Below are 72089 nucleotides of genomic sequence, written 5' to 3'. Positions count from 1 at the left end.
AGTTTCTTCGCATTGTTCAGGCAAAACAAACCACTCTGCTTATGTGTGTGTGACTGTGTGTGTTTTGACAGGAGACTGTTCCATAGTAAGCTGGTTCAGCTCTACGCCGTGCGCACCCAGTGTTCCCCCATGTGTCTGGTGTTTGAGTTCATGGACAACGGATGTCTGTCAGACTACCTGCGAGCCAGGAAAGGGCATTTGTCTCACGACACCATGTTGGGGATGTGTCTGGATGTCAGTGAGGGGATGACTTACCTGGAGAGCTCCAACTTCATCCACAGAGATCTGGTAAACCAACAGATCAGAACTTTTTACGTCACACTTATGGATCTCCTCTCCGTTAGAATAGTTAATCCTTCCTCTGTTCCTCTTTTTTTCTGCAGGCTGCCAGGAACTGTCTAGTTTCAAAGAACAATGAGGTGAAGGTATCTGACTTCGGAATGACCAGGTATGCTCTTAACTGAATCTCTGTACGGTCCAACATGAACTTCTTAATCACAATATTTATTTGGTTTATACTGTAGCTCAATGTCAGCTTACATCTACTGCTGTGTGATGATGTCTCCATACTGTAGATTTGTACTTGATGATCAGTACACAAGCTCCCAGTGCTCCAAGTTCCCCGTCAAGTGGTCGGCCCCAGAGGTCATCAAGTACTGCAAGTTCAGCAGCAAGTCTGACATCTGGTCATTTGGTGTGTTCATCTGTCTATCTCTGTGCCTTTCACTTATTGTGTGTGTTTGAGTGTCGGACTTGTTGTTATAGCTCTCACAGGATAACTGCAGGTTTTGTTTGCTGATTGACTACAGATCAAAATCATTTGTCTTTCCCTGATAGCATATCGACTGTGGTGAAAACTGGAAGCTAAACAAGACCGCAATGATTTGAAACCAATTTAAGAGGCAAACAAAATGATTGTAATTTCTGAAGAAAAATCAGCTGAAGGTTTAAAAGCATTGATCCTTTTTTTTATTAATATATTTAATTGGTTTATCTATTTGTACATGTGTGCACGTGTGCCAAAAGCCATAAGTATTGGTAGCTCTTTTCATGTAGCAATGCCAACTTGTGGATTTGCAGCGATCGCCAAGAAGTTAATAGTGTTAGGACCATCGCCAAAACAGGAGTTTAAACTGGCAAGCAAACACATTGACCTGGCATGGACAGGGACAAGATTCCATGTTCAGAAGTTGTGACTTGCTTGTATCTAACAAATGCAGAATAGTGTGGTTATAATAAATCGCTTTGATTACAATTTCTACACATTGATTTCCAAAATAATCAGGCTGAGTAATAAATGTCGGACAGGTCGAAAATAACAATGTGTTTTAAGTAGCAGGGATGGTATTTTTGGCTTTTTTAATATATAGTAAGTCTGTGGACAATGGAAGACTGCATGTAGCTAAAAAGTACTGCTGAACTGATAAACACATGGCTATAAATTCCGTCTAATATTTAAACATCAGTCAGTCTGCTTACTTTGGTTGAGGATTGTCCTAATCATTCAAAATACAGTATGCAAAGGAGCTTACATGGAACAACCAAAAACATGCAAATGATAAACCAGACACACAATAACTGATTTTGGTTTGTACCCATCACTTAAAAGGTTAACTGACCATCAGTCAACCTCTCCATAGGTGTGTTTATTCTATAACGATTGGAGTCTCCCTGTTCATCCCTGTTCAGGTGTGCTCATGTGGGAGGTGTATAACGAGGGCCGTCTTCCCTATGAGAACCGCTCTAATGCCGAAGTTGTGGAGTCCCTGAACAAAGGCCTGAGGCTCCTGAAGCCACGCTTGGCCCCAGACGCCATACACCTGCTCATGGAGTGGTGCTGGAAGGAGGTGGGGACAGGAAATGAACGCATTCCTAGTAGAGGAACTGATGACATTAAAAAAAAAAACACAGACAGCAAAACTCTTTGCAATAACGCTTTTGTTTTCACTTTCTCATTCTCAGAAACCAGAAGATCGTCCATCCTTTGCTCTCGTCCTGCATGATCTGGCCTCCCTCTCAGACCTGTGAAGATAAGATTTGAGGTTGAAAACTATGAAAACAGCTATTTATTTTATTTATTGCGTTACCAATTGCTTGCCAAATGTGTTTCGAAATATCAGTGACATTTCTTTGCTTAAAATGATTACAAAACACAAAATTCAATGATTTTGCACTTTATCTGTTTCATACTGTATCTCTGTATACACTCTATTCCTGAGAAGGCTAAAACAGTCCATTCACACAGCTATTGTTGCTTACTGCAGGTTTAAATTAAGGTCTCAAATAATCTACAAGGGTTCTATACATTAAACAGGTGAAGTGGTAATGTTGTTTAACCCATTGTTAATTAAATGGATCCATTGTCATGAAGTGTACATGTTTTTCCATGTAAGTTTTCAGCATATTTTCAGCAGTACAATAATGAAACTATTCAAACCACTGCACACGTGGTAATCCTCTTCTGTGGTCAAGTGCATGCTCTGCAACATAACAGGCATCAGTGTCAGTCTGTCAATAAAGCAAGCCAGGCGTTCTGCTCTGCAGGTATAGTGGCCAAAGATGGAACTACAGGCCACACTGTGATCTCTGGCCCAGAAAGACCTACACAAAATATATACATAAAGGTGGATCTTAATATCCGCTACAAAGTAGAAACAAATACATTGAAGAAAATACCCTGATCATCATGCACATCTAAATGACTATTTCATCCTATAGAGCCTATTTTAATGTGGGCCAGCTGTTAGGAAAGTGGAGCAACAGAAAAAGACAAAGCACACGGATTATGGGCACAGATGTAGTAATAGGAAACTATACTTTGCATTGGATGAGCTGCTTTAATTTTACCTAAATTCATCCATGCAGCCAACCATTAACTCGATAAACCAGTCAGTCAGTGATCTAGCCAGGCACTGAACAAACATCTTAATTATGATAATAATTGAATATGTGGGTAGCCTATAGGCCTACAGCACATGTATAGTAAACAGAAGATATGTACAATAAAAATATATAAATGTACAATAAATATGTATATTTCCCTTTGGGAAAATTCAGGTACAGTACCAGTCAAAAGTTTGGACACACCTTCTCATTCAATGGTTTTTCTTTATTTTTAAACATTGTAGATTAATATTGAAGACATCCAAACTATGAAGGAACACATATGGAATTATGTGGTAAACAAACAAACACTCAACAAACCAGAATATGTTTTATATTTTACATTCTTCAAAGTAGTTGAATGAGAAGGTGTGTCCAAACTTTTGACTGGTACTGTATATAATTAAATATCCCTTTAGGGGACAATATCCTGCCATATGGATCCAACTCCAATATATTGTTTACCCTTTACTCTATCTACACACACACACACACACACACACACACACACACACACACACACACACACACACACACACACACACACACACACACACACACACACACACACACACACACACACACACACACACACACTCCTTTAATATGATAATAATGTGAAAAAAAGCTAATTCTCCACAGGGACAAACACAGTACCAGTACCATGGAATTATGTGGTAAACAAACAAATGCTCAACAAACCAGAATATGTTTTATATTTTACATTCTTCAAAGTAGTTGAATGAGAAGGTGTGTCCATAGTACTGTATATAATTAAATATTTTATACCTGAATTTTCCCAAGGGGAAATATACATATTTATTGTACAGTCTTTCCCTTTAGGGGATAATATCCTGCCATATGGATCTAACTCCAATATATCCTTTACCCTTTACCCTTTACTCTATCTAATCACACACACACACACACACACACACACACACACACACACACACACACACACACACACACACACACACACACCACTCTCCTTTAATGTGAATAATAATGTGAAAAACAAGCAAATTCTCCACAGGTTCAAACACACATATATAAAAAAAACACATTTAAAACGTACTAAATAAAATGAATAGGATCAACATGTCGGGGTGGGGTGGGGGGCCCTCCACCATCAACCATCACTCGTGCTGTGACTGCCCCTTTAAGAAAATGCACTTGCAGCCATTTTCTGCTCTTTGTGTGGGGTGGATTAGCTCTGGGTAGGAGCGGGGCGAAACTAGAGCATCAATCGGCACAGAAGACGAGAAGGGGAAAAAAAAAAAAAAAAAAAAAAAAAAAAAAAGGAAACGCTCAGCAAACATTGTATCGCCGTCGCACACCGCCGCGCCGCCCGCCTCTGCTGCTCTCTGGACGGACATGCGATTTGCAGGTAAGTGTTGCAACAATGTAGCGTCGGATGGAGCCGCAGCGCCGGGGATGGACGGGGCTTGGGGATGTGCGCTGGGTGGTGATGATGGGCTGGAGACGCTGGAGGGCTGGGGTGGTTTTTCTTTTTCCTTCTTCTTCTTCCTCCCTTTCCTCCTTGCATCACTCCCGTTACTTCTCCATCCGTGCACAGATAAGATATCAACCCCGATCGGTGATAAATCGCCGCCTCGTGACCCGGATTGAATGTAGCGGTTTTTTTTTTTTTTTGTCGCGGATTATTCTGACACATGAATGGGATCCCCCAGTCCGCCGACGATGGGTGGGGTGAGGAGAGGAGAGGAGAGGGTTACTGTGGAGCAAGTGCACTTGGTGGGAGATGGATCAGGGGAGAGGCTGAGGGGGGGGTTTCTTTCTGACCTGGGTAACCATCGCTGCACAGAGCAAAGACATGTCCGCTGCGATCGGGAGGAGAGCGCATTTCACAACACCTCTCTTTCATCATGTTTCCCCTTTTTTTTTTTAATTCTCATCTCCTGTTTCGCCAATCTTGACCCATCGGCCAAGCAGGGCACACAGTGTTCATGCATTATGGAGGTTTCCACAGCCATCATGGCAGGCAGGCAGGCAGGCCCTGTAACTGGAGGCACGGATGACAGGTTCATCTACTTCCGTTTCACACAAATGTCTAAGCAATGTCCCTGTCATCCTATGCCCGAGCCTCCGTCTGATCCCGTTTGGATCCTGTGGTTATTATGTATCCGTCCAGTGACTTGGAGTAGAAACATGAACGTGCTGCTGATGCAGACTCGCTGAGTTGTAAATCTGTACGCCAACAAGCAGTGATGTAATGACATCCTGTGGAGCCTTTGCTGCTGCTAATACTGATCCATAGCAAATGATACATCCCCAGTATTCTTATTGTATAGTCCAAAATGACAAGAGCAGCAGAGATAGAGACTCGAGGCAGACATGCAATAGATGTATGTGTATGAAAGACTGAGGATGTGTAGGTTATATGTGTATGAAAGACTGAGGATGTGTAGGTTATATGTGTATGAAAGACTGAGGATGTGTAGGTTATATGTGTATGAAAGACTGAGGATGTGTAGGTTATTGCTCGCTCGTGCCATTTTGTCTTCAGGTTATCTCCCCCTCGGTGATATCACTGTAATATCTTTGTCGATGATGAATTGATTCATTGATTAGCCCATCAGTAGGAAATGATTCATCATAAATTTGAGCAAACGTGCAAAAATATTCCCTATCTCCAGGTTCCAGAATGTGAGCATTGTTACCCCTTCTCTGTTCTATGTCATTGTAAATCGTAGGTCATTTGGCTTTGTTGGTCAGACAAAGCCAGACATAAGAATACCTATGTTGAATAGACTTATTGTAAGTCGCTTTGGATAAAAGCGTCTGTAATGTAATGTAATGTAATGTAGTCTTGAGCTCTGAGATGGACATTCGATAATAAAAATAACCATTAGTGTCGGCCCTAGTAGTATCCCCATGATGTGGCTGTTGGATTTTCTTTCGTCATAGTTGAGATACCCTACCATGTTACAAGCATCAATGTAGCTATTACCTCATAAGCAGCCATAAGCAGCTGATGGTGCTGCTGCTGTTTTCTGTTAACAAATTGAGAGACAAAGACGGAAAGACCAAGGACTGTAAACATGAATAAACAACCCAACCAAAAAAAGAAAAGAGAAGTAGAGGCAAGTGCAGAGAAAACTATGATGAACAGAAACCATTTGCCTGGCACATATCATATGTTTCGGGTTTGATACTGCACGCTGTCAGTTTTGCTTTTTGTTTACCGTCCTCCCTATCTGTCAAGCTCGGTCATGTGAGCCAGGCGTATGTTTTGTTTTTTTCTCCCCCCCCTCGTTGCATATGTGTGTTATGTTCATTGTTATTTGGTTGTAAAAGGAGAGCGTGACATCATGGGGATCATGAGACGACAGCAGTTTTGCGAGGCTTGTCTCTGAAATGACAATCAATCAGTCGTTCAAAACGCCAGCCAGCGTCCTACACATGACGAGGACGCTCTGTGGACCGCACAGATGCTGCTGGAACACACATGTGACTGGTGTGGACAGTGTGTGGGTGTGGGTGTGTGTGTGTGTGTGGGTTTGTCAGTGAATGAATGAGTGCTCGCCGTAAAGATTTCTTCCACGCTGATCGGGTCTCATGTTATTGTGAGGATGAATATATATATATATATATATTACAAAGATTGCCTTTAGGGGGAGATCCCTCTGAGTGGTGTGACCCTGGAGTTGACACACTTTCTCTCTATCTGTCTTTCTCTCAGACAAGATGTATTACACACACACACGCCTCGCAGCACATACTGGTAGAGCTGTTCTTCTAAAAAATGCTGCTTCTTTGCTATTTTGGTATTTCTCCTACTCTTCCTCATTCCCCATTCTTCTTTTGAGGTGTAATATTTTGAGCACTTCCTCAAAGCCTCATGATCCTCATGGTTTAGTGCTGTCATGAGATCTGACCCAAGCTCTTCATATATAGCAGTTTTAGTTAGAATGCCAGATTGGCCAGAGGGCATTTTGCTGTGCATATTATGGATGTCCCAGTGCTTCTGTATGTGATTTCTGGGGGAAAAAGTTGTCTTGTGTGGTCTCACTTGGATGTTCCGGTGTGAAACAGGCCCACAGCTCGGTTACTAAGTGTCCAGAAGGGAATGAAGGGGCCCTTTGCTTTGTGATGATGCACACACACACACACACACACACACACACACACACACACACACACACACACACACACACACACACACACACACACACACACACACACACACACACACAGACACACCAACTGTTGAACAGCGACGGGTACAGGGTGGGAAAGTTTATTCAGCCAGCCCAGGCTTCAGTCCCCGTCTGTATTCCCAAGCACAGATGGGAGTTTAGTAGCACTGAGCGTGTTTGTCTGCCTGACAGAACCTCTTGTAGTGAGCTGCTTGTTTCATTTTCTATAAGCTGAACAGTTAAAAATAACCAGCAGAGTCTTCAAAGCATCAGAGGGTGTGAATCCAGGTTGTAAAGTCACAGCAGTGGAAAGAACAGAGGAAACGACAGTCAAAAACTTTAACATTACATAGTTGCAGCAGCACAGGGCCTAAGTCTTCATCAGAGTCTTTTGCTTTTTTGCAAAAGACTCTGATGATGTGACTAATTCTGTGTATCAAAATTAGTCACATCTTCATTTCTACCGAAAATAAATAAAAGGTTTCTGCAAATGACTACAACTCCCAGCATGTCAGTGTCAGTGTGCTACAACGAAAATAGAAAAGAAATATAGAATTTGACAATATCAATATCACTCATAATGGCAGAACAGGAGACATAACAACATATTTTTGACATAAGAATCCAGTAAGCCTCACTCTAAATAAATACATCTTATAACCGTATATATTCTGTGCCAATACACTGAAGTGTTGCTCACTAAAGTTTCATTAGAAGTTTGATGACTCAGCCATCCGTATACATTTTGGCCTCAAGACCGGTGGCTTACCTCATGCAAATATAAACTCAGTGTTTGTTAACTATGACAGTTTGATGTTACAGGAAACTCCACCCGCCTCCTTTTTCGTGTCGGCTGTGATCATGCCTATGTGAGTGGGCATGGTCAACAACAATGTGCCTCAGTGAATGTGTTGGGTAGGCGACGTGAAGTACCGTATTTCCACGCTAGCGATCAAATTGATAGGAAAAACAAGTAGAGGGATACTCTTTGTAAAGGACATACTGATAAAACACTTTGGATTTACATTTAGACATTCGTCAGCATACAGCTGTTTGATATTTACATGCGTTGACTGTCGTGTGTGTGTGTGTGTGTGTGTGTGTGTGTGTGTGTGTGTGTGTGTGTGTGTGTGTGTGTGTGTGTGTGTGTGTGTGTGTGTGTGTGTGTGTGTGTGTGTGTGTGTGTGTGTGTGTGTGTGTGTGTAAGTATCACTGTGGTTCATCTATCTGTTCATTTGATGGCATTTGTCTTCCAGGAGAAATATAATTTTTTTGGACTATGTAAGACCCCCTATGATACCAACTTTAACAGTATTGAATATAAAATGACTGCATCCATTTACAATTGTACAACTTGATGCAACACTTTACCTTCTGTTATTGAATGCTCTTGTCTTACAATGGCGAGGAGAAGAGAGACAGCCCCGTTTGCCTCTTTCCTCTTTGGCCCCTGGCCCTCTCAGCTGTAGCCGAGCTCTCTCTGGCTGTGAATATTAAGCTGATTATCGGCCCTGTCAGCCCTGTCTGCCAGGTCAGACGTAAAACACACATTACGGAGAGGCACATGATATACGGGTGGGCGCATACACACACACTGCTTTTACCCACTGCTTTGGCTGGGCTGGTGTTTTATAATGAGGATGAGGAGGAAGACAGCCCGGCAATGGCGGTACTGTTTCAAATGGGTTCAGCCATTTATTCCCAGTATGGAGGATTCTGTGTTCATATATAGCATACCACCCTATATTGAGTTTATTTCATAAAAATACATAAAGTCAGCTTGCCTGAAGCCTACTGCCTTCACAGGACAGCATATGTTGTGTTTGTCAAAATGTCAGTCTCTGCCAGACTCTCGAGGATCAATGAGCTTTCCAGGACTTTGCATTCAAGAATTATAAGCTTAAAAAAAAAAAAAGCCTCTAGTCAAATGAAAAGTAAAAAAGGAAAATGTGAGGGGCCTCTGCCCTTCATTTCCCCAGAGAGAATAGAAGAGGATACAGGTGCAGGGTTTACAGACTTCATAAGAGGAAGTGGTGTCTAGACACGTCATGAGAATATTGGGGGGGATATGTTTGAGTGAAATTCATTAACATTGCATCATCTGACTACAGTCATCCATGACCTTTTAATACCTATTGGATTTTCAACCATTTTACGGTTGCTTTTAGCTTACAGTTTAGGTGACTTTTTTAACAGGTTACTCAACGAGACTTTTATCTATTTAATCCATTCAGCCATTACTTTTAGAGAACTGTTTCAACTTCTCGGCTCACTTGCTAATTATTCATGTATTTTTAGTTTTTACATACAGTGTTTATTTGTACTGACTCAATATGTGGATATATTTATTTAACCAAATTGTATTATATATTTTATCAAATATACCACACAATCTTTCTACGTACCCGCAAGCACCTGCAGAATAACCCGCCGGAGTACAAGTACCCTTATCTCATGTCCTCGCTCTCTCGCTCTCTTCTTTCTGTCTTCTCTCAGACTGTGGTGTTGAGTGTGAGTGACGCCTCGTTACCATGACGACCCACGTGACCCTGGAGGATGCCCTGTCCAATGTGGACCTGCTGGAGGAGCTGCCCCTCCCGGACCAGCAGCCATGCATCGAGCCCCCTCCCTCCTCCATCATGTACCAGGTACACGCTCACACACACGCCGTCGCCGCCACCCGCCGTCATCCCCAAGCAGTTCAGACATTTTCAATGCACCATCTTTATCTCTTTTCTCCGTCCATCTACAGGCGAACTTTGACACCAACTTTGAAGACAGGAATGCATTCGTGACCGGCATCGCCCGTTATATAGAGCAAGCTACAGTCCACTCCAGCATGGTGAGAAATGTGCTCCAGTTTAAAAAAAAAAAAAGTCATGACTTGCCATCACAAAGTTTTGTTTTTTTTCCACATCCGATTGGTTGAATCAATATTTGCTTGTCTTGTCCTGAATAGTTGTTGTTCCCCTTTCAGTGAACACTAATCCGACTGTGGGAAGCAGCCTCACTCCCTTAAAGCGAGCCTTGTTTTTTGTGAATTGATTATCATTTGGCTCTTTTGTCAGGAGTTGGCGAGGCCTGTGCAGGGCACACACACAGACACATACGCAGGCACACACTCACATAGACACAAACCTCCCTTACACACTGGTGGATCAGGCAGGCAATGGACCAGTAAACCTCTTCCCCCTGATGGTGAATGAGTGGAGTCTGTGATTTGACTGGCAAAGAGGGGAAGTAGTGCTTTATTTAATCGGGAAGTGCTATTGAGGTTGAAGATGGTCTATTTGAGGTTACTCCTCTCTTTAGCCAGAGTAATTCTGAAATCTGTCTCACCTACTTCTGAATGAGGAGGAATGTTCCCCCTGCTAAAATATTCACCAAGCCCCATTCATCCTGAAATATGTGACTCATCTTCCCGAAATATAAAATACACGTTTCCTAGATTATATTGGTGTGAGCTGCCTAGTTTTGGAGATATCGGTCATAGAGATGTCTGCCTTCTCTTGAATATTACGGGACAATATGGCACTCCGCTCGTGATGCTCAAAGCGCCCCAAAAAAAACATTAGAAAAACTAAACAGCAATGTTTCTTTGCAGAAATCATGAAACGGTTACTCAAGATGATTGAGTCTTTAGGCGCAGACTGAAAACTCACCTCTTCAAGAAGTACTACCCTGAGTCTTCCTCGTAGCATTTATTGCATTCGTATTAGTTGTTGCACTTACTGTATTCGTATCAGTTCGCTGCACTTATTGAATTCGTATTTGTTTACTGCACTTATCCTATTCGTAGTAGTTTGTAGCACTTATTATATTCGTATTAGTCTGTTGCAATTATTGTTCTCGTAGTAATTTGCCTCTGCACTATACTTTTGCTCTGGCTTATGCTTTAAGATGCTTGTTTAAGAAAGGAGATGCACTTATGACTTCTGGTGACTAGTAGTTCTCTTGAATACCTATGTTGAATACACTTCCTGTAAGTCGCTTTGGATAAAAGCGTCTGCTAAATGACTGTAATGTAATGTAATGTAATGATTCACAGACCTTGTTGTGAGCAGTTTCTTTAAGGAACAATTTTCTTTCAAACATAGTTCCTACATTATATCCCAATATGTTTGATACTTTATAGTTTTTACAAAACAAAACAACTCACACCAAAAATATCCAGACTAACAAATAGCACTACAGGTAGGAAGAAAAATATGTGTTAGTATACGTACAATATTTCCTGCAACTGTGCATTAATAATGAATGATGTCTTTGTTTAATTTTGTCTGGATAATTTGTGCAGAATGAGATGCTGGAGGAAGGACATGAATATGCTGTGATGCTTTACACTTGGAGAAGCTGCTCCAGAGCCATTCCCCAGGTAACACACACACACACACACACACACACACACACACACACACACACACACACACACACACACACACACACACACACACACACACACACACACACACACACATACACAAAGACACACACATTTTTTCTTAATAAGGTACCTTATCTCTTACTATTTATTGTGTCTCTGTTGAAGTCTTTTCCTTTTGTGATCAGATCTTGATCAGCAGACTGAGACTAAGAAATGTTTGTAACTTGAATTTCTGTTAAAGTTTTCACACTGTGTTTGTCACACTAGAATGTTCAACCTGCAAGTACCTTATCACTTGGCACTCTGACAACGCAGACAAAGCTCATAGAAACTTGTAACCATGGCAAAGGTTTCTGAACATGAAATGTGTCTCATACCAAACCTGACGTCATTCAGTCACAGAATAAGAAGTTGAGCTGTCAGCGGATTTCCTGCACTAAAGATAAATCTGAGATCGACCTCGGTTACCTGGGTGACTTCATTATTGATCATAATATTTTTCCCCAAACTGGAAAATTGCAGCTTATACATATATGAAAACGAGATTCCTTTATTGTGGGAAAAATATGTAAGAGAGAAAAAAAAATAACCCTTCTTATCAAAACCCACAAACAAACTATAATGTTGAATGAATTAGCTGAACTAAACAAACTGTACTGCTACTGCCAAATCAAGCTGTTTGATGGCGCCCTCTTCTGTTTGCTAGGTGAAATGCAACGAGCAGCCCAACAGAGTGGAGATCTATGAGAAAACGGTGGAGGTCTTGGAACCTGAGGTCACCAAGCTCATGAAGTTCATGTACTTCCAGGTAAAACCGGCTGTCTTACAAAAAAAGCCTACAGTTGTGTTCATACAATGACACACATTTTCATTTCAGAGTTTGCATGTTTGGTGTCTTTTGGGACACAGACATTGTTTTTTAATTCTAACAATTCCCTTTGTCCTGATTTTCTTGTCTTTACAGCGAAAAGCCATAGAACGTTTCTGCAGCGAAGTGAAGCGCCTGTGTCACGCTGAGAGAAGGAAGGACTTTGTGTCTGAGGCCTACCTGCTCACTCTGGGCAAATTTATTAACATGTTTGCAGTGCTGGACGAACTGAAGAACATGAAGTGCAGCGTCAAGAATGATCACTCTGCCTACAAAAGGTAGTGATCCACGAATGAAGGATTCCTAATGTAGAATAGTTTAGTTCAAGCCAAGATTACATCGCTCTCCTTTTCTGCTTCCAGGGCTGCTCAATTCTTGAGGAAGATGGCCGACCCTCAGTCCATCCAGGAGTCCCAGAACCTCTCCATGTTTTTAGCCAACCACAACAGGATCACTCAGGTTGGTGTGCAGACTCCAGACTGTCTTTACAACATGTGGTGTAAAAATGTGTAACTATGTAAGGACATGGGAGGACTGAAGGCTTTCTAATTTAATTAACTTGACTTTTTTTTGCTCTTACCACTGTTTTAAGATGTTTCAAGGCTTTTTCAGTGTATCTTTGTGAAAGAAACGACCCGTGGTTTGTAATAATACAGACTTACAGCAACGTGCTATCCTAATACTGCAGACTTTCTCGACAAACTGAGCAGATGACTGACCTACATTTTTACTCTTCAAAGGTGACTTGACAGGTTGTGCAGTCTGAATGAAAGCGTTTTACGGGCAATTGAGCTATTAACCAAAACATTAACATCTGACCTGCTCTATGCAAACCCATTTGCTCAGATAATGAGGACAAAGAATGAAGAGAATGAGACTGGTAGTCAGATAGTTTTGTGTGTTACTGTTAAACTGGCAGATGATTTCAAACTTAAAAGTGCTAAATGCGATATTCAGAGCATTGTTATAGCAGCAAACAACTATTTTCTATTTAGAGATATAGTGAATTAATTAGAGTTTTGGGTCTTTTTTAGCCACTTGTTAGTAACTGCCTGCTTTTAAGTATCGTACACAATACCATCTACATTTAGTGTAGCACAAATTGTTGAACTTTTATTGCACACATGTGAGACAAAAACCATAAAAATGACAGAGGTGTTGTGGTGCCTGTAGAAGGATGTTATACGTTTGGTGAGCCACAAGATGTCACTGTGTTTGCTGCTTTTGAGGCTTTGAAGCTTTTGAGGCACAAATAGAAAGAAAGCCCAAAAGCCTCATAAGGCTTCATGCGGCCATCACATCTGCAGATGAATTTAAGTGAAGGTGACCTGTCGCTCTGTCTCTGTTTGCATGTAGTGCCTGCACCAGCAGTTGGAGGTGATTCCTGGCTACGAGGAGCTTCTGGCAGACATTGTCAACATCTGTGTCGACTATTATGAGAACAAGATGTATTTGACGCCCAGCGAGAAACACATGCTGCTTAAGGTACACACATCTTTTTCTGCTGCCAACCCAGAACAGTAAATAGTGTGATCTTTAGCTGGCTAAAGTGTAAAACAACCGACCTCTCTCCGTGTGTCAGGTGATGGGTTTCGGTCTGTACCTGATGGATGGGAACGTGAGTAATATCTATAAACTCGATGCCAAAAAGAGGATCAACCTGAGCAAGATTGACAAGTTCTTCAAAGTAAGGCTTTTGCTTTTTCAGCATTTCTTTTATCCAGAGTTGTGTTTGTGTGCGTGACTTGAGTGTGAGCCATTTTTCTTTTTTTACTGTATTTTTCAGCTCCAAGTGGTGCCACTATTCGGAGACATGCAGATAGAGTTGTCCCGCTACATTGAGACGAGCGCCCACTACGAAGAAAACAAGTCCAAGTAAGAGGACCTGTCTAGCCATCTATAGACATAGTGTACAGAAATGCTCTCAAGCACAAAACCAGCCATCGTTGACCATCGCGCCATCTGCTCCCGCCTACCCACCAAAAACCCTCCACCTTCTCCTTTTTGTGCCCAGGTGGACGTGCACCCAAAGCAGCATCTCGCCACAGTACAACCTGTGCGAGCAGATGGTGCAGATCAGGGAGGACCACATCCGCTTCATCTCGGAGCTGGCGCGCTACAGCAACAGCGAGGTGGTGACGGGCTCGGGCCTGGACAGCCAGAAGTCCGACGAGGAGTACCGAGAGCTGTTCGACCTCGCTCTGAGGGGTCTGCAGCTGCTGTCCAAGTGGAGCACGCACGTCATGGAAGTTGTGAGTTAGAGCGAAAGGGTCGATTGCGTTTGTGTATGGGAAAAGCGCTTGTGCAGCAGTCAATATGTGTGGGGTTTTAGGAATGAAAGGTTTTGTGGTTTTGAAATTGATCGTTGTCGGGTTGATCTATTTATAGCGCTCCCTGTCTATTTCAGTACTCTTGGAAGCTGGTCCATCCCACGGATAAATTCTGTAACAAGGACTGTCCAGGCACAGCGGAGGAGTATGAACGAGCCACGCGATACAATTACACCAGTGAGGAGAAATTCGCCCTGGTGGAGGTCATTGCCATGATCAAAGGGCTGCAGGTAAAACACTGGCGACCTTGACGGGTGTCGAGTAGCTTTATTATTGATGCATTCATCAGCTGATTGTCAAAAGAAATGTTCTCTGCACATACATGAGAAGCTATGCATCAAACATCTCTGATGTCATTTATTGTTCACCTTAAATAAATAGTTTGACATTTTGGGAAATGCACTTATTTTCTTTTTAGCTCAGGGTTAAATGAGAAGATCAAAAGCACACTTATGTGTGTCTGTTGAATATGAAGCAAGAGCTGGAAGCTGGAAAACTTAGGGGGCAAAGACTTAGCCTGGCTGTATCTATTCTTAGATACCAGTGAGGGAGAAGGAGTTCATTTAATAAAGGTATGTATATGTAAGCATTTTGTCTAGGTAATGAAACCTTTCTTGATAACCACGAGACACAAATTATTATTCAGAGCTGAGTGGTTTTATGTCTTAAAACACTGTCTGGAGAGCGTCTTTAATGGCTATATATAAGTATTGAGTATTGGACTTCTTATCTTACTCTCTGCAGAAAAATTCAATGAGTGCACCTCCCAAAATGTCAAATCATAGTAATACTGAGTTGATGGTCAGTAGCCCTTGTGACCAAGATGATGATGATCTCGGTGCTGTGTAATGAACTGTGTAGGTTCTGATGGGCCGAATGGAGTCCGTGTTCAACCAGGCCATCAGGAATACCATCTACGCAGCGCTGCAGGACTTTGCCCAGATGACCCTCAGAGAGCCTCTGCGCCAGGCTGTACGCAAGAAGAAGAACGTCCTCATTAGGTACATGCACATACATAATGATGATCTGATCAAATGCACATTATACTTTATCTCATGGCTCTTGTGTTTATTTATTCTTAAAGACCTAAAGCACTTCTATAACCCGTTTTTCTTTGTCTGTAGTGTTCTTCAGGCCATTCGTAAGACTGTGTGTGACTGGGATGGGGTGAGGGAACCCCCAAATGACCCCTGCCTGAGGGGGAGAAGGACCCAAAAGGTGGATTTGACATCAAAGTGCCCCGCAGAGCTGTAGGACCCTCCAGCACACAGGTGAGACATGAAATAGATCATGGTGCTTTGGGAAATAAGCCAAAACGGAATGCTGTTGGTACTGACTGTACACAAAATGTTTCACTGAAAACGTTTACCGTCTGAACTGGTATACTAGAATCACAGTAGCTATAACGTTCACATATCTTCTGACTTACTCAATTTTTCTGTTCAAGGCTTTTATTCTGAAGGGTAAAATCATTCCCACATTCCTTTTTCTCCAAAAATAGTGCAAATTCTTCTCTTGAATCAGCTCCATATTACATGCTAAATATAATCAAATCCATGTTTAATAACGTGGTGGCAATTCATTAACAGTGAGAACCCTGAAACGGGCTGTCAGTAATGTCTTTTGTCTTTCTACCCTTGTGTTCCCGCTGCAGCTGTACATGGTGCGCACCATGCTGGAATCATTGATAGCAGATAAGAGTGGGTCTAAGAAGACGCTCCGCAGCAGTCTGGATGGACCCATAGTGGTGGCCATTGAAGACTTCCACAAACATTCCTTCTTCTTCACACACCTGCTCAACTTCAGTGGTGAGAATAAACTCAAAGAGTAGATTGCATAGTATCGTATAACAAACAAGGCCATAAAGACAGATTCTATTTATGCAGCTCTTGTAAAAAAAATAAACCTGTTGTGTTACACCTGTGGACATTTGAACTAATTCTTTCCTCCTGCTCTCCCTGCTTGTGTCCTTTCCTCCGCCCAGAGGCCCTGCAGCAGTGCTGTGATCTGTCCCAGCTGTGGTTCAGAGAGTTCTTCCTGGAGCTGACCATGGGTCGCAGGATCCAGTTCCCCATTGAGATGTCCATGCCCTGGATCCTTACCGACCACATCCTGGAGACCAAGGAGCCCTCCATGATGGAGTAAGACAAAACTCCCAATTAACACGCTCGCGTTATGTTTTGTGCCTTGAGAAAAAACGGACTGTGTTATAACCAACCATTCTCCCTCCTCCAGATATGTGCTGTATCCGCTAGACTTGTACAACGACAGCGGCTACTACGCTCTCACCAAGTTCAAGAAGCAGTTCCTTTATGATGAAATCGAGGCCGAGGTACGATCTTAAGGCCATCGTTTGAATAAAAGTAAAATTCAAATGCAGTAATCTTGACATCAGTGTGTAAAACAGCACCTTCATTGTGTTTCTTATGCTCTCAGGTAAACCTCTGCTTTGACCAGTTTGTCTACAAGTTAGCAGATCAGATATTTGCCTACTACAAAGCGATGGCTGGGAGGTACAGTATAAGAAGTTACTTCCTCTCTCTACGTTTGGAATTATTGGAAAATATTGTAGCAGTCCTCAAAAACGTCATCTAATGAATCATATGCTACGTGTTTCACAGCGTCCTCCTAGACAAGCGCTTCAGAGCAGAGTGTAAAAACTATGGCGTGATCATCCCGTACCCGCCTTCAAACCGCTACGAGACGCTGCTCAAACAGAGACACGTGCAGGTACTGGAAACAGTCCTCTATCGCTCATGTAGCAATACATTTTTGGCAATGTATTTGTGTATTCTACTGTATCTTCTTAACCATTCTTCCTCCTGTTTCTTGCAGCTGCTAGGTCGCTCTATCGACCTGAATCGTCTGATCACCCAGAGGATCTCGGCAGCGATGTACAAGTCCCTTGACCATGCCATCAGCCGCTTTGAGAGCGAGGACCTCACTTCCATAGTGGTGAGATGATATATACCATCCAGGTCTCACTAATAAATCTGAGCTTTCCCCCTTCATATCCTCATCAAACGCTGTGCTCTCATACAAACCCTGTATCCCTCCTCCAACAGGAGCTGGAGTGGCTGCTGGAGATCAACAGACTGACCCATCGGCTCTTGTGCAAGCACATGACCCTGGACAGCTTCGACGCCATGTTCCGCGAGGCCAACCACAACGTCTCCGCTCCCTACGGGCGAATCACCCTCCACGTCTTCTGGGAGCTCAACTTCGATTTCCTGCCCAACTACTGCTACAACGGATCCACAAACCGGTCAGTTTGTCTGTGTTTGTTCGCAGAGATACATTTTATTTAATACCTTTATTTTTATTTTTTCTCCTTTGGGTTTTAAACATGGCTTTCTCCACAGCTTTGTACGTACAGCCATTCCCTTCACCCAGGAGCCTCAAAGAGACAAGCCAGCTAACGTGCAGCCTTACTACCTGTATGGGTCCAAGGTATGGCGCCACTGATGACTTGAATATGATATTGCAGTAAAGATTCTTGAATTTGTATGTGTAAAGGAAACCCGTCTTCTTACTGTTCCAGATTAACATGGCTTCTGTTCCTCTTGTTTCTTCCTCTCTTCTCAGCCTCTGAACATTGCCTACTCCCACATATACAGCTCCTACAGGAACTTTGTCGGCCCGCCCCACTTCAAGACCATCTGCCGTCTCCTTGGTTACCAAGGCATTGCTGTAGTGATGGAGGAGCTGCTCAAGATTGTCAAGAGCCTGGTATTTATCTTCATTTTCTATTACACCCCTAAAAACATGTTTCCTTCCTGAGTTTGCTGGATTCTTACAGTGATCTTTTTTTTCTCTTTGTGCCCTCTCTTCCCTTTGCTTGCTGTGTTCTATCTATCTTCCGTGTCACTTTGCAGTTACAAGGTACCATCCTGCAGTATGTGAAAACCCTGATAGAAGTCATGCCCAAGATCTGCCGCCTACCGCGCCACGAGTATGGCTCTCCAGGTGAGCTCAGAGTCTCCACTGTTAGGGTGAATAAAGTGCATGTGGGGTTATCTCGGTTTATGACATCAGTTTTTACTCTGTTAATTACTATTAAATGCATAGTAGTGTGGTGAATATATTGAAGACAGAAACGCATCAGGTCATTTATCTGAAACCGGACCACACTTGAGTCAGATTATTATTAATGGCTAATTGGGTCTTTTTTGGTCATTTATTTTATGCTACAGTCGGTACTTCACTTCCACGCATTCCCATTTCAATACTAGCTCAGTGCTCCGTCCTTGCCAACCACTCGCAAATTTTGTGCACATGCTACCCTCTTTGAGCTTAGTCAGGACATGGAGCCATTACTGAAATAAAAGATTACTTGGAGCCGCAGTTAAATATTTGCAGCACAGAGCCAGCAGTAGAAAATGCTGACAACATATAAACCACTACATCAACAACAATCAAACAGCCAGCACTGTAAAGCAGTTAAAAGTCGGGGGAAATAGCAACTCTGCTACAATGGTAATCAAGTTTGGCATAGGTGGTATATTTTGATAAAGATACATCATATAGATCAAGAGTTATAATCTATTTGTCAACAGAAATGCTATAAAATTCAAATCAGGCACACAGAAGTGTCCTATTTAAAAGAATAAAAGATGCTCCACTTCTCTTCCTACTTATTTTGCATCTCGGTGTATTTCCTCACCTGCCTCTGCGCATCTTGGCCGGAGCTCTGCATGTGCAGATTAGAGGCAAGTCAGATGGGATATCCATATGAGGAGGGCTCAGTAATCTGTAGATTACTGATGTTCTGTACCTGACGTCCTGCCTGTGATCTCACTGTCAGCAGTTAATGATCTTCCCGCCCTCGGGCCTGATGCTCGGACCAAATGTGGGTCAGGGTAGACCTGCTGACTTCTCATAGATTCATCCTGGTAGCAAATAATGATGTCTTAGTGGTCGCTTGCTGCTTGGCTGCACGTTTGACTGTTAACAATGTGTCATGGCTGTTCCATTTCTGCCATTCCAGGTATCTTGGAGTTCTTCCACCATCAGCTCAAGGATATCATTGAGTATGCTGAGCTGAAGACAGATGTCTTCCAGAGCTTAAGGGAGGTGGGGAATGCCATCCTTTTCTGCCTGCTCATCGAGCAAGCTCTGGTAGGACATTTCCCTTCTTACAATATATGTATATCACCGTATGAAACCCCTGACCCTATCGTCCTTTTCTTTTTACTTTATTTTTTTACAGGTTATTTATGTATCATTATTCCTTGCCATATTAGCTGTCCCCACTTTATTCCACTGTTTTCCCAGCCTTTCTAGTGTTAATTCCCTACTGTGGTCCCGGAGCAGGCTCAGTGCTCAGGGTCCACTAATCTGTAGCTGTCTTGACTGCCATGTGTGTGTGTGGGTGACCAATAACCTGGGTGCCTGGAGGTTTCTGCCCTCCAATTTCCGATGTTGATTCACATCCTAAATCAACTGAGATGGACAGAAACTATCAGGCCCCCAGTCCTTGTTGCCCCGAGTATGTTTGATCTTTGATGTTTTTTTTTCTGAAATGCAACTCTATTTTTCATTACACGCTGGCAACTACCACAGGTGGTAAGGATTTAGGTTTTATCTTTAAATAACACGGAATTGGAATGTCTTTTTTATCTTCTATCTCTTGTTGGTTTGGGCTGCTGTGTTTCTGTTTCTTCTTCTTCTTCTACCATGTTAGTTTGGCACAAACGGTTTCACCTCCAACCAGCCATGGAAGCATATAGACATTTTGACTCTCCTTGTATTTTGACCAAAGATTTAGTGAAAATACTATTTTGAAAGGAAAGGAAGTGTATGTATATGTTTAAAAAAAAAAAAAAAAAAAAAAAAAAAAAAAAAAAAAAAAAAAAAAAAAAAAAAAAAAAAAAAAAAAAAAGAAACCAAACATCTGGCTGCTGTAGTATAGAATCTTTTGTGCCCTTCCATGGAAGAGGTGATAATATGTTTCTTGCCAGTTTCTTGATACAGTCTTGTGATCAACTCTGCACTTCTTCCTCTGTACTCTCTTCTGGTTCTGGGTGCTTGTGATGTCTGACTGCACTAACCTGCGTGTGTATTGGGTGTTTGTGCGTATGTTGGTTTGGATTACCTTAAGTGTGTGTGTGTGTGTGTGTGTGTGTGTGTGTGTGTGTGTGTGTGTGTGTGTGTGTGTGTGTGTGTGTGTGTGTGTGTGTGTGTGTGTGTGTGTGTGTGTGTGTGTGTGTGTGTGTGTGTGTGTGTGTGTGTGTGTGTGCGTGTGCGTGTTACTTTTCTTTTTTATCTTTGCATGGCTCTTTTTTTCATTCGTCACCCTTTTGATTCCAAGATAGTTTCAGGGTGCCGCTTCTCTGCATTTAGTTTGATTTATAGCATGTTCTCGTCACTAACTAACTGTCACCATGACAACCACCTAGATAATTAAGAATGACCTCACATGGCTAGAATACCACTAACACACTGACATTTTACCCAAAAGTGTTAAAGTTCATTAAGATGTATGTAAACTTGATCTCTTGCTGCTAAAACATATTAGATGGGATGTTGTGACAAATGTATAATCCTGCTGTCACCATGGCTTGATTAACATACACACACTCATTCATCATGTCTCATCTCTGCATAATAAGATGAAGATAGTGTTGAGAAATCTGTCAGAAGATGGAGCTCATGGCAGTGTACTTCTGTCAAGCTATTATTCTTTAGTTAGAACATTTTGAGTTAAGAAATTCAGTTTGGAGTATTTGGGGGGGGTTATTTAAAATCAACATTGCTTTATGGTTACCTGCATGCTCTAGGGGTGTCCATAAAGCAAAGTGGGTGGTGTTCTTTGAATTAAAATGACCATCACGTGTTGTTCTTAAATCTTAGTCCCAGGAGGAAGTGTGTGACCTGCTTCATGCCGCCCCCTTCCAGAACATTCTGCCCAGAGTCTACATCAAAGGTATACAAAAGGGTTGAAAGCACTAAATGCAAGGCAGATGGGTAAAAAACAGCAACAAAAAACGAATTGATTTATGTCCCTCCTTGTGTTTGTGTGTTTATATAGAGGGAGAGCGTCTGGAGGTGAGGATGAAAAGGCTGGAAGCCAAGTACGCCCCTCTCCACCTTGTGCCTCTAATTGAGAGGTTGGGAACCCCACAGGTGAGTTCATCACTCTTTCTTTAAGAAGGCAGACAGACGGGGACAAACAGGGACAAACGACAAAAGAGTATTTTGTATAAAACTTGATGAACTGTTTCACCCTTAACATTTCAATACTAACAATGATAATGAGTTATCGCGGCTGTTCTTTTTAACCAGCAAATTGCCATTGCCCGTGAGGGGGACCTTCTGACCAAAGAGCGTCTGTGCTGCGGCCTTTCCATGTTCGAAGTCATCCTGACGCGCATCCGCAGCTTCCTGCAGGACGGTGTGTGGCGCGGGCCTCCGCCCACCAACGGCGTGATGCATGTTGACGAGTGTATGGAGTTCCACCGCCTGTGGAGCGCCATGCAGTTTGTCTACTGCATCCCTGTGGGCACCCACGAGTTCACAGCGGAGTAAGTGGCACCTGGCTGGTTTGGTTTGGAGTGCATTTGTATATTTGTGTGTCTTTTTCAGCTATCAACCACATCTGCAGCAAAACATGATGCATGTTGGTTTGTCAATATGTAATACCATGAGTCTGTTTAAAAAAAAAAAAAAAAAAAAATGGAGGAAATTGTGGAGCTTTCTTTTTTGTATGTTTGAGTGTTTGAATTGTTTATTCTGGGGAAATGGCTGAAATATGGCAAAAGTTTTTATTCAAAACTTATGTGGAAAAGTTGATATGTATAGAAAGAGAAGATGTCATAAAGCTTAAGGGAAACTTTTTCAGTACACCTTGATGTTCCTTCTGCTCTTTCTGCTTTAGGCAAATAATTCATCATACTGCCACTTATGACATGGCTCTACTTCAGAAAGAGAAAAAATAAATAAAATAAAAAAGAGTGGAGTTACATTTTATTTCACATTGTTTCCATCTTCTCTGTCACCATCAGCAGCTGATAAAAACACTTTTAGTTTGACTTCAGAAGAGATGAGATACTGTTGCACAATTAATATTGTAGTCTTGTCACAACTTCTTGCCTACATTTTAGTTGATGGAAATGTGCACAAAATTGCATTTGCTTTTGCTGACACCTTAAATTTTTTAAATGTTTCACGTTAATGGTAAAACAACTCATGTATCATACGTGCTTTGCCTTCCAGGCAGTGCTTCGGCGATGGGCTGAACTGGGCCGGCTGTGCCATCATTGTGCTGTTGGGACAGCAGCGTCGTTTTGACCTCTTTGACTTCTGCTACCATCTGCTCAAAGTCCAAAGGCAGGACGGCAAGGATGAGATCATCAAGAATGTGGTGGGTAAACGTCTATCCACTACATTTGCTCACACCTCTTAATATTGTCCGACTTATTCCTCTTTCTTTTCGTTTTTCTTTCAGCCCCTAAAGAAGATGGCAGACCGCATTAGGAAGTACCAGATCCTCAACAATGAGATCTTTGCCATTCTCAACAAGTACATGAAGGCAGTGGAGACGGACAGTTCCACTGTGGAACACGTTCGTTGTTTCCAGCCTCCTATACACCAATCCCTGGCTACCACCTGTTGAAATAGACCCTCCACACACACGCACACACACAACACATAGCTGTGAAACAAATTTCTGCCTCTCCCTGGTCTCGTAGAGGTGTAGATTACCACGCTGGCTCTACTCTTTAAGAATCCAAAGACAGATCCTCTCAAACTGTTCCTCTATCTAACATGTAGCTGTCTTTGAATCCTGGAAGCATTAACCCTCAGAAGTGGACCAGGCCAGAGGCGGAAATGTATATTCACACCTTTCCTTTCTTTTATTTCACTATCTGTGTGGCTCTCCCTCAGACTCATGCATGCCTCCTCTTATTCCTTCTGCTGCACACCTGTGGATCAGACCACTGACACAAATGCCAAAAGAGTATCTCTATCACATGATCTGAAGCCACTTGTTTCAAGTCCCGGCCGCTAGGACTAATCAATGCCTTTCAGACTTTTAAATCGAGAGCTGAGACAAAAGTAAATCTAACAATGTTTAAAATAAAAGACTAAATAATTAGCTAATTTTCTAAGTTATATAAAGATCTTTAACATGGTGCTCTTAAGTGCTACTACAGCTACTAATCATACTAGCGCAGGCATCAGTACACCCTGTGCTACCATTATGCGTGTCCTCTATTATGACCCAAACCTGTTTATCGTGATGCATTGCAATCTCTTCACTCATTTGTATGATAATCTGGTTTGCCCTTGTTCATGATCCACAGTGTCTATCATCATGATGCATTTAAATACCTCTTCACCTGCTTGCTTTCAAAGGAATGAAGGTACATTGCATTCTTGATTTGCTTTCATTTACCAATCTGGTTTTCTTGCTTCCTCCTGACACATTTTAATTCTGTACAAGTTCCGCTGTAAATTTCACTGTTGAACTTAGTGAAGTGTTGAGTGTTGTAATTGTTTTTGTTTTTAATTATTAATATTTTAATTTACACATCTGTGATATACTTGCCTCTCTACTACTGGCTGGAAACCTCATCAACTGTATTTTTTTTTTTCTATCTTTTGTCTGTCCGAAAGATTTTTTATATTCTGTACATGAATACAGTGATATTATTTACAATTTAGGAAAGAAACATCTTCATCTGGGTAAATGTGTTGGCTTTTTCAAGAGTAAAAAAAAAAATACAAAACAAGATTAGAAAATACCTCTAGGTTGTATAAAGACAGTGCTGTACTAGATTAACCTGTTCTGAGTGTGAATGGATAATGTTGGTCTAGCAGACGTATGAAATACTCTGCACATAAATGAAAAAAAAAACATAACTAAAGTGTCAGTTATAATTAAAGGGCAGTTTCTTAAATATAGTCAGTATTTACTATTGCTGGACTTTTGCTTTAGATTTAGCAGTGTTATCAAAATATGCAAAATTTGTCCCTATTATTTTTCATATGAAGGAAAACAAATGAGTTATTAAGAAGTTACCCTCCCCAAACTGCCCTGTGATCTTTTTCTGCTCTGTTTTGAATGAACAAACTTTCTTTTGTAACTCAAGTGTCTTTTTATCATATTTATTCAACTCCGACGTATTGTTCATTTAAAGGTTAATCTAGTTCAAAAATGAAGGTACCAATGTATCATCTCAAAACCTTAGCATGGCAAGTGTAATTTATTGTCATCAATGGCTCCATTTGTGACATGAGGCTTTGTTTATGATATTGTTGTACAAGTGACCATGTTTTGAAGTACAAAAAAGTGGACAAAAAAAGAATATAAACTGTACAACAATGTTCCTGTAAAGGATTTGAAATTCTGTTGTATTTCCATGAAATAAAAAAATGTTTAACTGAAAAAAAAAAGAAGTCGTGTTGATGATATTTGCTTTTCAAAGGGTTTTACTTTTCAGTGCTGCTCACTCTGTATTCAGTAAACGGACTAGACTCTGTTGTTTTTTTCCTTGTTCTTTTTAAAATACTTTAATATTTCAGAGGCTTTGGTTGGCGGCTTGTCAAAGATGTATTAGTCAGTAGGATCTGATCGGCAATATGAAGACTCATGACCTCAGCATTTTTTGTAATGTTAATAATAATGTAAATAAAGAGTTAATTGTCACAACTAAGAAAAAAAATTAAATGAAATTTGAGCAAACAATTTTATGCTTCTAACACAGATGCACCATATTTGAGGTCATTTTTGACTGTGTATAATGAAAATGAAAATCCCCCCTGCAGGATAAGCGTTATAGATAACAATGCATGGATGGATAGTATAAATACTACTAATACTTTATAAGTGTGAAGATGTACACGTTTAAACCAGTGTGTTGTGTTAGAAGGGGCCGCGTTCACACCAAAAGCGAAGAGGGGGAGGGGCTTATCTCCACGGAAACCGTTGTCAACGTCGTCATCCAGGACTGGCTTCCTATTGGCTGCGCCTACGTAAACGTTCGAGTGACGTTTTTTTGAAATTTCAGCGGCTGACTTGTTGTTGTGTGTCAGTGTGCGCGCTGCACCGCAGCCTCGTCCTCACGGTTTGTAAAATACCCCCCAAAAAAATAGTTTTACAAGCTGGAATAAAACATGTCTTTTGCAAGAGCTCCTTTGAAAAGGTTCAACGAGAACGTGGGTAAGTGACGTCCCCAAAGAGCCACAGCAGCATGCTACGTTAGCTTTAAGTAGCTCATGCTAGCTAACGCATGCTAACGCTAATGTTGTGCATTTGTCCGAAGGTTGTGCTCCTTCACCGGGGTCCTATGATGTCAAACCCGGGGAACTGAAGGGAGCAGCTTCCTTCGACAAATCTGATCGCTTCAGACTTGTAAAGGCAGGTGAGTACACGTGATAAGCAAACTGCAACCAGGAAATAACACGTTGAAGGTTAGCTTTTGTGCCATCTGTTTCCATTATCTGTACCTCCAGCCGCTCTGCCTCTACCATCCTCCTCCAGAAACGCCCTCATGTCACCTGTCCGCAGGACGATGTCGGTTGATGGTCTTGTAAGTTGTTTGTAACTATTCCTAATGGATGGTTCTGGTGCTCAAAAAGCTGCTGCTGTCATACAACTAACACAGTTGATTCATTTTAAAACCATAGGTTGAAGGTTCAAGTGTAAAGAAGGAGAAGAATGCCATGACCATGGAAAGGAAGCAGCAGAAACTCTTGGAGAAAGAGGTAGCTACAAGAATGTGTGTTTTCTGTTATCAATGGCTTCTGTCCTTTTTAGTCATTGTAGTATATCATTTGATATCAAAGGATGAAGGAAGATGTCCAGGTCCGTTGATGCAGTCGCAACAATTTCTTTATTGAATCAAATGCATCTGAAGTCATTCTGCGCAGAATGGAGCCCATACAGAGATTCAGCATGGACTGAGGCTCTCAGCCTTCAGTCTGACCTTTATATCTGTGTTGTGCATCCCCTCAATGTGCACAAAGGCAAAAAATCATTACATCATTCAGACACCTTGAAACATACACTTTTTGAAATACGTTCCTGAGAACCTAGAATCTTCCATCTGTGTAAACATCACTATAAACATCATGAGGTCATTATTAGGGCAGCTCCTAAGAACCCTGACTCTCAATATCACGCAGCATGCAACAACTTCATGGCCTCATTACAACAAGGTATAGCAGAATATGATAAAATACACTACATCATTGCTGAGCAACTGGTAAAACAGCAGATGTTTACATAGTCCTTGTTCTTAAAACTGAAGACGTTGAAGAGGTCATGACCTGAGCTTCGTTTCCTTCCAGATAAGGTGCCTGGTTCAGCAACGAGGGGAGCAGGACCGCCGCTTGGTGGGTCTAGAAGAGGAGCTGAAGAAGGTGGAGGCCAAGCTGCTGGCTGCAGTCAGGGAGAAGACGGGCTTTGTTGCCAATGTTACCACCCTTGACAGACAGCTGGTAGAGCTCAAGAAAGTCAACGAGTTCTTAAAAAACAAGGTGTGCTTGGTTTTGATGTTCATTTTTTGTATATTTAGAAATCCGGTCTTAATTACACGTTGATTGGTGTTAAAGGCACTTTTGTAATATTATCATTGCTGCATGAAAAGTGTGACTGAGTGCATGTCTTTTTTAGGTTTCTGCTGACACTACAAAAAAGAGAATACATTCTCTCACAATGGACTTGATGGAGGCCAGGAACACTTTGGATGTTAAAAACAAGGTAGACTTGTGTACACATCCTTTCTTTATTATTAAGTTAACAATCTCAATTAGTTTGATCATAGCTAATTTCAGCTGCAGTAGAGTGCTTATGTATTGTGTGTACGTGTGTGTGTCCAGGAGTTAAAGGTCCTGCAGATTAACACTGAAGGCCAAGTGAAAATGCTAGAAACTGACCTGCGAGCTGCCAAGGCTACCGTCACTGCTCTAAAGGACAGGAATAAAGACTTGGGTATGATTTAACAGCATCAGATAGTGCTATTAGCAAAACAAACATGCTTACATACATAGAGGAATAGCAGCCGATGAAGTAACCAGGGCTGTACTGTGATTTTTACTTTTTACAGAGGACCTTCATCAAGTTACCAAAACTCAGAATGATGAGCTGGAGAACGAGAATGCTAGATTGCATGGTGAGTTCTGTGTGTATGGCCTACTCCTTCCTTGACACACATTTAGTTGTTTACCCATAATGTCTAGAAAAAAATAATCTCTGGACTTTTTTCCAGATTTTTCAGCATGTCTTGTCCACATCAAGATGTATGCATGTCCGTATTAATGTAAAAAATAAACCCCACAGGTTACAGGTAACAGTGTTTCTGCGTGTGTGTGTGTGCCTGCCTGCCTGTGTTATTTTCCAGCTGTGATACGGGACCTAAGGGAGGAGATCAGAGTCGTAGAGGGATACCTAGATACAGCCAATGATCAGATCCAGGTATAAACTCCTCTTAAGAACAATTCTTACAAAAGTGGATTTTAAGTCATAGATTGTGAAAGGCATGCTTGACCTATTTCTGTGTTTGTAGGATCTCCGTTTGAAGCTCAGAGAGAAGACCCAGGAGAACACTGTTTCTGGTTCTCAGTTGGAGAAAGTAAAGTAAGCAAACGCCTAATGGTTCCTCCAAGCAAGTTTGATCTTAACTGTATACCATGACATTCATTTTCCACCTCTCCACAGGCAAATGGAGACTGACCTGGAGCAGCGCACTACTGAGCTTGAAACCATCAAAGGTGTGTTGAGGCAAAAAGAAGAGGAGGCACTGATATTCCAGCAAGCACAGCAGGCCTCGAAGGATGCTTTATTGGAGATGGAGAAGAAGTTGGAGAACCAAGAGCTGGAGCTTAAATCTTCCCAGATGTCAGCCAGTGACATGGAGGAGCAAATGGAGTTGGCCAACCAAAAAATTCAGGATTCTCAAGTAACAGTTCGACAGCAAGAGGCAGAGCTCGCTAGACTGAGGGAGGTGCTCAGAAGAACAGAGAAAGAGCTGGATGAGAGAGTGGCACATCTGGAACAGAGGTGTCTGTTCTCTGAGGAAGAGAGAAGTATGTTCAACAAGATCAACTTACAATGATAACTTAAGTTAAAAAATAAAATGACAGTTTTGTGATGCATATTTTGTGTATATGGTTTTGTTTTAGGCAAGACTCAGGAGGAGGGAATGAGGAGAGTGGAGGAGCTTAAAACAGAGCTCCTCTTGCTAAAGGAAACTAAAAAAGATGATAAAAATAATCAGATTCAGCTCCAGCAGGAACATGCTGCTCTTACCGAAGAACTGACAAAAGAAAAGGTTACACAATCTTTCTTGTCTCACATGACACATTCTTTTTTTAGATTCAGTGCACGATCACCTGAGCCGGGACTGACTCTTTCCTCTTTTCAACAGGCACTCGTGGACTCCCTGTCTGTGCTGGTGGAACAGGAGAGGGAGGAGGCAGAGGAGCGTCTGAGACACCTAAAGGAGGAGATGGAGGAGGTGCTGGGAGAGCTCGCTGTCTTGGAGGACCAGGAGGTGAGGAGCCAGGAGGTGGCGGAGAGGAGTCAGGAGTCCCTCCAGAGGCTGCAGGAGGAAAACAACGAGCTGGAGAGACAGCTGAGTGATACCAGGGCACTGTTGGAGAGGTGAGCAACCAAAGGCCAAGCATACTGATGAGATGTGCTGACAGAAAAAGTATTACGGTGAAGTCTAAAAGTCATACTTGCATTAACGATGTCTTCCTCGCTGAACTTCCAAAACAAAACCATTTTTGGGATTTGTTGCCACTGCCTGTTGTTACTATTTAGAGCCTGCGGCAGCTGGGAGCGTGTCCCAGAATACACTGAGCATAAAGTAAAGAAAAATAATTGACAGGTTGCCGGACCATCACAGCTCTGACACAGAGAGTCGGTCACTGTCTATTTTTGTGTAAGCCCAATTTCAATGATTGCAAGTAACCTCGCCACCTCTGAGGTGAAGCAGGGCACTAGTTGGAGGGAATCTTTTTATTTTTATTTTATCAGAAAGTTGAGAGTGGAGTCAGATAAAATAGTAGGATTGACACGCAACAAACAACCGAGAATGGCGGTGTTTCTATGTGCAACTTACAACCAGGCTGCAACTAATAGTTATTTTATTTGTCAGTTCATTATTTTGTCAGTTATTTTGAGGATTGATTGTTTAGTCTATAAAAATGCCTGAGCACAAGATGACCCCTTCCTGTTTTGTCCAACCAGCAGTCCAGCATTTAGTTTACTATCATACATGACCAATGATTGGAAGGTTACTTTTGAAATGTATGTTACAAATGACTAGTTACCCCGTTAAAGTGTTAAATGTAATTTAACTAGTTTAAGGTTACTTTAAAGTAATGTAAATTACGAGTATTGCATTTGATTACTTTTCTAAAAAAATGTTAATCTGGGTAATAAAGCTGGACAGTCCTTAAAACATAAATTGAAACCAGGCAGTGTTAACCTCTCAACAGTTCTCAACCCTAATTACTGTCAAACATTTATTCAAGTTCTTGGATATAGCTTGAGTTAAGATTGGAACAGAGCAGTTTACCAGATGTTATATTCTACATACAAGCATTTTCACCAAAAAGCATATACAACAATGACCCCTTTTGTTATCACAAACATTTTGATTAGTCACTGTAATGTAACTGCACATTTTCATCTCAGTTACTGTTACTGATTACAATTTTATTCATTTTGTAACTCGTCAAGGTAACTCTGTTACATGTAACTAATTACTTCCGAGCACTCCACATGACAACTATGGCAGCAAATTGCCAGATTTGAAAAGCTGGAAACCGTTTCATGTTTGGTATTTTGTCTTGTAAAATGGCGTTAACGGTTTGTTGATGACCAAAGTAGTTGCAGGTAAAATGTTCTCTCAATTGACTGTTTGGTGCATCAGCTCTACTGCATCACTCTGCAATTTCAGATATTCACTTGATGTATTGACAGGACCAGTATTTCAGAAATAAGGTATTTTTCAGAAATATTTATTGGTTTAAGGTACATGAAGAAGGTACAAAAGAATTAGATATCTGTCACGTTTAGAAAAGACTAAAACAAAAAAATGTAAAAGGTAATCTTTCTCTGATGATTAACACATCAAAACTGTGTGCTTTTAATTTTTAGTAAAAGCAATGATGTGGCCGCTTTGAAAGAGGAGCATTTATCTGCCATGACAGAACTCAGAGAGGCACATACAAACTCACTGAGCAAGATGGGAGACATTGTCACGGAACTGAAAAGGTGAGCACTCTAGTTGTCAGTATTCCTGGAATGTGAATTGGATTTGTGTTGGGGTTAAATTTCAGTCAACGTGTAGGCTTCACACACTGCTTGTCTTTTCAGCGCCAGAGAGGCTCTGCAGGGAGCAGAGATAAGGCAAAAAGAACTGGAAGCGGAGAAGGACCGACTGACGCAACAGATGAAGGAGGAGAAGGACAAAATGCTTCAACAGAAAGAGGAGGAGGTCAACAGATTGAAGGAGGGCTTAGAGGAGCACCAGGAGAGGCAGTTATCTGAGGCAAAAGCCAGGGAGGAGAATTCAAGGTGTGCTTCAAATTCACTTTGAGTCTGCATTGAAATACCTGTCACTTTTCCATCTTTTTTTATATTCTCTTTTTCCTTGACTTGATAGAAAGTTGCTGGAGTTGCAGACTTGCCTTGCACAAAAAGATGAGGAGATAAAGGCCATGGGGACGAGCCACGCTGCCCTGATCAATCAGCTACAGCAGGAGCTACAGCTGCAGACAAAAGACAGAGGAGAAGCACTGGGGCAACTAGAGGAACAGAGAAGTCTGCTCCAAAATGAGAATGAAAAAGCAGAGAAACTGCTAGAGGAGGTCAACCAGGAAAAAGGGGAAATAATAGAACAGCTCCAACAAGAAAGAGAAGAGAAAGCTAAAGTTCAGACAGCCCTTAAGGAGGAGAGGGGAGCATTGGAGGTTGAAAGAGAAGACCTCCAGCAAGTCAGGTCAGAGGTGCTCAAATTACAGGCCGAGCTTGAGAGAGTAGACGAGGAAAGGAAGAGTCTTGTGTCTCAAGTAGAACTCATAGAGCAGTCCAGGCTTGCTCTTGAAAATCAACTAAACATGGCAGAGCAGGACAGAAATCAGCATTGCCTGGATGAGGTTGAACAAGGGGTTTGATCTTCCAGGCCCAATTAGAACTTATGGAGGAGAAAACAGAGACTCTGCATCGGGAGTTGGAAGAATTAAGACAGGATGGACGGGCTCTGCAGGAGCAGGTGGAGGTACTGACTCAGGAAAAGGTTACACTGCAGTGGGAGTTGGAGGAGCAGCGGCAGGAACTTCAAAGACAAATAAATGAAGCACAGGAGAAAAGGTGAACAAGATTGGATTCTTAATGTCTACAATTTTGAGTCATGAGTTGTGCTTTCTTTTTACAATTGGCAAGATTTTAAATCCTCATTCCTTTCCTCTAAGCTCCCGAGTTTCAGAGACAGAACACTGGAGGAACCAATATGAGGAGCTGTTTGCGAAAGTCAGGCCCTTCCAGGTAAAGTCATTTCAACACCAAGTCGAATATGAAATGTCAGTATAGCCCAGATCAATTTTAACTAAAGCTGCACTAATCAATATTTCTATATTAAAAGTGGGAAAAAAAACTATGTGAAAGGTGTTTGTTGAAGTGAAGCTTCATCTGCAGTTTTAAGGAGCATTTTATTGTCTTTCAGCTCATTGTTTTGGTTTTACAGGCTCTCACTTTTGCTGTTTTAATTAAGTTTCACCGCTCTTAACAAACCTTGTTTCCAGCTCTATGTCAGTGGTGTTATATAACAGTTTCTTTGTATCCCCCACCAAAATGCCAAAACAATAAATTCATGCAGGTTTTAGTTTCCCTTTTTTATATTCATGCTGTTATGCGCCCACAGGAACAGCTCAATGCATTTGCAGCCGAGCGAAATGCACTACTCAATGTAAATGGAGTAAACCAGGAGGAGTTGAACAAGTTGTCCGATGCCTACGCTCGTCTGCTGGGCCACCAGAACCAGAAGCAGAAGATTAAACATGTGATGAAGCTAAAAGATGAGAATGTCACCCTAAAACAGGTGATACATGAGAGCAGCACTGAATGCTTTCCAAACCACATACACGTTTTGTCTCGATCTCAAGTGCCTGTACTTCATTCCCCTTTTCTCTTTTTGGGCTGTGTGTGTAGGAGGTGTCTAAGCTTCGGTCCCAGGTGAGCCGGCAGAGGAGTGATCTGGAGCAGCTGAAGTCGAAGCTCTCTGGTTCTCCTCGTCGCAGGTTTAATCCCAGCAAGGCTTTCCAACACGACAAGGAGAACAGGCGAACTGAAACCCTTGAAGAAGGTGCGTACTAAATTGCAACACAATGAAACCATATAGGGGCAGAACTTTTGAGATATGACAATATTTGATGAGAATTGCACAGTTATGTGATTTTTGTTCTTTGCTTGTTTTGTCAGGAAATCATTATGCATAATGGAGCTCCTCTGCCAGACAAGAACTGAAAACTAAATGAAATTTATTTGGTTTGGTCTTTTTAATACTTATCAACCTCTAATTTGTGTCAATCCTGTTAACCGGCTTCGTACTTGCTGCTGTTTTACAGCTTTTTGTTTCATAGAGAGTGATGATGTATGTATCTGTTTGGATTTTAAAAAGAAATGTTAAGAGATGACTGTATATGTGAGAAACTGAAAATAATGAGGAAATGGATGGTTGTGAGTCTACAAACAATCCAGAGAACAATAGCAATCAGCATTAGAATAGGAGATACTTTTAGCAATTCCTAGGGAAGCAGAGCCAGCAGCTTCTTTTTAAATCATTCTTCTTGGTAAATAAAGCTAGATTTTTAATACACTTAAACAAAAGTGTTACTGAGATTTATTTACTCCCCATGTGTAATAATGCTTTGTACAAAGCCTTTTTTGTTTTGCTCTTCTCGGTCATGTCTGTCCTTAGCCAGTAGAAGGCACTCTAGGACTGCAGCCACAGGTTGGAGCACAGCAAAAAGCCATTCCAACCCGTGTTTCATCCACACTATATAGCCGCTACAAAAAACACAACTTCACAATCTTTGTAGAGAGGAGCCTTGGGTTATGGATCATGAACCTTTATTTCCTTCAGTTGATAAGACATAGCCAGCAAGTATTGGGCCAGAAATTGACCTTTTTTTTTTTTTTTTTTACAAGCCATGAGTGGTGCTAGTAGTGGAGTGACGAGTCAGTCGCAGTAGCCCTCCAGGTGGTAGATGCTGCATGGCTTATGGCAGCACTGCTCCACGATGCCTCTCTTCACCTTGGGCTCTCCACGGCCGGACAGAGCCTTCCACAGCTGCTGCTCCTGTCTGGCCCTTTGAGACAGGAACCCTTATGAAATGGAGAAAGTTTCCATAGCCACGTGTTAAGAAGTCCTGGTGTTGCTGTACAAACCTCCAGTTCCTTAAACTACCATTTAAATTCTTCACACTTTAATCGTGACTTAATGGCTCGGTAATCAGATTTCCCTTATCCATTTAGCCTTGTTAACCTTCACTTCAAGTTGAGATATGATGGAGCTCCAACAGAGGATTATCATGGCTTGCACCTCTAAAGTTAAATTCAAAACATCAATAAATAGAAGCGGAACATCCAAATAATGCCTTGTAGGTTTTTGGAGATTTCGCAAGGTTTGTGGTTATTGGAGATGTTAAAAGCGACAATGTGAAACCAAAAGCCGAGCCACACCACTGAATTCAAACGAGGCCAGTGACAGGCTTTGCACACTAATGATGGTTCGGACAAATACATAGTTTAAGTTTCCAGCCTGTTGTCTTGAAACATTTTTTCCTCCAGCTAGGATCCAAATTGGCATTCTCATTAGACTGAGTCTGAACTTTGAACATGGTGGGCAGAGACGCAAAGCCACCCTGACGTGTCTGGAGCAATGTCACACTGGTCCTCTCTGAACTCCCACCGCCAAGGGGACAATTACAACCTCATTTACACAAGTCAAACAGAAGAAGTCGAAACGGTTCCCACAGTTAACATGGCCTCACCAAGCAGATGTTCCAAATCCCGCTTGCGGGGTCTGTTTGGACTGTAGAAAAAGCCCCGCTCGCCACATATGAAGTAGAGGGTGTCCACCAGGTGGGAGCCACACAGGTGCGCGGCGGGGGCCGGGGACACCGCTGGAGAGTAGAGGGCCAGCAGGAACAGCAGGGACACTGCACATGGTACCCTGGCCATACGAGTGAGGCCTCTTGGAAAGAACACATAAAGACAAGATCAAACATAAAATGGTACACATCTGATCCATTTTCTATCATGCTAGATTTCAAAGACAAATAGTAGAACTGAATCCACCCTTCAATATTTAATACCTCAAGGCAATATGGTTGAAAGCCAAAGGGATGAAGTGATGTTCAAATTTGATCAGACCTTTCTAGATGACACTCGGGTATTACAAGACCACTTTCTTTTAATAACTTTAGATATATTTTTACGATGTTCCTGTGAAATACTACCAAAAAGCTTGAGGCTTTGAGAGTATAATAACTCGGAGAAAACATTGAGGGCACGCAGCAACACCCCAACCTCAAATACGCTTTGAAGTGAACCGAAAACTAAACAATTCATTATTTCATTGGAAAATCAAAGGCCAGGGATGAAAAACTTCGGTGAAACGAGGTCTGCAGAAAAGTCATTGGATGATATTTGACTCAAATCTCTAAATCTGACAATTAGTTTGAGCCAAAGCGGGCGATGTCAAAGATTAAGAAAAGTGATGGGTGCGAAAAATTCCATCTTCGTGACCTAGGTTGACTTCAAGCTTTTATTTACTGAGGTGATTCTGAATTCCTGAAATAATTGGATAGTCAACACAAATGTCCAACATCTAAAAAGATAACATACAGTTATTTTGGCAAAGTGCCATCTATTACAAGCAAGAAAGAAAATCCCTACATCGTCACCGTGGATACTGTCAGGGGATCTTCAAGGTCACGCCGCACCTTGCTCTCCAGTTTAGCCGTTAAAGTGCTCAGGAGTGCGAATGATCTGTCCAAGATTACGGACTTGTCATTAGTGTTATTAGTCAAATCCCATTTGTGATGGATACTCTCCAGAGCTGGAAGTTCGGCTCCTGTTTCAAGGTGAAAAACACATTTAGCAGTCATTTGGAAACTATATAGACCTTTTGTGGACATCGTATAGTGCACTGCAGATTATTGGATTGAAGATGAATCATTTTAACAGTGTCTTTAACAATGCACCTGTGCCAGGCATTACAGCATTGGCAGAGCTCTCTATCTGGCCAGCCACTCCTCTATCACTCTTGGCTGAGTGCCAGGCTCCTTGGCACAGTAGATTGGTTGAATTATAGATCCTGCCTGTGCTACTCTTTACTTTCATCCCTGGTTATTGAACATATAAATTTTCAAAACTGGAAATCTTGAGGGAATACAGAGAGACATGCTTACCTGTGTTTGAGGCCTCAGTGCAGCAGAGCAGTTGGTAGTTACAAATGAAAAGAGCCAAGGCCTATTAAGGTTCAGAGAACGTCACCACCCGGCTGACTTTCTCCTTTATAACTCCACCTGGGAGGTGAGAGAGCCCTGTCACCCAGAACGATACCCAATTCAAACCCTGCTGTCCTAACTGGCACTGCTCCCGCGCTGACAAACACCATATGTCATGTTCTGATCACATAGTGTAGATTAGAGCACTGCCAAGCCTGTCACTGATCACTAGTGGTGGGTTTAAGGCGGAGCTGCGTACATGAGTCAAGAGGCAACTGTGAGAAGTTATTTACTCGATCAGTCCGCCTTATCTCACAGTCTTACAGGATCTTAAAAAAAAAACTATGCCTATAAGTAAGTAATGTAAGAAAGTAGAATATTAAAATACGCAGTCCAGAATAATAATTAAATGTCATTACAGTGTCTAAAAAACTACAAAATGTTTTGTTCAGAAGCATATGGCTAGTTTACACTTTCCTGAATGCATTGAGTTGTGTTAGTGTGGCAATATATTCAGATAATGCATAATGCATCAATACTAATCTCTAAAAATGATATTGCTCAGATAAAAAGCTACTGTTTCACAAAATTTAATAAGTCACACATTTTTTTTTTGATTTAGCTTTCGATTAAAGCCTTGGTTTTTTGCATAGGTTTTGACCTGTCTCCTGTCATGTGCAGCAGCTGTTCTATTTAATTGTAGTGTGCCTACAGTATCTGAGGGTGGGCTGACTGTAGATGAAAGATGACACACTGTATAATTTTTTTTCAATTTTTTTTTTTCCGCCGGGGGCATTTGTTTTAATAATTTTTTTTTTTTTTTTTTTTTTTTTTTTTTTTTTTTTTTAATAATTTTTTTTTTTTAATACTGTATTCCTACAGTATCTGAGGGTGGGCTGACTGTAGATGAAAGATGACACACTGTATAATTTTTTCTCAAATGATGGCTCAATTGTCAAGGAACCCGGAGGAAGCAGCACAGCACTGTGCAATCACCTCTTTGCTTGTGTAGTTTAATTTAACTGTTAAAATTAAGTATTGGAAGGTGCCACTCTTGACAGTGTGTTTTGGTAATGTAATGCCCTGTGAAAAAACAAGTATAACAAAGAGCATATCCAGGAGACTTGAAATGAGGAAAATATCAACTGACTCAACATATTTAAATAAATAAACAGTGATGCAGGGGTACCTTCATTTTTTTACTAATGATTTTCATTTTTGGGCGTATAAAATATTATAACGTAGACATGGTGAATGTTTATATATATTAGGGATTTACCATCGGCAATAAAGCCCTTATTTTGTATAGCCATTTAATACTAAGTTCAATTGTCACTAAAAAAAATGCATTTTATACCATGTACAAACCAGAATTTGCTCCTTTTGGGGGCAAAAAACCCCCATAAAACATCTTAAAATTGAATAAAGTTAGTACCTTTTCATTGTGTATGGAGCGGTGGTAGGTATTCCATCATTCAGTGACCCTCAGGGGTCAGTTCTGTGGTTTTCAGCTGCAGGAAATAGAGGTGCATGTTCATGAGTACAGTATCAGCTGAGCTGTCCTAGGACTAGGAATAATTCATAAAATGTGTCACATTCCCCTTTTAGCTGTCATTGCAGCATTGAATTTAAAGGTATTCGCCAGCTGCATGTTCACCTTGAAAAAGCTCCTGTGCTCAATAAATCCAAGAACATTTTAATAAGAGTGACCTGAAGAACTCTTAAAACCACAAAATCTTGAGATTGATAGAGCTGTCACATATAATAGCCCCACCATCAAGCTTTATCATGGTCCCCTTTCTGCATATGTCTAAATACAGTAGATGGCTCAATCTGCCTGCTTGTTGCTTTTCTATGCATTTTTCACTGGAAGTTGGCTACAACAACATAAATGCTGGACAAATAATCTTTTACAGAAATGCCAGCAGGGGTATACTTACATTTAGAGAGAGATGTTTAAAAATTGGATTTCTGCTCTGCTTCTTACAGTACATACCCTTTGAAAGAGGAAAATGCAATACACTTGCATTCTGACCTCTTACTGAGATTAATATCTAATCCAATCTAGACATTACAGATATAAAAGTAAATGCAATATGAACAATAGAGCCACACCAAGGCAGTTTTTAATGTTGCATTCAAGTAAAGACAAGTGCTCCCATAGGGTGCTGCAGGAATAAGTCCTAAAACCATGAAATGAGTAACCATTTTTGCAATTCTGGTTTCCTTGACTTGAAGTAAATCGGTCGCCTTCTTAATAGGTTTTTGTTTAGATGCCTGAAATAAGGTATGTGGTTTACACAAGATTAAAATGTTTTGTTCCATCATATTAAATATGTCAGTAGATACCCTTTTAATGAATTTTCAGTGTCTTGAAAAAGGCTGCTGCTAACAATTGGCCAAATAAGACAAAAAAAACGTCATCAGTCCAACTAGTTAGTTTTTACAGTCTTGTTATGTGTTCTCACGCTCATGCGCCGTGGTGTAGTTCATTAATAGCCTAACATTAGATTTTAACTTCTGTCGATTGCATTTACGTTGAAGATTATCTTGCTTAACGAAACGTGTAAGTACTATAAACTTGTATTTGTGACAGAGCAAATTTTCTGCAATATTCCAAAATCCAAGGGAAAATCCCATCGGCTTTTTGTTGAGGGAACCAGTGAGATTCTTACTTCAGGGGTATCCTACAAATACATGTCATCCCTGCACCAATCTTTTCGATTTGTCACTTTTTTATTCATATCTCATGCTTGTTGCACTGTTTGAATAGATGACAAAGGGAGTCAAGCTTCAGGATTTTATAGAAATGATAAAAACCTCCATTTTTTGTCTGATGTCAGCTTGTGGAGTAATGTATTGGTACCAGGGTTGCAGAGCCTTCATTAGGTAAATATAATAATAAACTGTAAAACAGGGGGTTTATCCTGATGTAATATATTTGACTGTAAATGCTGTTTTACAGTACAAAATATATTCTGATGGAATTGGAAATTAAATGTTGGTTACTCCTGACTGTAGATTTAATCATAGGCCTCTTGATATATATATAATATACGTTTTAATTTGATGAAGGAACAAGACAGAAAACCAGAAAGCCAAAAGTTTTTCATGTGGGAATTTTCCCCAGCACCATCAGAGACTAATTAACCCCAAGTTCAATTTGGGGAATAAAAAATGTTTCTAATGAGTGATCTTGTAACTTTTTAGTGTTTTTGATGTGTGATATCATTTTATCAAGCTAGAATGATGAAATACTATTTTAATACATAAAACCACCCTAGGATCCATGTGTTTTTAAAGCAGCTTTTGGGTACTGCAGAAATGAGGTGACGTTAATTTCCCTCAAATGACAGGAGGAGGGAGGATAGGTCTTTCAACCCCTTGCAAAGCAAAGGAGGGTCTTTGGAGGACTGATAAAAGAGAAGGGAAGAAAGCCATCCAGCACTCTGGCACTGCCATGTGAGAAGGTGTTAAATGTAGAAGTAGGAAAGGTCCAACTTTGCCATGCTTTGAAACTTGTCCCCCTAGGGAACCAAGCAGAGCGACAAGAGCTGCAAACAACAGGCACATCCTTCTCGCCCCGGTCGCATGGCTGCTTCAAACGCGCACATCAAATAGCAGAGGACTGGCAGACGCCCTAGACATGCAGAGGCAGACAGACTGGGTGGAAAGTCGGCTGGGTCCCTAAGGTGGGAGTTGCGTAACTCGTCTTCTCTTCTACTGCGTTTGAGGAGATAAAAGGGAGTGAGGAGTTCAGCCCAGTGAAATGTTGTTAATCTGCTCTGATGGTGAGGCCTTTTCATTCCCATAATTATCCCCGACTTTCTGTGGATGGAAACTGATGAGACTTGGAACATCAAAAAAAAAAATCGTTGACTTACGCAAGAGACACAACAGAAACAGCTTGGATCATTATGTTTTTATGTGAGAGTTTGAACCATAAGAAGGCAGAAGTAATGAGATGGATTTCCATAAGTCAACTTTTAGAGCTGGATACTGATACAAAGGCTCCACAAAGATTCAACTGTGCTTAGATGGGGCAAATCTTTGAAAACCGAAAAAATCGAGGAAAAGAGAAAGACTCAAAAAAAGTGTTCAAAATAAAGGAACTTTTTTGAAATCCTTGGCAAGGGCAAACAGTTTGGGATTCTGGCAGGTCAAGAGGCCCTGTCATATGCAAACATTGTCTCATGCATGTGTGCTCGTACGCACAAAAAGACAGACTGGACACGGCCGCCTGTTCTGGACACTGCCCTCCATGCACGTCACGTCACAGCCTGCTGGCTCAGATCCATGACAGAACCCAGCAGAGTTTCAGAAATAGCGTGTGTGTATGAAAGAGAGATACCGTGATTGAGAGGGAGAGGGCTGCCCTGGTGTCTGCACTCTCCTGTCCTGCCACTGACAGTCGCTAATCCAGTACTAACCTCTGTCATGACCTACTTTGCTATGCCACCTCTTGCTGGACCCCTACACACACACACACACACACACACACACACCACCCACACACACACACACACACACACACACACACACACATAGTTATAATGAATAAAAAGAATGAAATCTCCTTATAATTCAAGACATTTTTTTTTTTTTAAACTGTACTTCCTTCATAGCACACACACTTTTACACACACATACGCACGGACATTCGAGCAGATTAGAAATTCGAGGTTGACAGGTTGTGTTGGGGAACAGAGCTTTGTAAGAAGCCAGGTTTGACAGCTGAGAAAATGACTACATGTTATAAATGTGACAAGTCCCCAAGAGAGAGGTGAGGCAGGACAGAATGATGGCCAGTTTGATTTTCAGGCCAGAAAATAGATTCTATTTAAACCCTCATGTGACCGGCCTTTTTCGAGTTGAGCTCCGCGCGAGACAAGAGAATTTCATTTAGAACTGACATTTTTCTAGTTTGCGTGAGGCGTCATTTTGTTTGATGGATTGATACGAGAGCGACTTGCCTCCTCTCTGAAGGGATTTTTTTTTTTTCTTCTTCACACCACATCTGAAGGGAGAAGGTTGTTGTGTCTCTTTGTACTGCAACCCTCCCAACTGGATATTATCACCCTTCAATGCTTAGATGAGTAGTATCAGCTTGAGATGTGCATGATAGCTTACATTTCTCATTGGAAGAGGGTGTTGATGCACTTTGAGCTTGGGATTGATGTGATACAGACTTTGTCTTGTTGATGTCTACAGCATTCAAAATCAGTTTTACGACTGCACCTATTTTAGGACTTAGAGACTGCAGCCATGCTATTATAATAATAATAATTAAGCCTTTATTAGTCCCACAATGGGGAAATTCAGTTCTCTGCATTTGACCCATCCCGGAGGAGCAGTGGGCTGCAATGAAGCACCCGGGGAGCAATTTTGGGGTTAGGTGTCTCACTCAAGGACACCTCGGCACGTTGCCTGTGGAGGGGTTCGAACCACCGACCTTGTGGTTGCAAGTCAAGCGCTCTACCTCATGTGCCACAGCCGCCCCTATTGAGCTAACAAAGGCATGCTAACATGCTTACAACACTAATTTGCTAGTGTCAAGCAGGAAGCCTTAAATGTTTGCCATCTTCACCAACTTGGTTAAGTGTGTTAGCACGCTAAGGTTGCTATTTAGCACTTAACACAAAGTACAGGTGAGGCTGATGGGAATGTCTGTATTTTGCAGGTATTTGCAGAAAGGGGACATTTTGACCCGATGATGGCGCTACAGGAAAAGTGAAGGGACCACCAAAGTGATTAAATCCATCCTGAGGGAGACATGGCTGTCCGTACCAGATTTCATGCCAATCCATCAACTTGTTAGATATTTCAGTGTGGACTGACTGACCGGCTGACATTGCCACTGACATTGCCATTGATACTGCTATCAAAATAGCAGTATCTTTCCAAGAGTGTTACATGCTAGAATATTGCTGGTTATTTCGGTGTCAGCGTGTGTATATAATGATAATACAATTTATTTTTTTGTTACTTTCTATCCCGATTCACCTTGTAGTCACGGTGTAAGATGGAGTGATAATATGAGGGTTATAGCAAAGCTGTACACAGCTCCAAATAAGAATGCTCTTGTGTGTCTTTGTGTGTGTGTCTGTGCATGTTTGCACAAATCAATACGCCTGGTATCACCCCCCCTGGATCTGCCCCCCTCCCTTGCTTTTAGAGATAAAGTAGAGAAAGCAGACCCACAGCCAGACATATGAGTGGGATTAACAACAGGTGCTTATTTGGGAGAAGAAAAGGTGCCAGAGCTAAAGATAGAGGGATTTCAACATTTTCATTATTTGGTGGAGGATGTGTACAGCAGGCACTGTCAGGTAAAAGGTCAGAATCAATCAATCCAATGTTCTCAGCCAACCTGGCCTAAATTGCATATTGACTTAGTGTAACGGTCTCCAACCGCTGGATTAGATGCACCCCGACAACTTTAATGCTACAGTGGAGCTTTTCTGGAGAGGTATCTATATGCCGTTATTAGGTATCCCAGGGAGTTTGTGTTGATGTTGCTAAGCCCCAGTTGTTCATCTCACTCCTTACCGCGCTATCTCTTGCTCTAAAACTTTCTCTCATGCATTGTGCAAATGCGAGTGAGAGAGGCGCTGGTGGTTATATGGAACAGAATGCCAAAACATATCGATGTTTGTGTAGGCATGCAAATGTATACCTGACACCTGGGACTTATCTCAATCTGTAACTGTCTGCTATCTGCTGCAGCTGTCAGCGCGATATATATAAGTAGTGTGCAGAGAGGGGCTTTACGTTGCCTTGTTGGCTTCCACTGAATTCCCATATAGCATGTTGAATAGTACGCACTACAGCTTTGATATGTTGATGAGACCCTTTCATGTTGTGTGTGTATCGGTGTGTGTGTCTGGGCGTGTGTTTTGCTCTTTTGCTCGACAGGAAAAAGGAGATGCTTCAGAAGTGTTGTCCTTTCATGCCAGAGTCCTCTTTTGACTTAAGAGGATCTTAACATTTCATTGTGGCTTGCCGCAGATAAAGATTGAATTATCTGTGTTCTCCTTAAATCCCCATTCAATCTTTTTTTAACCAGGATGAGAGATTTTGTCTGTGGCGCCCCGAGGGATGTGTACCCCGCTGTTTGGTAATATCTGAAATTAATTCCTCCAGCCGTCCCAGTTGTGCCTAAACAATTCAAGGGCAGTGTTAGATCCACAAATTGAGAATTTACTGAAAGGCCTTTGTGCCACAGCCAGTGATAGCGTTTTTTGTTAAGGATAATTCCATTTATCATTACCGTGTCCTCGGACAAACTGGTTCGTATTGACCAAACAACAAACTATATGTGACGCCCAATCGCAAGAGTTGTTACCCATTAATGGGAGTAGATTTTTGCCCAGTGTTGGAGAAAAAGAAATGTGAAGGTAATTATTTGAAGTGAAAGCACAGGACTCCCCTTTGAGCTGCCGCAAAGACAGATTCAAGGAACAGAAGGCAGGGTGGGAATGTAGAAAGGTGAAAACAGAGGACTCGGAGTTTTCTTGATACCGCGCATGAATACTTAATTCTTTCCAGGTAAGGCTTGCTCCATAATTCAACAGTATCTGGACCCTGAGCTTCTTATCCACACAATATTACCACTTTACACACACACATATATTCACCCTGTACGCTGTGTGATTGGCCTTTGCCCTGGTTCAGTACATGGCTGTCTCGGGATGCGAATCCTTCTGAATGCAGATTCTGCATCATGGTCATTATTTAATCTGCAAATATAACAAACAGAGACAAGGCTAATAGAGATTGGCAGTTATGCCTTTAGAAGAGGTTAAAAGGGCTTCCTGTCCAGGTCTGTATTGTATTTGATTGGTCTCAATAGTTCCTTTCAGGGTAAGTAGAAGTAAAAGTTTTCAATAAAACTGAAATGAAAGTGATACAGTTTTGCCTTTTGTAGCATTTTAAACGATTTACTCAAACACTCAAATCAGTTTATTTATTTCTTGAGGGCAGCTCAGCGAGAACTTTGAAATATTTGTATTGGGAATGTGTTTGCAAGCAGTGGCTTATTTACACATCGAGAGGACATGAGCAACATTAGCATTCGTTTGAAGTTCTGTTGGTGTCCAGTTGATGAATGTTAGTCCAATATTCAGCTCTGTTTCAGTGCCTTCCTGAGAGAAAAAAAAAAAAGCCTGGCACTTTAGCTGCTAAAGGCTGTGTTCACCTGCTAGTCGCTAACATTGTTGGTCTGCTGTTTAATGCTGGTCAGTCACCGTATGTTGGGTTTCTCATAGTTGTCTGTCTGAATAAAGTTAAAGCTGCAGGCATCCAGGCAAATGGAACCAAAAGAGTTAAGGAGCGGGCCACTCAACCAAAACAATCAGTAAAATGATGTTTAAAAGCTTTGTTTAGCTGAGAGGAACTGCAGAGTTGGGGAATAATTAATTGTGGGTTTATCGGCACAAGCAATGATTTTAACAAACACATAGTCATTGTTGATATAAGAATATTGTTTAGAGCAGCTTGAAGTTTTTGGTTTCGTTTGTGGTTTATGATGGTTTGTAAGCACTTGCACATTAACCACGTTTGGCCTTGGAGTGTCATTCCTGTGGGTGGTGAACTTTTTGGCTGACAACACTAATAGTCTGTTCAAACCAAGGACAATTACATAGGAAGTGACAGGAAATCAACAGCATAAAGTGACTACAAAATAACACACTTTCGGTACTCCCACGTATTTCAACATTTGCAACAGCTTAGGGGTTCAACAAATTCTGCTGCACTAGATGTAAACAAGAATAAACGTCTATCTAAGGCAAGCAAATATTCCAAAAGTGAGAGAGACAGAATTCACTCAGAGACCAGGGTAAATATTAGCTCAGGAGCCTTCACATTAACAACTGGCTAAAGGACGGGAGGGGATTGAAATATGACTCAAAGTTAAATATCCAGCTTTAAGCATTAAAACAGGCAAAAAAAAAAGAGCTTTAATAAAGCAAACAGCAGCGATGATTTAGTGCGGCCAACCTGACTTGTCACAGAGGCAATCCTTCTAATAGAACCGATTTGATTTATCACTGAGACTCTCCACAATGGAGACCGTAATGGGCTTTATTCATATTTTTATTTTACGAAACACGATGAAAGGGGTCATGGCGGCCATTAAGAGGATTAATGGTATGTGTTGGGTAAAGAAGATGCTATAAAGTCTTAAAAGTTAATGCTGTCATCTGCGGACTGCTGTCCTGATGGAGTGGGAGGGACCATGCACAGCTAATAGACAAAATCCAGCCAGGTAATGTCGGATCACTGGGGGACAAGATGGATATCACTTGGCAACGTTATGGGGGCGTGTCGCGGTGTGCCGGCACATTTACGCAGGTTATTTATGCTCCATAATGAAGAGCATAATGAAAATTGGACACAACTATAAATATGAGTAGGGAAAGCGTAATGTGGAGGGATAATCATCGATGCAATTAAGGTGTCGTACACATGCAGTGGGAGCCTGGCCTCCCCCGACTTTCTCCTCTTCCTTTCACCAAGGCCGTATTTTATCCTGAAACATCACATTTAATCAGGCGGCGTAAATCCCTTGGTCTTGCCCAAGGAGGCTGGCATTTTAAATATGTTAATGCCAAAGCAATAAAGCCTTTGGTTAATCTATCTCTGAGGTTATTGACAACTACTGTTACGCTGTTAGCAGTATTTCTCCATCTTAATTGGTGTGCGGATGTGTCTCTGTGGACGCCGTTTTTTCACTGTGTGTATATGAGGGAGCATGAAAGAAAAGGAACATTGACTGCACATTTTCGGTGCTCTGTCAGAACTGTCAGTCTGTGAGAGAGAGAGGAAGGAGGGAGGGAGGGAGAGAGAGAAGGTTGGGTCAGGAGATCTGGAAGGGAGAGAAATGGAGACGGATGAGAAAGGGAGTCCGGGAGCTGGAGTGACCCTGCGGACCAGATGCTGATAAACTGCCATCACTGAGCGCTCTGTCAGCTCCGTCTCTCATCTGTCACCATCATCCTGCTGCATTTCACCCTTTTCTCCTCCTCCTCCTCTTCTTCTTTATTCTTCTCCTCCTACACCCCCTCTGCATCATCGTTTTTTTTTTTAACCACCTGCTTCCGGTGTGTATTGCTTTCCTTTTTTCATGTTACTTGCACACATCTATACATCATTATCATTCGTCTCTTCAGTAGATTAGCAGCGACTGGCTTGGTGGTCCTGTGTGTATGTAGCATATATTAAATGAAAGCGTGAGCCGGATGCTTGAGCATAAAGCAGCCTTATCCCTCCATCTTTCTTTGAATGCAATGATCTGAATATGTGACAAAGATGATAGAGAATACAGGATTACAGGTGTTTCTTCTTGAGCTTGAACCTATAATGCAGTCTGGTTGTCATGCACTTTTATTAAATCTCAAAGATTTGACATAACATCAGACAAAACTTTTATCTATTCTTGAAAGCTTTCTTCTTCCTCTTCTCATAATACCAGAAAAGCATAAAATGTAAAGATGGTGACGCCACGTGTCTTGCAATTGAAGAGTAAAAAAAATATAAAGGAACAGAGAATGCTGCGTCCTTCATCGGTAGTAGGGGTTGGGGAGAAATCCCTCAGGTTAATCTGTCTAATAGCAACTATCCTGGCTGTCACGGCCAGCCTGGGACAGCCTCTTGCAGGCTCAGATGACTTTGTTTTGTCCATGTCTGAGAAAGCCCGACTGATTGGGACTGTGTGTGTGTGTGTGTATTGCCTCGAAAATAGAGCCACATAGACATTGATTTGTGTTTCGTGGAACAGATCAAATTGTCCCCTCATGCTCGTACTCAGTTTTCCATGACTGAGTTTGTGTGTGTGTGTGTGTGTTGTGTGTGTGTGTGTGTGTGTGTGTGTGTGTGTGTGTGTGTGTGTGTGTGTGTGTGTGTGTGTGTGTGTGTGTGTGTGTGTGTGTGTGTGTGTGTGTGTGTGTGTGTGTGTGTGTGTGTGTGTGTGTGTGTGCGTGCGTGCGTGCGTGCGTGCGTGCGTGCGTGCGTCACACGCGCATACAACATGGCATCCTGATTCCTGGGCCAAACCGTCATTTTGCGCCTGTCACATTCTGTTAAGTGTAGCTCACACTCCTTCCTTTAAATCCCCACATTCCCTTGTCGCCTCCAACGTCAATCCACACACTCATAAACAGCATTTTCAAAATGGCATCTGATTCATTACACCCAAAGAAGGGAGACTACAACCACCTCCGCACACACACACACACACACACACACACACACACACACACTACACGCACACAATTTATGGTACACTGCCAAAGCTTAATTTCGCAGCCGACCCGTCTTTCGAACATTTTGCTGTTGTGCACCAGGCCCTCAACACATGCTATTGGGTAGACACTTATAATGTCACAAGAGTATAGATTTTACCGCTGTTAATCCCTGTATTGAAAGTAAACTGCTTAGCCAGAGGGTGATACTTGATGCACAGTGAGCAGCCAACAGTAAAGTAATCAGAAACACTGGTTACATGCGGCTAGATCCCACAAAATCCTACACACTGTCCCTTTAAAAAAAAAGGAAAAGGAGGAAACTTCCGTGTTAAAGGTTAAATGTATGTCTTGTCCCTGCTGCAGACTGATTTCTGCATTTATTATGATCAATTTATAACAACATATTGTCGAAAGAAAGTATTTCATAAGATGCAGGAATTGAATTTTTGCTAGGTGCTGTTTTAACCCTATACAATTTAGTCAAGTACATTTTTTTATCCAACCATCATTCTATCCATCACCTTTACACGATTACTCTTTGCAGCGTCCCAGGCGGCTGGAGTCTATCCAAGCTCAGATTGGGTGAGAGACAAGGTCAGTTTTATATATATATTGCCTAAAATCACAAACCACACAATCTGTACAACATACGAGGCAATCTATTCTTAGACGTGGCTCATTCTTTGCACTGGGTCACGAGAATAAGGTTCCACATACATAAAGTATAAAGATCACTAGCCATGAAGGATTTATTGGTACACCAGTCTTGCAGTTTTGAAATGTCACAAGTAAAAGATGAACAACTGGTATTTGACTGTCTTTTGCAGGAGAGAGATAAGGTTGGTGTAAATAACAATGATATGTTAAAAAGGGTGGAAATTCCAGGTTGGTGGAAAAATACAAAGATAAAAAAGTTCATTCACACTAAGCCCCTTAAAATGTCCACACTCGTGCAGCAAGTGCTCATGTCCACCATCCTGATCTGAGGAGCACTCAGCAGCCCTAAAAGAAGAAGGAATGTGATCACGAGTGACACCATCCTCAATCAAAGTTTATCAGGGCTCAGCCACCTCAACTAAAATCCTACTATATCCTATAAAAGTGTCAACAACTTACGGGCCTAACTGCAGGTCGTTTGTTCTGGTTATGTGGTTGCAGTGAATTTTCTCTTTTGTGTTTCGGTAGTTTTAGCCTTGCAGTCTACAGCTCCACTCATTCATTTAATTTGGTTTGTTTTTTTAGTCGCAGTGTGTCTTCATTTTTCAACAATTTGCTAAGCCACTTTACAGACTTGAGTGGAAAGAGCAGAGGGACACCGTGAGCACACAAGGTTTATTTTGGTCAGAAGAGCTTCAGCTCACTGCTGGGCAAAGACGTGAGAAAAATCACATTTATACACCACATCAGTGCCCCGAGCCAGAGGAAATGAAGAGGGTGGGCTGGCCACGGGAGATCTGGCTAGACTCATTCTTGAGGGTTTCTGTCTCACCCAGAGGGAAATGGGACAATGATTACTATAGGGCACTGCCTCGCTATACTGCAAGAAATGTGTGCCCCTTCTAAAGTTGTCCTCTCAGCAGCCACTCTCAGAAGTTAGTAGTCCAATCAGTCCTAAAGTAGGTTACACCAGCTATTTGTCAATCCATCATAAAGTTTGCGTGTAAAGTTCTTCGTAACTACTTGCCAGTTTAAAACTAGGGATTTACTAAATCAGGTGTCACCATTAAAACTTATGATTTAATATTTAGTGTGAATCTGTTGCTAGGAAATGTCTGTAGCTTGGTCCAATCTAAAGCAATTAGCTATGTAAACAGTCAAGACAAATCACTAGAGCCTGACAACCTATTACAGATGCCAAAAATATCAGTTTTATATGTATACACAGAGAAATATTGGTTGTTCATTTTGCCTATTCATACATCCTTCAAAAGTGGAGTAACATCATTGTGTTTGTTTCTACGTTGCAAATGCATGTCCAGCAGTCCTGTTCACTCTTCTTGTAGCTCTGTTTTGGTCTCCACCAACTCCTGAGGGGAAAAAGCTGTCTCTTAAGCTGCTACATGCTCCACAGTGGTTACCAGCTAGTCGCTAACTTTGTCACCCGTTTGGTGTTCGGTAGGGAGCGGACAGTGGGCTGGTCAGAGCCGAAAACAGCTACCTGCTACAGCTGGAAACAAGCTTGATAGGAGCGATGAGACTGAATGAAAACAAGTTGGAGGTCATAAGAGCAAAAACTGAGAAAAAATTTGATGATGAAACATTGCAGAAAAGTGGTATGAGAGCAATATGGAACGTTGTGCATGAGAAGGAGGATGTTGAGACTGCGGAGTAAACAAACGAGTTAGCATACATTTTAAGCCATTTATAAGTATACGAGCTGATAAGGCAAGTGTCCTTGATTAATTAACTGAGAGTGACTTTCCATTTAATCACTGCTACAGATGCTGTAGGGCATAAACTCCTTCCAGTGGCCTGTGTTTTATGATAGCGATACATGAACCTATGCCAGGACTGAGGATAAACTAAACATATTTTTGGGGTTCGTTAATATTGTGATGACACACCGCTGTAAACATCAACAACTGCTTTGAGGATTTGGAGGTAATCATATCATTGTTGCTGATAAAGATGCATGACATTTGCTGAAGTTCCCTCGAGCCTCAAGAGGCACACAAAGTACACATAAAGTTCCCACTGATCTTTAATCAATTCTTCCTGCAATAAGCTGTAGAAATAGGTGGTGGATGGCGCTGCATTAAAATTCTGTTTCATTTCACTTCAAAAGAGGCTTTTAATGTCAGACATTTACCTTTGAAAAATGGACCTCTTTGAAAGATTCCTTTATTGGGATTTCCTGCTGTATGGTCCCTGGAAATATGTAGGGGAATACTGAGTAGTTACTGTACCATGCCAGCAAAAGTGAGCTTTTGTTTGACTAAAACTAGTATTCTGTTTAGGGTCTTGGAAACTCCTATAGCTTTCTCTACCATCTCACAAAAACATTCATAGCTTTGTATAATCAGCTTGATACTTTGCAAATTTTCCTTGGTGCTTAGAATTTTGAACATGTTTCAGAAGCACAGAAAATGATACATTTACTCATGTTTTGGGTCTCAGAGACAGTTACAAGAGAACGTGATAATGCTATATGGTAATATAGAAGTTATGAGATACAATATAAATCTGTTTTCTAGTGCATCTAGAAACTGACTAATGAGGACTATTCAATGTTAAGTCTGAAACATATCTATATGTTGAGCACCAAATTGATTTTCTATATATTTTTTCATGGGAAATGGAATACGCCTAATTCTTCATTCCTCCGACAAATAGCTTTAAGGGTTGCTGGTTCCAGCAGTACCAACAACATTTTATCCATGTTATCCTCATAAATCATACACTAACCTTGAACGTTGCCTAAGCCAAACTCTCCATCTCTATTAAATTTGTGAATTTTAATTAACATTGCAGACGAGTCCATATTAGTTGCTGTGGCCATATGCTCATCTCCCTTAGCTTCACAACAGCTGAATCAGTGGTCGTCTCTTTTAACCAGGAAACACAATATGACAGCATTTGGCAAGGCCTGTTTTTCTCATCTTAATGCCACGGTTGGTGCCAAAGCTTCCTTTACTTTTTGATGAATTGGATCAGAGCGGCAGCAGGTGGCAGTGTTGCTCTTCTGCAGTTCTCATGCAGGTTTCTTAGCTTCTGCTAAGGCCAAACATTGATTAATTAGTAAATAGAATGTTGTGTAGACTTTGGTGTATTGGCTCTCATCCACTTTGGCTCTTCACCTCTGGTTGCAGACAGATTAACAGATAAATGGATCGCCATAGAGTATTCCAGTGTGTGGTGGAATCAATATCCATTGCTTCAGAAATGAGAAGAGAATCTCTCTTTCTCCTTATTTCAATCACCCATCCCCAAAGTTCAAACAGTTGTACTTTATATGCCAAGTGATGGTTCATTTTAAAAAGAACATCTTTTTTATTCACTTAAATATCTTGAATAATGTGTTATTATTCTTCAAAACAGTTTGGACAAATCAAGGCTTATTCGCTGTCAATAATATTCAATGAAAAAACACTTAAGTGTACAATCTTTTTTTTTTTTTTTTAAATAGTCATACGAGAGGTGATGGAAAACCTTTCAAGCTTTGCTTAAAGGCCATTGGTTGTTAAGCGTATTGTTATAAGCGTATGTTAATTTCAATGAAAATTAATTTCCTTTCATTTTAATTTTGTAAGGTCAACTAACTTTGAATAGCTTAGTGGAGTCCACCATTATCATTAAATGTGTGCTGATTGGGACTGGCCTCGACTGAACAGTTTATGTGCTTGAAATAGAACATAGAAATTGTGGGTGCAAACCCTCTGGGAAAACGATAAGGAGAATCCTCTCTTTTTTAATGAATCAATTGTGTTTCCTGCAAAAGAAATTAATTACATACCTAAATATCTCTTAATGAAATAGACAAATAAGTTAAACACTCAGCAATCAGTCAAGATAGAAAGGCACTTCATTTGTCATATAAATGAAATACTTAAAGAACAATCATTAATTAGCAAGTACAATAAGAGTAGTTCTTTGAAGGATACAGCTAAGGGTAAAGACATGTTCTTGATCAAAGCACTAGAGTTGAATAAAACTTTCAGATCAAACAAAACAATTAAATTAACAGTAACAGTACAGGAGGACAACAGAAGTCTAAGTGGTAGTAGATGTTAATCAAAGCTGTTTAAATTATGTTGACTTGTAAAGGCATAAATAATTTCATCAACATTTCATTGGAAGTTAGCAGCCCTGTTATAGAAGTATATTCCTGTTTCTTTCTCTCCCTGTCAGAATGGGTTGATATGAAGATGTTACAATTCTGTGAGTAACATGCACTGCTGAGTTTATCCTTCCTGCTCTAAGGGGAGAAAAAAAAAACATTATGACAGCTACTAGGACTGTGTTTTCCTTCTTCTTTGACAACGTGTTATGCATTTTATATATAAAACCCTCCTTGAGTGTCACAGCAGGACTGGAGATTCTACAAACCTAGTTCTTCAGCTCGATTGCTAAATAATTGCTGAAGCACCGTTTGTATTAGCGGAGCAGAGTGCCCTCTTAAACCTAGGCTCTGACTCTCAGACAGCCTCTTTAAGAGTGTCATGCCATGAAGGTCATCACTAATTCAACACATTGCACCTTGACCAAGCAACAGAAATGTCCCTGAGAAAGAAAAGAAAGCCTCTGTTTAACATATTTAATACCAGCCGTGTGTGCGGATCTAATCATAGGCATTCTCTTTGAAACCCTAGAAAATGGTAATTAATTTTTCATGGTGTGAATTAGAATCCTAATTTGGAAATGTGGGATCAAAAGAAACAATTTCAATAGCTGGCTAGTGGAAGTAATCCTTAGTGGCCAAGGACAAGAGGATGTGGTGTTCAAGATATCCCCAGTGGCAGCTTCACAGCAGAATGCAAAGAGGGATTTACTGATTTTTGCTGAATCACATTAATAAACAATGAACCTAGTAAACCATAACAACATTCATGCGATGAATGAGTCATGCTTATTTTTTCTTCTTTTTAATTTGTTTCCCAGAATCGCCCACCTTTTTAAAAAAACGCATACAATTGTGCATTCCTGGTCAATGCACACACCCATAGGTTGTAGTACACATTTGACAAGTAGCTAAATGAGCAGTGCAAACATTCAGTACATTGCACCGGAATCAGTTGTGCAGGCTGGAATGAGAGGTCGCCGAGGTTGTGAATCACAGAGGAATCCTAATCAGGCCTTGTTTCAACTCTAATTAATTACAGCCCAGAGGGCAAGAGATCACACAGAGACCTACAAGCTAGCACACAGCTAACAAACACAGACTCGCACACACTCAGAATTACACACACGAAAAAGGCAAACTGAATCCTTGGATTGTTATACACTGCCACACAGTCTGATGTTAAATTATTTCATAGAGTTAACTGGAATAACCTTATATTCTACTACTTTCCCTCAGCTTGGTGCCCCAGTTAGAAATTTCCTATATTTCCAGATAATGACTTTTGACTTATCTCCAGAGCACTTGGCTGGACTTGTTGCATCCAGCTGCTTTATGTGTGGGCAGCAGCAGCCAGACAGCAGAAGTTTGCACTTGAGAAACCATGGGAGTCACTGTTGCTGTATAGACAGGAATCAACTCAGAAATCAATGCCAGTATCTTTCAGTGTGATTTTCATTGGGCAAAATAGTGAGTCCAGAGAGAAATGTTTCCAATAACTTTTGAAGAACTGACACTAATACTTGACATTTATATATATATAGTATTAGGCTAACTCCTGTCAAGGCTGCCTGCCATGGAAAAAATGTCAACATGATGTAACATCAACTACTAAGTATAAATACAGCATCAAACAACAAAATGGATCCAGAAATGCACCATTAACTGTATAGTTGGACATTTTGGGAAATACTTGTCCACTTTTTCACTGATAGTAAATGAGGACATCAATGCCACGCTCATGTCCAAGCAATACATTTAATCTTCGAGCCCACGGCCAGTTAGCTTAGCTTAGCCCAGCACTAGAAACAAAAGGAAACAGCTAGCTTGACTCTGACCCGAGAAAGTATCGGCCTACCAGCACGTGTAAAGACAACAAGTTGGGGTTTTAAGAGCTTATGTGCTGGACTATCTCTAAGCTAGGAGTAGTGACGTTATTCTCCACTGGCTACCTGCCAGCCTCATGGCTAAGCCAAGACTTTAAGAAGGCCTTTGTGCAGATTAAACAAGATATAGCATGTTAATTAGTGAATTAAAAAGGTGCTTTGGTAGATTTAGTTAACTTCCAACAGAGCCGGGCTAGCTTTTTACCCCTCTTTCCTGTCTTGATGCTAAGCTATGCTAACAGTCTCCCGGCTGCAGCTGCATATTACTGAACAAATGTGAAAGCGGCATCAAACTTCAGTAGGGGTTTCCTTTTACATGATTCTTGAAAAATATCACCAGGCTTCACCACAAATAGAATAGAATAAAATATCTGTGCCTCACCGTGAAGCGCACATATTCCAGCCCTGGATAAAAGACTTAACTCTACAATATAAAATGATGGCGCACAACATCGGCCTATTGACCACATAAAACAAAAACCTTTTCCGAAAGGTTATTGTCTGTTTTAATATTGGATACTGCACTTATGTTTGTGGCAGGAGTATTAGAAAGGCCAGTGTGTGGGTGCAGTGATTAGCAGTGAAGAGGCCAGCCAGAGGCTTCCAGGGTAGCTCTGTTTGTAAACAGTGAGAGGAGCAAGGGCAAGCCAAAGCAGGAGATCACAGGGTGTGTGTGTGTGTGTGTGTGTGTTAATGCCTGTGCATGCATAATGCCATTTATTTTGTAAATCAGACAACGATGAGTAAAGCTTTGCTGACTCAAATTCTGGAAGTCACGCCCAGATCATCATTTTCTGTAAAATTGTGATCTTTGACAGGACCGAGATCAAAATAGACTGATCAAAAAAAAGGAAAATGACGATGATAAATCATTGACTAACAAAAAAGGATGTCCACTGTGAATGTGTTAACCTTGAGTTTAACATTTTTGCTAATGTGCTGAGTAGTTGAAAAAACACTGACTTAACTTCAACAATGCCAAGTTCTCAAACTCATACTGATGCAGAGTACATATTTTCCCAATCGATTTGGGAGCAAATCCTCCACTGAAGGCAAACAGGACTTTAGTATTCATGGGGGCATGTATGCCTCTCACTATGTTAATAATGCTGTCTTCAGACAGGCTTAGGCTATAATGAGGATTTGCGAATTCAAATCACAGTCTGCTACATATGTCAATGCCATCAATATAGCACAGCTCGAGCTCGAACAGTTTCCTCTCCATTTCTGACACAGGCCGACTTCTTGACCCTTCCAACCCCAACAAGGAAGCAGTAAGGAAGTTATCAGTGCTCCCATCAGATAATGACAAGATGACGACAAGATGATGACTGGCCTCTGGCCCCGGCTTCATGGTTTACAGGAGAGCTGTTGGCGAGCAAAAGGCATAAAAGGAAGAAATGGAGAGGAATATGGAGAGGTCTGAGCCCTGCTGCTATTTACTTCTCGTCAACATATCAGCAAGTGTGATGCAAGCACAGGTCGGCGGAATTCAATTCCCTCCACTTTTCGAAAAATGCAATCTTTATTTACTAAATGTCTATTCCGGTTTCTCTGTGCGGCTTTTTAACTGTGTTTTCTTACAATGAGACCCAATCTCTGCTTTAACTATGTTTAATAAATGTTTAATGGGATGGGTACATGAGAGTCAATCTACTTTAGCCTGCCCGCGCTCTCTGTGTATTGAACAGTAAGTGTTTATGTAAATGAGTGCTGGCAAGCAACTCTCCCTCTGGTCTGGTCTCAATGGATGCTATTTATTCACATGAAAAAGATGGAGTTTAAAAAGGCATTGTTTTTGCATAAAGTCGGACGCTTGCGTGAATTGGAAAATTTTGAAGCTGCAGTGTTACCATGTTGGGTGTGTGAGCACCTGGACAGCTTAAGTGCATTTCATAATACTCCATATTATCATTATACAAAAGACTACCAAGCTGCCTTGTTTATTTGCTACCACATCCTTAGGTCTCTTTTTAAGCTTCCCAAGCTACTCCTCTCTTTCACACTTTCACTACTAAATAGTTACTTTGAAGAATGAACTCTAGGTCGTTATAGCCAAAGTGCTTGATTAATTAAGTAGTTAACAGAGAAAGCGCAGAGCAATGGTTTGCTGCCTTTTGGTCAACACTTGTTTGCTACTGTTTATTAAAAAGAATCCTTTGGGTGAGGAGACCTCTTAAATGGGGTTAGAGCTTGTTGAAAGCGCGTTTCGTGGTGAATAATTGGATTGCGGCTTTGAGCATGCGTGTGTTTAAGTGTTGGGATCGAACAGCGCCTGGGGTGTGTTTACCTGAGAAGGCTCTACCCCCCCTCCCATCCTTCTTTTCTCCCTCCCACCGTCCATCGCTCCTCTCCTCCTCTCTAATCAGTCTGATAAAGGATATCCTCTGCAGTCCCCCAGCCATAGCTCTGCAGCAACAGATTAGGCAGTCTGCACGTACGCACACACATCGTCTGCTGCGGGGAGAGAGTGGGCCGCTGGAAATGGCAGAGGAAGAAAAAATAACAGATGGACAATGGTGGTCCTACATTTCACCTCTTTCGCATCCAATAAAATACACCCAGGATGCATTGCATCATCGATATGCTTACACACACACATGTAAAGCATGCTGGGAAACATGCTAGACTTAAACTCTCAGACTTGAAGTACTGGCTGCCAAGCAGGAGTGAGTGGCTCTGACATATTGGTGTGTGCTGATGAATTGGTTCGTGTGTACTTTTGCTTACAACACTCGGAGTAATGAGCAGGTTGCCCCTAAAGTAACCCCTGCACGCTGAGTTACAGAGATGGATGCTGCCTCGGACGGCTGTGGCGAAAGCACATGCCTACACATTTGTTAGTTTGCAGAGGAGCTAGGGAGGATGAAAGGACTTTATATTTGAATGCATGACCAGAACTCTCTCGGGGTCATAACAAATGTCCCGGACTTTTATGTGATCACTCCAGCACCAGGCTATTTGTGTGCCTATAAACACAGAGGAGAGCAGAGGACCTCGTTCAATGGCTTTTACCATTCTAGGGATGTTGTATGGAGACTGTTTGCTCATCTACAAATGGTGTGCTAGATGCCAAGTAACAAACATTAGTGGATGGAGTTGCTGATTTCAGACACGTTTTTATTTACTCTGAGCATGAAATTACAGCACTCAAGCTGTTTGCGGCACTAGAGCTTCTGATTCTGCAACCTCCTGGTGGCACTCGGAGGTCTCCAAACCCATTGTTCCCAAAATACACTGCTGTCTCTGTGACAAACCTATCATGCTTTACTTGCAAAGGGTTTTTACAACTTCACGGAACAGGGCAGCGGAGAATACTTACAGCAGTGTCTGCTGTACGTTCATTAAACGCGCCAACTTGCCGGTTCATACCATTCTTTATCAAAACAATGAATGCAGGCATATTCTCTGCAAGGTGTTTATATTGGACAATGCTTGCTCACTCAAATACACACTCTCCATGTTGGCTCCCAAGTGGGACAAGACTAGCTCTGTGACTCTGCTTGTGCATCATTGTGCCCTCATTTAGCCTTCTCTGAAAGGAAGCTGTTACAAGCCCGGATCCTCGCAAGCAATCGGCTTAAATCACACGGTTTTATGACCTATAGCTTCTTACCCTGACACACAAGACGGAATGAGATGACATGCTTTGTAATTGGAGAAATGCTGCACCCGATTCACCTCTCAGTGTAGTGTTGTGGCTGCAGGTGGCTTTAGATTTACAGTTGATGGAGTTATTAAAACACAGTCAGTGGTGCCTTTAATGCAGACGGCTGTTTGTGTCATGCGCGGCTGCCGTTACAACATGACACGAAGGTCTAAACACGTTGATTCACAGTGCTGGCAGTGATGGTCATAGCTCTCCTTGACCGCTGGTTTATTTGAGCAATAAAACCATACCACAACCGTTAAAAGTCAGAGATGGTCATATTCGGAAAGTTACCTTGAAACAAAAAGCAGGCAGGTTCCTTGAGCTGAGCAAAATCTCCAGGGACCCAGGGTGAAACCAAGCTGAGAAGGAAAGTTTTTGTTGTCGATACTGGCGAAATTGGAAAATGTACAATTACAGGATCATGTGGAGAATGTTTAAACCTTTGTAGCATCAGGAGGTCGCTTTTCTCTTGCGATTACGCCTGCATTTACACATGCATGCGATTCTCTTTAATAAGGTCCTGAACTTCATCAAGACACACGGCATGGTGCCATTATCTGCACCCAAAGAGCGAAGCAGGGCCCCAGTGGCTGATGGGATTAAGGAACAAAGAGAATTGTGGGATTAGTCGGGTACAGCAGAGGCAGCGGAGTCTGGAAGGCAACCATTTTGTTTACCTTTGTCTTTTATTCTTTTATTCCATTTCCTCTATGCTGTGTTGTGACTCCCTGTTGGGGGGCGGGCGGAAAGTGATATCTTCTTTGGCTCCTGACAGCACCACTTGGAGAGGAAAATGAAAAGAGATGGTGATAACATAGAGACTCACGCATTCACACACACCTCCTGCCGGCCTGTCCACCCCACGCTGTTCATAGGGCAATTCACGCCTGGCAATTTAGGGCGAGTTAAAGTGGAGGGAAAAGCCTAAAATAGTGAGGCAAGGCAAAAGAGAGGGGAAGAGTAGAGAAAAAGGAGACCTGGGGAGTGATTGGTGGAATGTGTGAGGGACAGATGTAATTTTCAGACAACGGCAGGGAAGTGATGTAATTTTCTGGTTGCAATTTGGGTGTGTGAGGGTTTGTGTGCATGCATGCGTTTGTCTGTGTGGTGTGAAATGTGGGACAATGCAGATACTAAAGTAGCACTTGGATGGAGGACTCATCAACTGAAAAACAAAACATCTCATTTTGGCACTTAGATCTTTTTGGGAGACAAAATTGTTTTTTGTGATATAATGACAACCTTAAAAATAAAAGGAGGGTTTTCATTTCGTGTGTAGACTAGTTTTGCCATAAACACATTTGTCTCCAGACTATATTAAATGAGCTTTCACTGAAAGATTGATGATTGTCAAGTATCTGTTTGTTTTTTTTTCTACTTGCTTTTCACTTTAACAACCCAGTGATAAAACAACATGCACAGAAAAAATAATCTCCTGCAAATGAGTTTAAAACTTTGGGAAGGACACAATTGATACCGCTATCAATGTGAATTGTGACTTTTATTTAGCTCTCTCTGTTGGACATGCCAACCTAATGTTGTGCTGGGACAACATTGTTTGATGCATTGTGCTCTTGGCTGTCTTGGTAGACAATTAGTCTGACAGATGAATTAAGGAATACGAGGCCATTTCCTGCAGGAGATGAATCCCTCCTGCCTAAGCACATATCCATTTATGGGGGGGGGGGGGGCTATTTTCATATCATAGGAAGGAGAAACATTAAAATTTTAGCATTTGGTAATTGAATGGTTTAATGGCAGCACTCTCAAAGTGAACCAAGGACATCTTTGTTTTTGAATTTGAACTTTGCATGCAAACTTTAAATGCAATGTCACTGGACAAAAAGTAATTTTTAAGGATAAACCCAGCTGTATTTTTCTTAAATCCATTTAAAAGACCAATGATTAATTTATTCGACTAACAGGTGTTGGTTGAGAAGCTAAAGTCATTTATGGTTCCCAGAAATATATCCATTGCCATCACTGAATCGTCAAATGTTTAAATCTTCATCTCATCTGGAGCCTCCTCTCCCTCTCGTTTGCTCTCCAATCTTTCATTCAAATCAGGATTTAAGGATGAGTGTCACGTTTAATTCCTTCCTCTATAACTGTGACTGATGGTGTTGAATTAATATATAAATCTGGTGATGTCATGTGGTGACCATAAACATGGCAAGGCCAGCTCCTGTTGTTAAACTGTCCTCTTACCTCATCCTTCCCTCATTATGCAGACAGAAGGTCAGCCATGAGGTTAGAGGGTGTCAGGAGGAAAAGACAGATTCAGCTAGTTACACCTCCTGTTGGTCCGTGCATTAAATGGGCTTGATAAGCTTTATTGGGCTGTGTCATCATGTGACTGAGTAGTTGATTTAATAAATCCTGTAGCCAGAGGTTATACTGAAAGGCAGATGTAGCATAAACCCCCTCATAATCTGCTCAGATAATTGGGTACTTTAAAATAAGACCCTATAACCAATCAGCGATAGAACCAATTTTTAAAGGTGTAAACACACAGGTCACCTCATGAAATCACAAAATCCATGTAGCCAAGCGGATTTTATTTGGGCATTCACCTGAAGATAAGACAGCGTTTATTGGCGCCTCTTGTGACCTCCTCGTCCTTGTGAATCTCAGCGGGGCTGTTATTGTCTTGATGGAAGGTTACCTCCTAGTATAAAACACTCAGCTTCTGCAACAACAACTTTATAGAACACCTGTGGGAGCGAGATTTTATGAGCTCATCGGCTGCATGATTTTACATTTTCCAGTTGGCAAAGTGACATATGCTGCAGGAAACAAACAACGAGTCCTCGAGACACCCGAACCTCATGAGCTGCATGCAGATAAAGTTAGTCATGTTGGTCCATTCAAAAATGCGGTGACCTTGATGTCCCGCTAAGACATTACAACTACGATTTCTAAAAGGAGAATAGATTAAAATGCTCATCTATACCATGGGGCTAGTCCTTACGAGGAATATTTGATGATTATGCATAAACCACAAATGCGTCATTACATTTAGCCATAATCAAAGTCAAAACGATGAGTTAACAACAGTTTGTCGTAGGTGTTAATATTCAATTATATCACTCTTTTTTAAGGGCCTCCTATAACTACGCCCATTTGCATACATTTTGCATAACCATGCTGGCAGAGGCTGACATGGAGGAGCAGTAGTTATATATCTCCTTGCAGCAGAGCACCTCGATTCTTTTGGGGGCTGTTGAAATTCTGCGGAAGCCCAGTTTTCATTTTCATGGCTGCATTTACATGCTGTCCTACTGTCTGCCCCTTTGAGTTATATCAGGGGGCTTTATCACCTGAAATAAAGCAGAGATAAATGTTGCTGAGAAAGTGTAAAACACAGGCTGCTCCACAGTATGTATGTGTTAGGGGTGTGTGTGTGTGTGTGTGTGTGTGTGTGTGTGTGTGTGTGTGTGTGTGTGTGTGTGTGTGTGTGTGTGTGTGTGTGTGTGTGTGTGTGTGTGTGTGTGTGTGTGTGTGTGTGTGTGTGTGTGTGTGTGTGTGTGTGTGTGTGTGTGTGTGTGGCAAGCGCAGGCAAGCATGTGTACGGCTGTGTGTGTGGTATTTAATGCTCTAAATCTTGAGGCGGTATGTGTGTGTAAACTATGAGCATTTTGCAGACTCGGCTTCTCACGTCGCTCCCGTTCTGCTGAGGATGCGCTTTCGGCTAGGGGCTGCAGGAGGTCACTGTCTGACAGAGCACACACACATGCACACACATACACGCATGCCCACGTTTGTACCTTTCCTGACATTTTGACACACATATGGATCCGGCTGCCAGTAAAAGGAGTCCATTCCCCTGGTGACATTTACCTGGGGTTGCCAGAAATCCTTAGTTAAGGTCAGTTTTATAACTTCTGAATAGGGAGGGGGAAAACAGACCTGACTCCATCTATAGCACCCTGGTGCTCTGTATAGCTCTATAGCAATATATAGCGTGTGTGGGTGCACTGAGCAAAAATGCCCTCTGAAGTAGATCTGGCACATTTTGATAAACACTGTGTGGAAAACATCTCTAGAAATACACCTCTTATTCTCTAACAGAACCATGCTTATACAATTTGAAAATTTAAAACAGTTTCTCACTGTATTCCCTCTGTTAAGGCCCTAGATTCTGTTTACCTGCACCTATGGTGCCTCTGTTATCTTGTTTGCACTTAAACAGTTTTCACATACTTGAGCTCCTTTATTTGAGGATGTTTTGGCAAACTTTTGAATCCCTCCTGAGAGGCTGATGCCGCTCCCTCTGAAAAAGAGAAAACTAAACTCAAGAGAATAATAGCGGGGATCAAAGAACTGGGCTCAGAAATATATGGTAAATACAAACATAATTGTGTATGTGTTGTGTGTGAGTTTGTGTCTACATGTTTGCAGCTGAGAGGTAATGAGTACCAGGGAAGGCATTCAGAAGAGCTGGCTGCATAGAGGCCTTCCTAAAAAAACAATTCCGACTATAAATCACTCAATATACACCCTTTTCATACTATAAAGTACACAAGCTTGACGTCTCACAATACATCTACTTACATTAAAGCTTCCACTGCCTTGGGATTCAGTGAAGTCGTGGTGCATTGTAATAAGGAGGTGCGTGCACAAAAGAAACCCCAACCTTTACAGCACACAGATGCAAATGGTTTATCAGAAAGCAACCTCATTGGCTCACTTAGAATCAGTTGACAGGAAGGGAGAGAAATATTCAGATCATGTACCACTAGCGTAAGTTATTTCTTCCCACCCCCCTTTTCTCAGTGATCCACGACTCAAATGACCAGACTGGAGTGTCATAAGTGGGTAACCGAGGTCTGCGGAAAATCACCAGTCATTTAATACCTCACCATGAATCAACACAATAATTCAATATCACAGCACAATCCAATTTAATCATACCTGGGGGGTAATTGATGGGTAAGGCAGTGAAACAGCGACACAAGTAAAATCCAATACAGAAAAAATACGTGAAGTAATGATAAACTACCATTCATAACAGCCTTGCCTGAAACATATTTTATTTACTGTGCTTTCTGCCCCCCCATATGCACAAATGTCTGCACCTACAAGAAGCTACGAATGCGTGCAGTAGAGAAAGAACAGAGGACTAATATAGAAAACAGGAATTCTGATGGTGAGCACAAGACAGTGTTCGTTTGCCAAGCTGTGAAGAGGTGAGTTAGACAGTGAACCCATTGCCAAGCCACCCAAGACAGGATTGTCCTAGACCAGACTGGACTACCTTGTTGTGTTGCTGGAAGTCTACAAGTATTATTTGGGGAGTGAGGAGCGGATAAAGGCAGGTAGGACTCTGGCTATGCAAGCTTTAGGCTGTGAGGAGAGGTTTCTGCTTCTTCTGTACTCAGCACTTCCTGAGGCTCGTGGAAACAAACTTTGTCCCAGACCAACACAAAAGAGTTATCCTTTCTGTCAGCACAATTCTCTGTTTTTGTCGGGTCTGAAATAGCCTTTCAGTGGATACACACACACACAGTGGAATTCTATTATCTATCATGGTACCATATAGCCGACATTGGCGCTCATGTCACTGCAAGTGTACACACAGAGGGATGTGAAGGTGTGTTCCAGGAAATGGAGCTGGGATTGAGAAACAACAAGCAGTAAGATTTAGGGAGTCCTGCTCTTTGTGCGGGGAGGAAACATTAGTAGGGACCCAGGGAGGTGATGGAGAGGATGATTGAGGACTTTAAGGGATTTCTCAGTGTGTACTTGCCTGAGTCCTCCCTGTGGTGAGTGGAATAAAACACTTCAAAAGCGTATATTTAAATGATTTGATAATTATACGGTAAGACTCCTAATTAAAGTAACAAATCCTGATTATTAATGTCAAAATGTAACTTCACATGGAGTTGAATGCTGGGATACAACCCCAACAATAGCTACTTTCTATGTGTGTTAAGTTCAAATACTGCTGCATGATATGTTTAAATTGTAAATAAGGGCTACTATTTTATTGTTATGCATCAAAATGATGCCATAAATGGGGCTGTGACATTGATAAGGCTTGGTAGTGGACGTGCAGCACATCCCATCTGTGCTGTAATGCTTATTTTGACATTTTGTGCACATACGTACACGCAATGTCACAGAAAAAAAGCAAACAAGCAAGACAAAGCGTGTTCAGACGGAGAGCAAATTAAATGTTTTGCCCTGCGTCATTTGTATGAACTTGACAGCTAGACCGTTTGTGCAGTCTCAGTTTTTATTTGCCCAAAACAGCCAATGTACCAACTGGACAGCCGTTAGCTGTGAGCCATATAGCAACAGACTCACTAACCATGTGTGTGGGTGTTTCTGTGTGGTCAGCTCAGCCTCTGACTGAACTTCTTTCTGTTGTTTCCCTTGTATCTCTCTCCTTTACTCTCTCGGCTGTAGGTTTATGAAGCAGACTCATAAAGCCCTGGGACAGGTGAACATTTTTTCATCAAATTGAAACACTATGAAGCTGCCCAGTAGTGTCATTTCCACCACCCTGGGCGACTTATATCTAATTTATGGTGACCAATAGTCCAGTTCTGTCCGACTTCTGTCTGAAAAGCGAGGCAAATATAAAAGTGTTTTAAACATGCATTATTTCTAATGGCCAGCAGGGGGCAATGGTTGATAAAAGAAGTCCAATTGTATAAAAGTCAATGAGAAGACGAACCTACCTTTGTTTAACCTCAGTAAACACTGTAAATCTCAATCGCTAGTTTGAAGTCTTCTTCAATACAGCATGATATCCATTTTGCTAATTTTATTGTCCCATCTAGAGTAAAATAGGCAATAAAGCAGGGTGTGCTTTAGGGCATGGCTACCTTGTGTTTGACAGGTCGCGTCCATGGTTTGTTGTTAACAGATTGTTGACAATGGATGGGACTTTAACCATTTCACAGTGTATTTTCAGTTCATTAACGATAATTGTAACCTATTTTGTCTTATTCAGCGTTTGGTTGTACTTAGCCCCACCCTCTTGTGTCACCGTGATGTCAACCAATGGATGAAGCCATGGTGACTATGTCCACTTCTTATCTACAGCCTATGTGTAAAACACCAAAATGTTACGGTTTTCAACAGTCACAACCATATTGTCCCAGATTTTACCACAATTAAACTAATAATAATAATACTATACTTGTTAACAGCCCTTACATAAATCAATGTGTTGTTGTCAAGGCTGTTGCTATGACTTTTGCAATGCTTTCTGACAGAAGCTGTCAGTATACTAACGTCTGTTATACTGAAGAGAAAGTCTGTCTTTTCTAAAGAGCTCCAGGAGATTTACATCTTCCTTCCTAAAGTGGACTCCCCGGCAATTAATACGATGCAGTTTGCACACACTGCAAGATTTTCAGTTCTGCGCTGTGGAAATGCCCATTTAAAATATAATATTAAGATCGCCACATAGCAATTGACAGTAGCACACCTATGGTGCATTCATAAACACAAATATGTGCGAGTACACTTAGGGGGTTTGAAAATGGTTGCTCTGATTCAATTGTGTTTTTCCATTGAATTTGTATGCGCTGCATCTCCTTAAACATTCACCACACATTGTATTTGAACAGTCTGCAGCCATGCTTGAATTTCTGTATGGGATTGTTAAGCCGTTGGCACAAAAAGTAAACATGCTTACATGCCCACAGTGACAATGCTCACATGCTGATGTTAAGCAGGTGTAATGTTTACCATGTTGAACATCTTAGTTCAGCTTGTTAGCATGCCAACATGCTAAAGCTGCTGACATGTACACCTGAGGCTGATTCTATTTGTTCGTATAATTTCATGTTCAACTATATAGTTGAGATATTTCAGTGGTGGACCGACTGATCAACATAACCATCCCAATAGATCCAGCCACTAGCAAGAATAAAAATGGTAATTTGCTCATACATCTTTAAATACAGTTTGTTTGTTCTATCTGTCTGTCTGTATATACATTTAGTCAATATAGCTTGCATTCACAAGACTTTGATCATCCTGCAATACACACTTTGAAAGCAAAGAGGTATCTGCATCATAGACACATGGATACCCAACGGACCATAGACATCATGGAAACAAACTTTGGAAAAACAAGTGGATTCTCATTGAGCCAAATTAAATTAAACAATTGCGAGGTTATTGTGAGGACACTGGTGAATTCAACGCTTTTGTTGTTTTTAGCGGTTTATGTCAACTCTTATGTAAGCTGAAGCTATCCCTGCAAGTAGTTTGTCCGGGGGAGTCCTTATATTTTATTCACATCAAGATTTTGGTTGTTTTTTGCTTCCGCCGGAAGGAGTAAGAATATATTTTGCTAACCGTGTTTCAATATATATTTGGAGAGAATTGGAGTATCTGCATGCATTTATTAAGTTTGTCAAACTTGCAACAGTAGTCTATGAGTATAGTTTGCTTGCTGTTCTAACTGAGCTACAAAGTCACCCTGATAAATTAATTGTCTGCATCTCTTATGCAGAGACAGAGGGAAGGGGATGAGTATAGTGAACAGTAAGGGACGGTAATTGAACCCCAGAGTTATTGATTTAGCCAGAGTATCACTATGGGAGACCTACAGCAAAGATAAGTTGTCTGTAAAACTCTAAATAGCATTTACTGTGCTATACCAGGCTCATGTCTGTGCTTCTCTCACTATCTCTTTGTGCTATTATTCCCTTTCCTTTTCACTCCGTCCGTTTCACATGACTCCTTTCTAGTCACATAATGTACAGTAAGTACTTTTATACTTCCTCTGCCTCGTCCACCTCCCACCTCACGTTTTCTCTTTGCCCTTTATCTTGCTGCCTTCAGCTGAAGCCAACACCCCACAGAACCTCTCTGCTCTCCCACCCTGTGTGTCTAATTCCCTCAGGACTACTGAGAGCATATAATATGCTTGCGAGGGTGCACACTTCTTCCAGCAGCGGTAAAGTCATGTTTCTCTCCCTGGGCCTGAAGCCAAAGGCCAGCACCGTTGTTTTACAACGAACTACCGTGGAGGAGCGGGTGGAACTGCAGCGACGGCACTTTCCCACCTCAGTCCCTGGCCTCCTCACCACTCCCCTCCAGCTCCGCAGCCCCCTGGGGATCCGTGAAGATAAGGATTGAACATCTCCGGATGCCACTTTGCATAAATGTTTAATAGTAGGGAAAACATTAGCATCAGTAATTAAAGCAGTAATTCAGGCCTAGACGCCATCAACAGGCGAGCTACTTCCACGCTGGAATAACACCGCTGAAACACAATAATTAGCTTTGGCTTGATTGGACGGGAGACTGGGTTCAGATAATGTGTTGTTTGTGTGTGTATATGTGTGTGTGTGTGTGTGTGTGTGTGTGTGTGTGTGTGTGTGTGTGTGTGTGTGTGTGTGTGTGTGTGTGTGCACTTTTGCACATCTGCATGCACATTATAAGGAAGGGGGTGCTTTTTGTGTTTGCCTGCCTTCCTTGCAGGAGAGCGTTTGCAAATAGCTCGTGCTTACACTTGATTCACAATTGATCTGCTACTCCCTGCTTGGCCGTACTCAAGATCGATTGCGTGTGACTGTGCGCACATACACCCAGTGCACGCATGTGTGTCGAATGGCATTTGACATTGGTTTGGACAGTGTTTAACATCAGCCTGAGGAGGTCAAATATTGTCTAGGACTTCCCTAAGGAAGCTGATGTTGTCCTATGTCATCATCCATGTCCTGTGAGCCTCCCTCCCTCCCTCTAATTCCTCCTAAACTCTAGACTCTAACCTTTATATCTGTCTGGGACCTCTGGGACAGTACCCTGCATTCTTTTTCATTAAAGTGCTATGATAGCAATATGGCTGTGAGGGGGATGATATGTTTTGCTTTTTTCCACTGGCATCAAAAATCGTTAGGAGTGCAAGGAGGTCAGCCTGGCTCGTATCTGGCTTTTAATGGGTCCTTAAAGCTAGGCCCCAGGGATGGGTGTACACACGCACACACACACACACACACACACACATACACACACTCAAACGGCAGGGTGTCTGAAACCAAGCCAAGACCTTGCACTCATCTCGCCTCTCTTTATTTCTCTCTTTTTGTCTCATTCTCTCCCTTTCTCTAGCCAAATAGCTGCAGCCTTTGATGTATTGCAAAAGACTATTGCTGGAGCATCAGCGCTATTGTATGATCCTAACTCATCTTTGGCTCGCGTTGAATCTGCAGTCGTGATTGTTTCTCTCTCAATTCCATACAATCTTTCTCTTGTCATTCCAAAGCATGCATTTGATTCATTCAAGGTACATTTCTATCATGCTGCCGTCAGAATGTTTTATTCATGTATCAACGCAGTTAAACTATTGACCTTTGACCTTTCGATGAAAAGCACTTTTCACTTGTGGCGGCTCCCTGCTGCTTTTTCTCAGTATGCTGATAGAGTTTCTGTGCAGTTTAATTAAGCGTATTGAGTTTGCATCAGCAGTGGGGTGTTATATGGCCAGCTGGATATGCACACACTAACATAAACATGGGCACATGCTAGCAAACACACATTCCTGCACTGCAATGCGCACTCCTATCCATCCCAGCTGATAGATTGTTAATTGCCAGGGGGTTAACTGGAAGAGGTTGTGTAATTGCATCAGAGTTTTAATTTACCTTGGCGTCTTATTTATTTACCTAGCCGTAGATTTTAAAGCAACATTAATCGACTGGCAGCGTCTGGACAAAGTGGTCATCGACAGGCTGGATGTCAGTCCAGACCCGATCCAGACAACCTGTAGATCGTTTAGTGCAAGACGAAATTACCTGCACTGTGATTGAATCCAAAACAGTGTTGCATACTTTTGAGGCAGAATATTTAAAGCTTATTGATAAAGAAGGTTATAATTGAGTCACTATGATGTTCTTTAAGGCTTCAGGGTCTTTTCTTTCTATACTGCTACAGTGTTTTATAATAAATGACAGTGATGGATGATTTGCCTCTGCATATCTGTCTTATTACCAATGCTTTGTGCAGCTAGACTATTCTGAAAAATACTGAACATTGGTGCTTATGAGGCCTTGATGCTTGAATACGTGGCATTTTATGACTGCATTGACTTATTCTTTATCCTTCTGAGCTTTTTTTTTTATTTTTTTCTGACCTCGGGGAAACAGCAAAGCAGGAAGGCCTTGGTAATCAAATTTGACAGGGACGAAACTTAAAAGCTCTGCTGCAGACTAGCCTTTAGTTCAAGGTTTTGAGATGGAGGAGGGGGAGACACTTGAATACCTATGAAACACACTTGATAGAGGTTATCTCCTTGATCTGACCACACTAGCTTTGAAAAATGACGATGACAATGAAGATTAATTATAAAATTACAAAATGGGTTCAGGTGAAAAGTTTCTTTGTGTGTGTGTGTGTGTATCTGTGTGTTTGAGCTCTTTGTTTGTTCACATTGTACATCAGAGTGACACTGGGTGAAAAATGTCAGGAAATGGGATAAATTCTCAGAAGCAATCCAAATCTGCAGCTTGATGCCTTTACAGTATCTATCCAACCCCCTACTAGACCCCAACACACACATACACTCACTTCTATGAGCCCATCCGTCCATCTCCTTGACATGATTGTTCCTCTCTTGTAACTTTATGTTCTAATCCATCAGCTATGAGTAAAACGGCAATTACACGCAGCCATCGATGCAGCCAGCAGACAGAGTCAGAATTATGGCATGGTGCAGTACTGCAAATTGCTATTAAAGTTCCTTTTTTCCCCTCTAACGCATGGGGAGCAAGTGGAGAGTAATGGACACTCATAATAAGGCACATCATTAGGATAGATTTAGTCATCTCAAGGTTTTTAATTGCAGCCTGCAAATTTTCAATACATGCAAGAGTATCCTGCAGAGTTTGAGTTGTGGTTTTCCTCTTCCTAGCTATTTTGCAGTCAGAGTTCTCAATTTGTCTAAACCTACTGTGCTGCTTCTGCCTACTTTTATCACTACTGTCTAATTTTTTCTAAAGGTTTTAACAGCATGTTTCTCGTGAAGTTATTTGCAGTCAACCAGCACCAGCTGGGGTGCATCGTTGCCAATTTACAAACTGACTGTTAATGATCTCATCCGGATTAATGCATGCTAAAAGGTAAAACTGCAACATGAAATATTGCTGTAGCTCTTGATACATCACAGTGATACATGAAACTCTGTGAGAACAGTCCCAATTTCAATTACTTAATGAGCAACAGAATAACCTACTAGTATCATGCATAGACGGGAATTAACGGAGTACAGTAAAAAAAGAAAGAAAAAAAAAAGGAGAGTGATGGTGGATAGATGGAGAGACAGGTGAAGTGATGAGCGGTGTCCTATAAGCCAGTGCTCGAGGAGATGGATGGTGTGTATGTGGGTGGAGTTGTCCTTGGTGTGGTGCTGATTGTGTATGAGGTGGTGCTCAGCAGGACAGATGGTGCTAGTGGGCAGATGAGTGAATAATGATGTTTCACCACAGTGCAGTAATTACCTGCTCCTAGGCCCAAATGGCCGCATGCATGCGTGCATATAGATGCCTACACAGACATTCATGCATGTCCTCATGAATCTTTACATACATATACACATAAATACTAACCTATACAATACTGACAACACCATTCTTCTACTCTTGGGACTGATCGAGAATCAAATCTAATGCAACACTCTTCTCGGTGATGTGAAATTTGTGAGATTTAAGCACACATTGTAAATCAGGCTACATCCACGCACCTGCATATGAAATTATCCCACTGAAGTAAGAGCCTATGGTGATTTAAAACCCACAGCACTAAGAAATGGTGGGGTACTTAGGGAAATCCTACAGTTGAAATTTAGTGTCTGAAAAGATAATCTGAAATGCAGCCATGATTATCACATTATTTACACACTTGGGACCTACACAACAGACATAAAACATAATCGCCTGACATGAATCTGAGTTTGGTTCTAGGTTTTACTTTATTGTTTACAATGCGGTGACTTACGTTTCAATTGGATTGATGCATCAATCTAAATCTATTTGCATTTGGGCAAAACAAATGACAGATGACGAATGACAGTGTTTGTTGGTGGGAAGCCATTGAGGGATCATGCCCTTATTGCTGAAACCTAGTGACTCTTAATGGTTTGTTGGAGTAAAATTGGATTTTTAAATTGTGTTTGATACATGTCAGGACATTATTTTATCAATAAAGTTGTTGTTGTCACATACAAAACGTGTATGCATTGCAAGCCATATGTAAACTACATGTTCTACAAATATTAAAAGCCCAGAATACATATTCTGTGATGGGGATTTCTACTCTGCTTTTAGAGATCGCAAATTCATCAACCAAATTCTCATAATATTGACATGTAAGCAACAAAATACTAGAGACATAATGTTTTTTCTCATCTATTTTTGTAAAGCTGCTCCAATCAACGTTTTTTTTTAGAATGAAATAACTGTGTGTATTTGAAAGGAGTTGCCTCACAGCAATGAATCCAGACATAATTATCGCCCGACTACAGTTCACTTCAGCATGTGGACCATTTCAAGTTCTAATAACTCGGGTTTTATGGCTTAGCAAAACTTAACTGTTTTGAATAACAACCATCACTCTCCTCAGCGTAATTTCCACCAGCAGTACGCCCTGACAACATTCTGGGTAAAAGCTCTAATAAATCTAATCAACCCTCTCAGCACCAAAGAGCTGATAGACAAAGTTAGCGACTAGCTGGTGTCCACAGTGGAGTATTTAGTGGCTGGAGCCAGATATTTATCAGGTGCTCAGAACCCATGACTTTAAATGACAGCTATTGTTGCTCCATCTCTACTTTATTTTAATGATCAACTTGAATTTGTAATACTATGTCAGTTTATGCAGAATAAAATACTATTTTTAAGGTAAGTTTTTATCCCCTTTTAAAATGTATTCTAAAACATAATAGTAAAAATAATTTCTTGAACCACAAGCTCTTGCCAAGGTAAACAAGGTATCCACACATGAGCAACATGTTATTCTAACCACTTTAAAGGCACGATAATTAGTAAGGCCGACTCGCTCAGTCCATTTGCAAAAAAATCTTCATTGCGTGAAAGTTTTCAGAAGAAGTTTAACTGGAAAATGAGAGAGATGGACTTATTGGTATGTGATGAATTTATTGTCCTGCCACACTCAACAGTCTATAGTAAGACTACCACACAGACTTTTTTTTGTGCTGCTGGACTCATTGGGAAAAAAATGTGTGTTTTAGGTGGCTAGTTGTGCCCTGCTCCTCAACAGTGGCAGTCTTTTACCCTGTGCCTTTTCATGGGCACAGATACAGACTTTATTCTTGTATCTGCTTGTTTACTGACTTACTTACTTACTGGTGCACAACAAAATATTGCTGTTGCCCCAATAAATGGTGTCTAAAAGCATCCTGGGCAAAGACCCACACACAGGAAGGGAGGGATATTTCCCTCAATGAA

General features: G+C 41.4%; 4 protein-coding genes across 7 annotated transcripts in view; 3 read left to right on the top strand and 1 right to left on the bottom strand.

Moving 5' to 3' along the window:
• The window catches only part of itk (IL2 inducible T cell kinase), a 6323-nt gene extending 3891 nt beyond the window's left edge, over positions 1-2432 (top strand). Inside the window, exons 13-17 of the mRNA XM_054597487.1 lie at positions 72-288; positions 384-448; positions 576-694; positions 1690-1847; positions 1963-2432. Of these exons, the coding sequence (XP_054453462.1) occupies positions 72-288; positions 384-448; positions 576-694; positions 1690-1847; positions 1963-2028 (625 nt within the window). The 3' untranslated portion in view covers positions 2029-2432. The remainder of the gene's footprint in view (positions 1-71; positions 289-383; positions 449-575; positions 695-1689; positions 1848-1962) is intronic.
• Positions 2433-4094: 1662 nt separating this feature from the next.
• Positions 4095-24998, top strand: cyfip2 (cytoplasmic FMR1 interacting protein 2). The gene is given in 31 exon segments (XM_054597202.1): positions 4095-4273; positions 9543-9694; positions 9799-9888; positions 11344-11421; positions 12137-12238; positions 12395-12576; positions 12661-12757; positions 13655-13783; positions 13881-13985; positions 14085-14173; positions 14313-14550; positions 14706-14858; positions 15490-15629; positions 15753-15823; positions 15826-15899; positions 16283-16436; positions 16613-16769; positions 16864-16960; positions 17065-17141; positions 17250-17358; positions 17464-17583; positions 17694-17893; positions 17991-18078; positions 18214-18357; positions 18504-18594; positions 19616-19746; positions 21481-21553; positions 21659-21753; positions 21913-22151; positions 22843-22990; positions 23075-24998. Coding segments are annotated over 30 exon segments (3756 nt in total). The 5' UTR covers positions 4095-4273; positions 9543-9577; the 3' UTR covers positions 23243-24998.
• A 655-nt stretch (positions 24999-25653) lies between these two features.
• On the top strand, positions 25654-33462 carry hmmr (hyaluronan-mediated motility receptor (RHAMM)). The gene is given in 21 exon segments (XM_054597508.1): positions 25654-25792; positions 25896-25994; positions 26086-26162; positions 26260-26337; positions 26923-27111; positions 27248-27334; positions 27454-27565; positions 27681-27746; positions 27975-28048; positions 28140-28210; positions 28292-28659; positions 28756-28904; positions 29001-29236; positions 30743-30859; positions 30962-31162; positions 31251-31756; positions 31759-31957; positions 32059-32131; positions 32508-32684; positions 32795-32948; positions 33065-33462. Coding segments are annotated over 21 exon segments (3096 nt in total). The 5' UTR covers positions 25654-25746; the 3' UTR covers positions 33082-33462.
• Positions 33463-33795: 333 nt separating this feature from the next.
• Positions 33796-36239, bottom strand: LOC129090325 (insulin-like). 4 transcript variants are annotated; one of them, XM_054597939.1, is made up of 3 exons: positions 36061-36239; positions 34639-34841; positions 33796-33970 (listed from the first exon to the last, which is right to left on the bottom strand). In XM_054597939.1, the coding sequence occupies exons 2-3, from the start codon at positions 34826-34828 to the stop codon at positions 33825-33827; spliced, it is 336 nt and encodes a 111-aa protein (XP_054453914.1). In that variant the 5' UTR covers positions 34829-34841; positions 36061-36239; the 3' UTR covers positions 33796-33824. The 4 variants fall into 4 exon arrangements, with proteins under 4 accessions (XP_054453914.1, XP_054453916.1, XP_054453917.1 ...); XM_054597941.1 differs by having other exon boundaries at positions 33796-33954; XM_054597942.1 differs by lacking the exon at positions 36061-36239 and adding an exon at positions 35546-35591 and having other exon boundaries at positions 33796-33954.
• Positions 36240-72089: the final 35850 nt, after the last annotated feature.

The sequence above is a fragment of the Anoplopoma fimbria genome, chromosome 4, assembly GCF_027596085.1.
Source record: "Anoplopoma fimbria isolate UVic2021 breed Golden Eagle Sablefish chromosome 4, Afim_UVic_2022, whole genome shotgun sequence".
NCBI classification, from domain to species: Eukaryota; Metazoa; Chordata; class Actinopteri; order Perciformes; family Anoplopomatidae; genus Anoplopoma; species Anoplopoma fimbria.
Note: the sequence above shows the minus strand (reverse complement) of the source record. Positions and strands in the feature narration are given on the sequence as shown.

What these genes read in the sequence shown, in the direction of transcription:
- LOC129090325 (XM_054597939.1), bottom strand. Translation starts at nt 34,828, where the DNA reads ATGGCCAGGGTACCATGTGCAGTGTCCCTGCTGTTCCTGCTGGCCCTC. An exon ending in GGATTTGGAACATCTGCTTG is followed by an intron (nt 33,971 to 34,638) that starts GTGAGGCCATGT and finishes CCATTTCATAAG; the next exon opens with GGTTCCTGTCTCAAAGGGCC.